This window comes from Phragmites australis, chromosome 22 (genome assembly GCF_958298935.1).
Source record: "Phragmites australis chromosome 22, lpPhrAust1.1, whole genome shotgun sequence".
Classification (NCBI taxonomy): domain Eukaryota; kingdom Viridiplantae; phylum Streptophyta; class Magnoliopsida; order Poales; family Poaceae; genus Phragmites; species Phragmites australis.
Genome location: NC_084942.1, coordinates 10,465,316 through 10,537,404, shown reverse-complemented (window position 1 = coordinate 10,537,404; position 72,089 = coordinate 10,465,316). Strand labels below are relative to the sequence as shown.

Below are 72,089 nucleotides of genomic sequence, written 5' to 3'. Positions count from 1 at the left end.
CCTTCGCCGGAAGAGGCTGGTATCCCTAACTTACCCAATGCATTGATTGCTTTTCCACCGAAGCCTAGTAATGGAGATCCAGCCTGTTGTAAGATGCTTCGCTCTAGACCCATCCTATCAAAGGTGTCAGCGAAGATGATATCTACCGAGCTTCCGCCATCTATCAGGATCCTATGGACTTTACTTCCTGAAATGTTAGCAGCGACGACGAAGGCATTTGTGTGAGGGTAATCCAAGACCCTCATGTCCTCTTGCGAGAAGGTGATAGGGACATCAGACCACTTTGAATGGATGTAAGAAGGGTTTACACCGACATGGTTAACCCTTCACACATATTCTTTTCGTTGCCTCTTGGACTCTGTTTCTTGATTAGAGCCACTAGTAATTGCCAACACTACATTCAATCCGCAGTTACTGTGTTCACTGATCTGCTGGCTTCTTGGGGGGGCTTTGATTGTGGGCCTTGGCGGAGGTGATGGAAGTGCTGCTTGAAAAGCCGCTAACTAACAATAGGTCTGGTCTAGTGGAGCCAAAGGTGCTGGAGCATATGGCTGGGTCGAAGCAATTGATTACCATTGAGAAGCTAATGTCGAAGGGTTTGGCCCGTGAGCCTGACCCTAGGTCTGCTGAAACTGCCACGGGAAGCCCGGCCTATATGGCGTCGCGTGATGCACTACTCTTGCAGGATTGAAGGGTTGCTTCCATAGCCTTTCCTTCATGGCTACAATATGTGGACATTGCTTAGTTGTATGACAACACCTTCACCATGTAACTCACAGTACTAAATGCTTGGGTCACATGGTGCCTGTCCTCCATGACCACTACGTCTCCGTGGCCCCTACCACTTTGACCGCCATGGGCTACACCACCATGGCTTTCGACCGCTTCTTGCAAGACATCTTTGGACCCTGATTCTATTTGGTTGATTTCTTTTTTATTTGAGGTACCAAGAGGCCTAGTTTCTCTTCGAGTTCTTCGGCCTTTCTTCTGGCTGGCCAGTGTTTGCGTCCTTGTTTGAGGGATAAAGCTTTGACATTTTCAACGTTGCCATTTCGCTTTTCCTTCGATGATGGTCTACTTTGAACCTTGCATATTCCTCCATTTTGTTGAAGAGTTTATGGACACTTTGCGGCCTCTTGCGTGTCAGCTTTCCTGCCAACATACCTCCTCTGATGCCCTGGATAGCAGTATCGATGATTGTGTCCTCACTCAAGCCCTTTGCCTGATAACGCACATGCACAAAGCGATGCATATAGTCTTTCAGTGGCTTCGTCGGCTACTACTTAATTATGAAGAGGTCACTAGCAGTGACTATCTCGGCTTGATTGCCTTGGAAATTGCAGAAAAGGGCATCGTACAACTGCTCCCACAAGTAAATGGACCCTGGAGGTAAGGCGGGTACCAGGATCTTGCTATTCTCTTTACTGCTAACACAAAAGCCTCAATGTTGTGTCATGTCCACCAGCACATTCAACTGCTGCCTCGGAGCCCATGACAAATTCCCTAGGGTCTGATTCTCCATCAAACATCACCACCCTTGGCATTTTGAAACCTGAAGGCCAAGGCTGGTTTTGCAAGCCAGTGGAGAGCAGTGATTTTGGATTGCCTGCGTGTGACCTATGCCAAAGATCCTGCATAGGCCGTGATGTAAATGCTGATAAAGGGGTGATAATGTTCCATGTCTTTTCGCCTTCTCATTGCAGTATGTTAATTTGTTCTTGCATTTGCCCTAGAGATCTTCTATCTTCATCAGCTCATCGGCGATATTCAGCCGCCTTCCGACTTGCTGCCAAGCTCTCTAGAGTATGCTTCTTCTGCGCAATTTGCCTCTCTAGGTCCTCAGCTTCTAGCCGTGCAACTCTTTTTGCATTGGTTTCTTCCTCTTCATCTTTGTATTCTTTGAAGTGATCGAAATCCTCATGCTCTTCAACATGAGGTGTCTTTCCCTTCACTATTGCCGAAGCTTCAAAACGAGTTCAAAGCCTAATCTCTATCCTTTGCATCGAAGCACTTGCATCCTCCTGGTGAGTTGGCTCTTTGTGAACTCGACCATCCCCATCGGCTAGCACGATCACATCATTTTCTTCTTCCCAAACTTCTTCAACTCCCTTAGACGCGGTAATATTTGGATCCACCACAGTCGAAGGGGCAGCCGTGTCTGCACCCCCTCCAAACGCTGTGTTTGTTGTGCCGCTGATGTATTAGTGGCTTCAACTTCTTTTTGGGTGGCATGGCTTCATAATGTGCCGAACCCCGTGGATGGCGCCAACAGTTGGAAACTTGCGTAACTGAACAAAGAGGTGGGCCTTCGGTTCACCAGAGGGATCTGTAGGCTTGGTGTGAAGTACATACAAATTTAGGGTATTATTCATCGGTATTAATATCTCTCATCTTTTCGATTACTATGCCACCCTATTTATAGGTCGTACCCGACCGTTCCTGTTAAATTTTACACTATTACCCCTCTAACTGCCACAGTACCGGTATATTCATGGGTAATTTTGTATTATCCTATGTACAAATAGCTTATTTACAATCTTGCCCCTTTTATCTTCGGTTATCAACAACGGTCACCCTTCGCTCAGGCACCCAAAGGTCCACGCCTGGCAACGCCTTCGGCATCTCTTCAGTCGCCCTTCTGGTGGTGCTATGCGAAGGTCTTCAACTGGCCTCTGAAGGCCCGACGAATGTTTCTCCTACGTCGATGCCTTTGGTGTCCATTTAGTTGATTCCATCACGACGCCAATCGGAGGCCTTCGGGTGCCTGCATAGGCTTCACCAATTTCGTCCAGTGGAGACATTCGTGTGCCTCCGATCATCCAAAGAATACCTTCAGGGTATGGAAGGATTCCTGCAACATAACAGATCCACGACAACTGTAAGCTTTGTCAGTAAAGTGTTGTAGAGGTCTTCAACCCAACATCCAAAGGAGGCCTCTGAGACCATTCCCCAACAGTGCGGTTAATGGCCTCCATTTGTCCATCAGTTTGGGGATGACACGCAGTAGAAAATAGCAGCTTTGTCCCCCAATTTGCTCCAAAGTGATCTCCAAAAGTGGTTCAAAAACTTTGCATCACGATCCATGACAATTGTATTAGGCACTCCATGTAGGCGTATGATTTCACTGAAAAATAAATCAGCTATATTTGTAGCATCATCGCTCTTGTGATAAGGTATAAAATGCACCATTTTAGAAAATCGATCCACAACTACAAATGTGCTATCCCTCTCCCTCTTTGTCCTAGGCAACCCTAAAACAGAATCCATAGAAATACCCTCCGAAGGTACACTAGGAATAGGAAAAGGTATGTAAAGACTAGATGGAATTAAGTGGGACTTAACTTCATTACAAGTTGCGCAGCGTTGACACGTAGCGCTTGACATCACATCTCATCTTTGGCCAAAAAAAAGTGGGTGGCCAGAACATTTTCAGCCTTCTTTGCTCCAAAATGTGCCATCAAACCTCCTCCATGCGCCTCCTACGACAACAAAAGACAACTAGCTGGAATGCATAGCTTGTTAGCACGATAGAGTAAACCATCATTTAGCACATATTTATTCCATGTTTTCCCTTCTTTACAATGTTCAAGCTCTCTTTAAAGTCTAAATCAGTGACATATAAGTAATTAATGGTCTCTAAATCAAAAACCTTATGATCAAGTTGAGATAACATGGTATTAATGCCTAGAAATCACATCAACAATCATATTGCCCTTACCTTTCTTATGCTTTATGACATATGAAAATGACTCAATAAATTGTACCCATTTAACATGTCATTTATTCAGTTTAGCTTGATTTCTAATGTGTTTAGCGATTCATGATCAGAAGGTGTAATAAATTCTTTGGGCTGTAAATAATGTTGCCAAGTTTCAAGCACACAAATTAAAACAAACATTTCTATATCATAGGTAGAATAATTCAAACTTTGCCCACTTAATTTCTCACTGAAATAAGCAACTGGTTTACCTTTTTGAATTAGCACACCTCCAATTCTAATCCGCTAGCATCACATTCTAGCTCAAAAGTCTTACCTAAATCTGGGAGTTGGAGCAATGGAGCGTGGGTGAGCTTCACTTTCAACAACTTGAATGATTTTTCTAGTGCAGGTCCCCATTTGAAAGCTACTCCTTTGTTTGTCAACTCATTCAATGGGGCAGCAATAGTGCTAAAATCTGGCATAAACCGTCGATAGAACCCCGCAAGATCATGAAAGCTTCTCACCTGTGTGACCATCTCAGGGTCGGCCAGCTCTTTATTGCTTCATCCTCCTCTATCCCTATGGAGTAACAACATAGCCAAGAAAAAGGACTCAATCCATACAAAAGCTGCACTTTTTGAGGTTACCGAACAAACATGCATTAATCAAAGCCTTAAAAATAGCACTTAAATGATCAAAATGTAGCTTAAGTGACTTTCTGTAAATCAAGATATCTTCAAAACAAACCACCACAAAACTTCCAAGCACGTAAAAATTCGTTCATCAATCGCAAGAAAGTACTTGATGCATTAGTTTACCCAAAGTCATTAATAAGCACTCATACAAGCCGAACTTAGTTTTAAATGCAGTTTTTCATTTGTCTCTAAATTTCATTCTAATCTGGTGGTATCCACTTTGCAAGTCAAGTTTAGTGAAAATTATAGAACCACTCAACTCATCAAGCATGTCATCTAGCCTTGGGATAGGATGAAGATATCTTATGATAATATTATTGATGGCTCTATAATCAACACACATACACCAACTACAGTCTTTCTTAGGAATCAAAAGAATGGGAACAACACAAGGACTAAGGCTTTCTTGCACGTACCCATGGTCCAAAAGGTCTTGGACTTGTCGTCGAATTTCCTTAGTCTCGTCCGGGTTGGTTCTATATGCAACACGATTTAGCAAAGTCGCTCCCAGAATCAAATCAATTTGATGCTCAATCTCTCGAATAGGTGGTAATCCCGGGGGTATCTCAGCTGGAAATACATCCATATACTCTGCAAAAGGTTAGTAACAGCAGGAGGCAAAGAGCTAGATATATCCTCAATTGAAACTAAAGCATATTTGCATATCAAAGTACAGTATGTCAGCTCATTATCATAAATTTTAGCAAGATCAGATTTAGTGGCAAGCATAACACACCCATTCAATTTAATTCCATCGGACTTCAAAGTTGTTGTTGCTTTCTCCTTTTTGGGTGGGAAAACATGTTTCGCTATTTGTTGTTTTCATATTCATGCTCACGCTCTTTTCTCTTATTTTTAGCTATCTAGTTTTCACATTTTACAATTTTAGCAGGAGTTAAAGGTAGAAAAATTATTTTCTTTTCTTTATACATGAGGGTGTACTTATTACTTCTACCATGATGTGTTGCATCAGTATCAAACTCGCATTGTCGTCATATTTAAAGTGAGCATGCTTGCATGGATACTACATCAAAATCAGCAGAATCATGGTATGAACCAATACAAAAATACACCGTAGTTGTTTGCATTACCTTCACCTTACCGTTGTTGTTGAACCACTGAATGTGGTATGGGTGAGACGTGTTCTTGTCAGCAAATCAAGCTTCTTGATCAAATTTGAACTTACCAAGTTGTTGCAACTCTTTCCATTAATAATAACACGAACACGACAATCTTTGACTATGAGGAACTCTGAAATAAATTGTGACATTGTAACATTTCCACTTGCTCCATTTGAGTGCTTAGCACCCGCTGCACAATGAGGGTCCTATAGTTCTCAGTGGCAGCAGCATCCAACACTTCTAAGTTGTCGCTATCCATCTCATGTTCATTCTCACAACCTGCATAATTAGCTATAAGAGTATATTCATCCTCAACATCACTAGCACTTACATAATCACCTTCTTCTGTTGCAGTGTACGCTCACTGACTTTGGCAATCCTTTGTGACGTGGCCCATTCCGTTTCATCGGTGGCAAACAATATCCATTGTACAACCCGTACAATGCCACAAGGGCATCTTCCGCTTGCTGAGGGTTAGGCAGCCCACCTGCGACGGCGGCGGCAGCCCTGCTGGGCCCAACGCTGTTGTCCCCAAGGGAGGGGAGCGCCGTACGGGCAGACCGCTGCTGCTGCTGCTGAGGAGCAACCGAAACTGGGGCCTCCTGAGCGAAGGGCTCCACTTCTTCGCTGGAGTTGGAGACGATGTCCTCCTGCCATTTTTTCTGTAGAAAACAAAGCGGATTCATGTATGCAACAACCCTACCTGGTGCGCCAACTGTCGGAGGATGAACTCCACAAGAGGGGATCCGGAAGGACCCCCTTTGAGATTCGGCCGGGGGGATGATTCTGAATCTACCTCGTACGTGAAATAAATGAGAGTAAATGAGATGCAGGTGGGATGGATGATCGGATGCTAGTGGAAATAAATGCTCAGGGGATTTTAGACAGGTTCGGGCCACACGGAGCGTAATACCATACTCCTGTGTGTATGCTATAAATGCTCTGGAAATACCTCTCTGAGGATCTCTTGTGTTACAAGGATTTTTTGTCTAAGTCTAGAGCTTCGTGTGTCTTGTTCTTCATCTGTTGGGCTTCTTGAACTTCTGTCTTCCAGAGCCTCCCCTTTTTCTCTCCGGGGAGCCCGCCCCCTCTTATACCCCGTCGGGGTGGCTTAGCGTGCCCGGAAAGGATGGCGCGAGTTCCAAGGTGTCATAAATGGAAAGAAACCATCATAGGCTACAGCTTGACGTTACGGGGGTTGAAAACGCGCCCCTGTCTGGTCCTGTCGTCATCATCCCGCTTTTCTGCGGGTCCAGCGGGGGGGCCCACCGGGCAGCCACCGAGAAACCCCGCGTGCCTGCCCGGTCAGAGCGAGCCTAACACAGCAGAGCAGCATGCAATATGCCTCGAGCCCTGCGATGATATCCCAAGGTGCGTTGGATAACGCGCGATGGGACCTGCCGCATTAAATGTCCCCATACCTCCCTGCCAGGCAGTGGCAGGGACTGACAGCAGGCGTGGGGGGAGTGGTTGGAAGTGACAGGCCACACTCCCTCTTAAATGCAGCATCGGGCCTCTCACCAATTGACACCTCACCGCTTAGCCCTTGTGAGGACCACCGGCGAAGGACTTGTCAGGTCCTCGGGGAACTGTGAGTGCTCGGGGGCTACTGTTCATAGCCCCGAGTACTTTCTCCCGGATATGCCTTTTCTTGGTCCTCGGGGAACTCAGGCACTCGGGGACCACTGTTCATGGTCCCGAGCGCCCTTCCCCGGAACTGTGTCTGCTCAGGTCATCGGGGAACTCGGGTACTCAGGGACCACTGTTCATGGCCCCGAGCGCCCTCTCTCAGAACTTGTACTTCTCGGGTCCTCGGGGAACTCGGGTGCTCGGGGACCACTGTTCATGGCCCCGAGTACCATCTCACGGAACTTGGTCTTCTCGGACCTCGGGGAGACAATCCTCGAGGGAGGGCACCACGTGGCACTCTGCTGTCCCGGTCTCGGGACTCGGGGACCCCTGGTTCCCATGTCACCGACAAACATGGTGTTGGCCATCTCAGGGGGATCTAACCAGCAGACAGAATGTAAGAGACAAGAAAAAGAATATGTGCGAAGGGCCAACCATGTCGGAGTGGGACCAACGTACATTAATTCAAGATGGTCAAACATTCCGATTACATTCTTGCAAGAGGATATGAGGGTCTTAGACTATCCACACACAGATGCCTTCGTTATTACAGCAAACATCTCGGGAAATGAAGTACACAGGATCTTGATCGAAGGAGGAAGCTCAGCAGACATCATCTTCGCTGATGCCTTCAACAAAATGGGGCTGCGACGAAGTGACTTAAAGCAAGCTAGATCGCCATTGCTAGGTTTCGGCAGAAACACAATCAACGCTCTGGGAAAAATAATAATCCCAGTGTCGTTTGGCGAAGAGATGAATTTCCGCACAAAAGACATTACCTTCGATGTGGTGGACATTGATTACCCATACAATGCGATATTTGGAAGGGGAGTCCTCAATACATTTGGGGCAATACCGCACCATGCATACTTGTGCATGAAGATGCCTAGCCCGGAAGGAGTCATAAAGGTATTGGGAGACTAGCGAGTGGCTAGACAAATCGAAGTGGGAATAGCTCAAGGAAGACGAAATGTCCACATGATAATAGATCCTTCGACGGATCGGGAAGAAAGTTGCAACCAACCGAAAATAGGCAAGGCAGCGAAGGCTACACCAGAAGGAGCAACCAGAATAGTACAGCTACATCAAGAAAAAGAAGATAAAAAGGTCACTATAGGAGCGGAGGCTTCGGCGGAGGACCAACAGCAACTTGTAATGTTCCTCCGCGGTAACGACCGACGATGTCTTCGCTTGGTCTCCTAGGGACCTACAAGGAGTAAGTCGGGAAATCATTCAGCACAACCTAAATGTGGACCCTAAAGCGAAGCCAAGGAAGCAGAAGCTTAGGAAAGCTTCAGGCGAAAGAGAAGAAGCAGTGAAGGCTGAAGTGGAAAAACTGCTCGATGCCAGAGTCATACGCGAAGTCATGCACTCAGAGTGGCTGGCTAACCCAGTGTTAGTAAGGAAAAGCAACGGAAAATGGAGAATTTGCATCAACTTCACAGACTTAAACAAAGCTTGTCCCAAGGATGACTTCCCATTGCCTAGAATTGATCAGCTGGTAGACTCCACCGCTGGTTGCGAGATGTTAAGCTTCCTAGATGCATATGCAGGGTACCACCGGATATGGATGGCGAAGGAAGACGAGGACAAACAAGTTTCAGAACCTCCTTCGGCGTATACTGCTTCATGAGGATGCCCTTCGGGCTCCGAAACGCTGGCGCAACCTTCACCAGGTTGGTGCAGACAGTATTAAGATCACAGCTAAGATGAAATGTCTTGGCCTATGTTGATGACATAGTGGTCAAGAGTACCAGAAGGAGCCAACATCTCGAAGACCTGTGGGAAACCTTCGGAAGCCTGCGAAAAGCAGGCTTAAAGTTGAACCCAGAGAAATGCGTCTTCGGAGTACAATCCGGAAGACTACTAGGGTTTTTGGTGTCGAAGAGAGGCATCGAAGTGGATCCTCAGAAGATACAAGCAATTTTAGATATGAAACCCCCACAGAACAGAAAGCAAGCTCAACGCTTGGAAGAAAGATTGGCGGTATTGAACAGGTTCATTGCAAAATCCGCGGAACGAAGTTTACCATTCTTCAAAGTGTTAAAAAGCTCCGACCCTTTCAAATGGGATGCGGAGCAGCAAGCAGCCTTCGATGAGTTAAAAAGCTACCTGACGAAGCTTACAGCACTGACCAGCCCCGATCCAGGCGTGGATTTGTTGTTATAAATAGTGGCATCCCCTTCCGCAGTCAGCACTGTACTTGTGCAGAAAAAACCTGAAGACAACAAACTGTGCCAAGTACCAATATATTATGCATCGGAAGATCTAGCAGGCCCAAAAAAGTCATACACAGAGTTGGAAAAAGTAGCGTATGCACTGGTAATTGCATCCCGCAAGCTTCGCCACTACTTTACGTCTCATAGGATTACAGTACCAACTTCCTTGCCCCTTTGCGACATGTTTGAAAACAAAGAAGCCATTGGAAGAATAGCGAAGTGGGCAAAGGAGGTCACTCCATTCATGATTGTTTTTGTGGCAAAAACATCATTGAAATTGCAAGCATTGGCAGACTTCGTGGCAGAATGGACGCCCTTAACTGAAGCCCCAGATGATGAACCGCGAGAACCTGTCTGGACCGCATATTGCGACGGAGCTTGGGGAGCTACGGGAGCAGGAATTTCGGCAATATTATTCTCACCTTCGAGGATAAAGCTAAGATATGCCGCCAGATTAGAGTTCTGCTCTACAAACAATATGGTGGAGTACGAAGCAGTCCTCCTGGTACTTCGCAAGGCGAAGGCTTTGGGTGCCCAGAGAGTGCTGGTTAAGACAGACTCAATGGTCATAGCAAGTCAAATTGACAAGACATTTCAGGCAAAAGAACCGGAGCTGATTAAGTATAGAACAGCGGTGCGAAGAATGGAAAAATACTTCCTGGGATTCACAGTCAAGAGTATATCAAGAAATGATAACTTTGAAGCAGATGAGCTAGCGAAAGCGGTTTCGCAGAACCTGCCTATGCCTTCAAACGTTTTCTATCAGAAGCTAAGTGAACCAGCCCCTAAAGACACTTTGAAGCAAACACGTCCCGTTGCGACAATCGAAAGTGAAGACTGGCGTTCTCCAATACTGGCTTATCTTCGCGGTCCGAGAAACATTGAAGATCATGTCGTGACAAAGCGCATGGCCTAGCCTAGAGAGCCAGAAACTACAAAGTTATGGGAAATAATTTGTACAAAGCCGGGGTCTGTGCACCGTTCTTGCGATGCATATCCCAGAAAGAAGGACAGAACCTGTTAAAAGAAATTCACAGTGGGTTGTGCGGTTCTCATGTCGGCACAAGGGCTCTAGTCGGAAAAGCATATAGGCAGGACTTCTATTGGCCGATGGCTGTAAACGATGCGAATCAAATGGTCCGAAGTTGTCAGCAGTGTCAGTTCTGGGCGAAGGGGTCAAACAGACCCACGGCGAAGACACAGCTCATTCTGCCGATTTGGCCACTAAGGCGGTGGGGAATCGACATTGTTGAATAGCTGCCACCAGCCCCAAGAAATTTGCGATATGCTGTAGTTGTGGTAGAGTACTTCTCAAAATGGGTGGAGGCAATGCCACTCGTAAGCATAACATCAAGAAACATACAGAAATTCATATGGCAGAATATCGTATGCCGCTTCGGAGTCCCAAGCGAAGTAACATTGGACAATGGCACTCAATTCGATAGTGCCGGTTTCAGGGATTTCTGCAATAGCCTGGGGATAAAAGTAATTTTTGCATCTGTATACCACCCACAATCTAACGGGGCAGTTGAGAGAGCGAATGGCATCATCTTCGCTGGTGTCTCAAAGCGTCTTCAAGGGTTGCCAAAAGGGAACTGGGTCGAAGAATTGCCCAAGGTGCTATGGTCATTAACAACAACGGTTACAAGATCGACCGGGTACACGCCATTTCGCCTCCTCTTCGCCGAAGAGGCCATGACTCCAAAGGAATGCAAAACCAAATCATTTAGGGTCAGAAACGAACCAGAGCAAGGCGAAGAGTTGTCATCGAAGGATGCCCTTGAAGAAGTAAGATTGCAAGCCTCAGAAAATCTAGCCAAGTATCAACAGGAGACAAGAAAATGGAGAGATAGGAATATATCCAAAAAAACCTTCGCCCCTGGAGATCTGGTGCTGTGAAGATTCGGTACAACAACATCTGTGGGAAAACTTCAGAGTAAATGGGATGGTCCTTTCTTAGTCAAAAGATCGTTAAGACCTGGCTCATATCATCTAGCTAATATGAAAGGTGACGAGCTTCCGCACACCTGGAATGCAGACAATCTTCGCAAGTTCTACGCCTGAAAGCTGACGACCAAGTCGAAGACTTCTATGTAATTTTTCTTTTGCAATATTTCTTGTAATCAATTTGTAAGGGAACTGCACTCTTTTCCTCACAGGGGGACCCCTTCGTTAGGGGGTGAGGTTTTTAACGAGGCAGAAACCCATGTAAACATTGATATAGTAGTACCCCCAGAAAATACTGCTTGTCTCGAGTACTAGTAGTTTATCGTCGAAGTGCGCCAACCAAGGGGTGGATTGGCGCACCAATCGACAACGCGAGGGTGGTGCAAAGTGTAAGCAAAAAGACGTACACTTTCGACCTTTTTTCTTAAAAAAAGAGAGAGAGAATGGGAGTACAAAAACCATCCAGGGGCTAAGAGTGCATGCCCCCGCACCGAAGGAAAAACAAACCTTCGGAAGAAAAACCGAAGTGTTGCTTGACTTACGAAAAGGCGGCACACTTCGAGCAAAAGTCGGGGGCTAAGAGTGCCTACCCCCGCACCGAAGGAAAAATAAACCTTCAGAATAAAAACCGAAGTGTCGCTTGACCTACGAAAAGGCAGCGCACTTCAAGCAAAAGTCTGGGGCTAAGAGTGCCTACCCCCACACCGAAGGAAAAACAAACCTTCGGAATAAAAACCAAAGTGTCGCTTGACCTACGAAATGGCGGCACACTTCGGGCAAAAGTCGGGGGCTAGGAGTAACTGCCCCCGCACCGAAGGAAAAACAAACCTTTGGAAGAAAAACCAAAGTGTCGCTAGACCTGCGAAAAGGCGGCGCACTTCGGGTGGAAGTCAGGGGCTTAGGGTGTTTTCTTTTTGTTGAAGGGCCAACGGCGGCCTCTTCGCCCACGTCCGCTGCCGGAGAACCTTCCCTGCCACCCTGCAGCACGGTGGCGACCTTCGGCCGTTCAAGATAGGATAGGCCTCAATATTCAAAGACTCTATTCAGTCTTCGAATGAGGTCTTGTTCGGCACACAGCTGTGCTTCGCCTGGTGTAAACTTGCCGACCAGCATTACAGCCCTGGCCTCTACTTCGGCCCCCGACAAATTAGGAAAATATCAAAACCGTTAAGCAAGGACAAAGACATAAATTGTATGAATGACTACGGATAAGCGAGTACCTGCAAAGCCATGTACAGCAGGGTGGGGTCGGCAAAGCCCATCGGGCCCTTTTCCCCGAACTCCAGAATAGCCCAATCCCGGCTCAGGGGCAAAACTCCGGCAGCTATGAACTCCTCCACCAGGTCGCGAGTTGAAAGATATTTCGCGCACCTGGTGAAGGCCTCGAGAGCCGTCTGTTGCGACAACTTTAGTCGCACGTCTGGTGCGCTGTTTCCCTTCACCTCTTCGCATTTTGATACGAGAAATTCTTCGGTGTCCACCTTTTGGTAGAACTACCATTGGGTCTAGTCACTGGGCCATTTGTTCTTATACACCACGACGGGCGTAGTTAGCCCAGCGCGATACGCGAAATTCAAGCACCCGTAGTGAGCTTCGCTCTGAACTCCACGAGCGAAAACTGGTTTGGGTTGATGATGAAGTTGGTGTGCGGCAGCGAAGGCCCTGGCAGATGCTTTCACACCTTCCGAATGAGCTGCCTAGGCGAAGAGCCCCATCCTCACTATTGCGTTGGGGGTCAGTTGATGGAGATAGACTTCGAACAATTTCAGTACTTTAATGACCATCTCATTGCACGGGAGGCGAAGACCCGCTCGGAAGTAATGCACAAACACAACCGCTTCGTTATCGGTTGGCTCCGGCGTCTCCTGTCTCCCGGGAAGCCGGACCTTCGAAACATCGCTAATTAACCCTTCCCTCACAAGGCCGGCCAGCACTCCACTGTCCACCTTGGACTGCCTGATCTAGTATGTCTTCAGGCGAGAGGATCGAAGCTTCGGCGCCATCTGGTCCAAAGAGATTGACTCGAACAGCAGATTGCGCGAAGAGATGAAAACCAGGGCTTCCTCCGAAAGGCTCGACAAAGTTTAGTCGACTTCATACGAGAGCGACGGCTTCAGCAAAGGCGTGGTAAATACTATTGACAGCGGCATGATATTTATACTGTAAGGCGGTGGCGGTTACAATTGCCCGCGTCGAAAATTGAACTGGCGCCAAAAACCATGCTTCGGTATACATCAAGAGCATTAAATGCAGGCGGTTATTGAGACCTTTCGGCAGTTACCAAGGAGCCGTCTGGCAATCTATAAAAAACCCTAATCATAATAACAAAATAAAAAAATTCCTTATACACAACAATAATACTCAACGACATGCATTAACCCCAATAGACTTCGGCAGGCCGAAGGGGACGGCGTTGAGATATCTCGCAGGCTACATGCTCGGCCTATCGAAGATAAACCTTACCAGTAGGGGGCTACTGTTGGGGATGATCTCTCGGCCCCCACTTCGGAGGGAACCGCGAAGTCTACTGGAAATGCTGCGTGCTAGCCGTTGTGGTTTTGTTCTAGGGACTTCATCTACAAGTGGCGAAGATCGAAGAGCTACGTTGGTCGAAGGGTGTAGGCGCGCCCGCACCTTCGATCTCCCATACCGGCGAAGATGAAGGAGACCTTCGGCTGACAAGCGAAGCCCGGACCCGCAGTCCGCAGCGTTCGCAGCGGGCAAAGATGCAAGCCGATCTTCGGCGAAGGACGAAGGCTATCCGACGGACATCCGAGCAGAGGAGGCTTTGATGCCCTTTGGAGACAAGAATCGCCTCGACACAGTGGGCCCGATTTCGGTCGCCTGGGGTACTACTGTAATTATGTGATTATGCTCATTGGTACCATAATGCCCCAGGATATTCCGGGAATGTAGCAGGTGAGGGGGTAGGATTTGTAAACCGCACATGTGGTTGCTAGGTACGGGCTATAAATAGAGCCATAGTGCACCCGGAAGAGGTATCAAAAAACTGTTCCGCCTCCAACACGTGTTGCTCTGAGCGCCCTTCGATATCTCCGTATCCGAAGGCTCACCTTGTCTGGGATCCCGGTCCCAACAATACCTTATTGTGATATTATTAATGGCTATACAATCAACACATATTAGGAACAAAAATAACAGGAACAACACATGGACTAAGACTTTCCCACATGTACCCTCGCCCTAATAAATCTTGGACTTATCACTAAATTTCCTTAATCTCTTATTTGTTGGTCCTATATGCAGCTCGGTTTGACAAAGTAGCTCATGTGATCAAGTCAATTTGATGCTCAATTCCTCTGAAAGGTGGCAGCCTTGGGGGTATTTCACATGGAAACACATAAGCAAACTCTTGCAAAAGGTTAGCAACAACAAGAGGTAAAGAGGGATGCATATCCTCAAGTGTAAACAAGGCCTCTTTGCAATTCAAAGCATAGCAAAAATAATCATGTGCTATTATATCAAAAATTTAGAATTTAGTAGCTAACATGGCAGCATCCTTCAACCTAATGGTGGCTTTCCTACCATGTGCATTTTGTTCTCATTTTGAGGTGGAAAAACATCTTTTTTCTGCAACCTGATTTTCAAATTTATTATCATTGGTTTTTCTTTCATTTTCACCACGTTCTACTTCCTCTTTCAAAATTTCAGCACGTGTCAAAGGCGGCAACTTAATCTTCTTACTCTTATGTGTGAACTAGCAGGTATTAGCTCTACCATTGTGCAAAACATCATTATGATATATCCAAGACCTACCTAGCAACATCAAAGTGTGAACCATTGTATGTAGTAGGACGTGGGTGTGGCTATGTAGTCAAGCCAATCTTCTTGACCATCTCGGAGCTTGCAAGGTTATTGCAGCTCCCTCCATCAATGACTCTGCAAGCTCTCTCCTTCACAAGAAATCTAGATTGAAACAAGTTGTGCCGTTGATTTTGCTTTGCTTTCGCTATTTGCGCACTTAGTACTCGTTGTGCAACAAGGCTCACATATCCCCTATGTCAACAACATCTACTTATTCCTCACCATCATTAGCTTCACTATTTGTCTCGTTTCCTCCACCTGCAATGTTAGCTGCAAGTACATATTCATCCTCAATATCACTAGCACTTACATAACCTCCATCTTCTATTGCAATGTACACTCGCTGACTTGGGTAGTCCTTCATGATGTGTCCCACCGAAGATGAACTCTTGGCTGGGACTTGCACACCAGTAGATTTGCTTACCTCTACTACATGTGATGGTGTAGGAGATGCTTCTGAATGCACCCTACTTGAGGAAGGGGCAACAGACCATGTTGCAAATTGTGGGGTTGTTTTAATTTGCCTCGGCATTGATCTTGGTGTAGACGTGCTTCCAAAATTGTTCCTTAGCCTCTGCTGTCGTACATGTAATTCCTTTTATGCCGAACATGCAAGTTAGAACAATTTAGAAATACTATTATATTTTTTGTAATCAACTATATCCTGAATTTTATGTCTTAACCCCTCATAAAAATGGGCCAAAGTAGCCTCTTTGTCCTCAACAATGTCACAACGCAACATACCAATTTGTAGCTCCTGATAATATTCTTCTATTGATCTATTGCCTTGGTTTAAGTATTGCAATTTCTTACGTAAGTCACGTCTAAAAGTGGGTGGAACAAATCTGTTGTGCATAGCAACATTTAAAGCATCCCATGTAGTAGATGCTAACTCATCAATGCATACCCTATTCCACCAAATAATGGCCAAATCTTTAAACTCACTAGTGGTTTGTCTAACTCTATGCACTTCAGAAACTAGATGAGCATTAAATTTTTGTTCTACCGTTGTCTCCCAATCTAGATATATTTCAGCATCATAAGCACCTAAAAAGATGGTATGGTAACTTAACTTTAGCATAAGGATCATCATTAACACGTGTATTATGTTGCTAAAAGTTATTACTCTCATACCTTGACAGTTGAAGTTCAATCGGTTCTGTTGTGTACATCAAAAGGGTCATGGTTGCGCATCTCATTGTCATTGACAAACTTATGTTTATGGGCTATACCGTGAGGATCCACACACCCATTGTTCAGTGGTTGATTGGGCCAACCTACAAAAGCGTGCATTGAGCATTACAATACTATCATTGAGTTATTGCAATGTAGTATTTGTTTCCACAAGCTTCCTATCAATGTTGTCATCAATGTTGTCATTCATCCAACACCTTAGTGAGTTCTTTCCTCAAAACACGCTCTTTCTTATCCGATGTCTCACCTGCCATGGTTAGTAGGAGATAAAAGATAACACAAAGGTATTATCCCTATCACTACTATGGTGGAAGGTGGAATCACACACTCTCAAAAGTCTTACCAAGATCTTATGAATTTCTTACTAAATTGCAGCAGATGGCATGACTTGAGAAGGTGGGGGATGTATGACTGCGACGGAGGTGAATGTGAGGATCCAAATCTGAGGTCCGGAAGTATGTGGAGCTCAGATGGGCACAATATATGGTAGCAAGGATTAGCAAATATCGAACTTAGTTTAGCAAAGCTCTGAATAAATATCCAAAGAATGTGTCACAGTTGCTGGCCTAAATATGTCACTAGACCTAGCACAAAAATCTGAAAGTAGCCATCAAGCATAAAGGACCAAAGGATGCAATGCAATTCTAAATTTTCTTTTTTTTCTTTTTTTTAACTCTTTTTGGCACTTTTTGCTTCTTTCTTTTTTTTTCTTTTTTCTCTTCCTTTTTTCTACTCAGAATTACAGCAAGAAAAATATTACAACTCAAAATTTCAAAGAATACACAAGCTGCCAAAACTGACCACGGGCATTCACACAACTGGTAGCAGGATAAAAAGATAGAATCCTGCTAAGGATTAGGACTGGGGTTAGATCAAGGAGGGCTAGCGATGCTGAGGCGTGTTGATGCACAGGCGGCTCGCTGTCCTAGCTCTAGGGTTTGCAGTGCAGGAAAATAACTCGCGCGTGTGGATTGCAATGGCTGCTGGCGCGCGGGGCGTGGTTAATTACCAAGGGTAGCCTGATGCATGTGATCTGGTGGAGTTGCGCGTGAAAAGAGGAGGCGTGCAGCTGGTGGTGATCTGTTATAAATTGTGACAACACAAAAGATAGTAAGGTTGTGTGACAGAAAAATTAGGAGGTGCAGGTGGATTAAGCATGGAAAGGAATAAAAAAAATTGCGGCGCAAGGCATGGTAACGTGGTTTCCTTCCTTCAACAACTATTCGGTGACACCAAAATTGATGTGCTATCTTTTTTTTATTCTTTCCTTTTCACACAATAACTCCGCCTATGTTGTACCAACATAGCTAATCTCAAGCCCGAGTTAAGTAAGAGAGTTGTGATAGGCTTGACGAGCCAACATAAAAAACTCAGCCACTCTTATGGAGATGAAACCCAAAAGAAATTTGTTGGGGCGTAACCCTCTTAGCGACGCACCATATCTGAACCCAGGTGTAATGTTAAATGGGCAAGGGCCGGGACATCACCCCCTTAGTGGCGTGTCGTATCTAGATTAGGATACGGTGATAAGTTGGCAAGGATTGGGTCATCACATCCTTAGTGGCGTACTGCAACAGTACCTGGGTGTAGTGAAAAATGATCAAGGGTCTTCGTATTTGCCTCAACGGGTGCGAAGGGTAAGGAAGCTAGCCGAGCCAAGTAGGATCTGTTTAGGTAGTTGGAATATGGGGTCCCTAACAGGTATGTTGCAAGAGTTAGTTGATACAGCGGTTAGGAGACATATAAATATTCTATGCATCCAAGAAACTAAATGGAAGGCAAAGGAGGTGGAGAATATTAGCTTCAAGCTATGGTACATGGGGACTGCGAGTAGAAATGTAGTTGGCACCTTGATCGACAAGAGCCTCATGAATGGGTTGGTGGACGTCAGGAGGCACAGAGATAGGATTATCCTTGTTAAGATGGTTGTTGGGATTTGGTTTTGAACGTTATTAGCGTGTATGCCCCTCAAGTATGTCACAATGAGTGTCAAGAAGCAATTCTGGGAAGACCTGGATGATATAGTTAGTATTGTGCCTATGAGAGAGAAACTCTTCTGTAAGTGTAACCATCATAGATCGTATTACTTCTGAATATATGGAGAACTTCTTCCTAATCTGGGGATGGTTTCTATGTAGAACATGGTAAACTGCTTCGAATATTGGCATATGCCTTATTTGCCAAATAACGATTATAAAACCTACCGTATCAGACTAAGGGAACATTTACGTCGGATATCCGTCTCTAGGATATATTTCATATTTATAATAAATCCTTTAATTACCAATTATCATACCATCATCAATATTTGACCCATGTTTTACAACCACAACAATGTAGAGTGATTTTAAAATCCTATATACTTGGATGCTTCATTTAATTAATTTAAATGCTGGAATAGTTAAAACATATCTTTATTATACCATGCCTTGTTATTGATATACCTATTTACCTTGAAACCCTATAAGGACCCCAACATCGTCCATGCTTTTGCGAAAGGTGTGAAATTTGTTGTGTGTGCTTGGTGGTGTGAGTTGGTTACAATGAGTAGAATTAACGGAACCAAAAGTCTAATTTGGTGGGGGTGAGTAAGGTAACCCAAGAAGGTGGGACTACCTTGAGAGTAAGCTTCGCCTTTATGGTGTTCTTGTTAGAAGACACTTTCACTGGCCCTATAAAGACCGATTCGTTTTGAAATAATACCTAGTGATAACATTGGAACCACATGTCCTTTGCAGGAAGGACTTTACCCCACACCCCACTAGTGATGAGGACATCACTCCTTCGAATACTAGCATGACAAGTAATCCGTTGGTTGTTGCAGCACCAACATCATTGCAATGTCTTATGACACGAGCTCGTGCACATTGATTAAATCATGAGATGAGCCCATTCCTCAGTATTCATATTCATACATATAAGGATGGAATGCTACTAAATAAATCTTGTGATGATTAGTTACATAGAAATATGGGAGAAGCACAACTAGGTCAGCCTCAAGTACATCTTATCATGTTGGCGCACTTTAGATGGGTGCCAAGTTTAGCCGGCCACATCTACACCAACTTGGCACATATCCCAAAGGGTGCCACCACCTTTCCACGACTAAAACACAACCTAGACATCACCCTTCCATGTCCAAGACAAGTTAGATCCCAAGTCATCCATAATCCAGCCTCAGAATTATGTTCGGAGTTATGACATAGTCGCGCAACAATAGGATCATATCTCTCATGTGGAGTCCTATGGAAGTATTTAAACATAGACTCGAAAGAATATGAGGCTATCTTTCGAATGGATCCAGCCCCACTTCAAGATTGATTGTGTGCACACTGCAATCGCCCGAGGGAGGTGCTGCATCACCCTATCCAGGCCTAGAGGCCATGTACCCCCCCCCCCTCTATGTATAGTTATCTAGCCACAAACACTTGAACAATTTTGGTTTTTTCTTATATTACAACTTGACTATTGTAAATTTTTTGCTGCGAGATCGGATTGTGGAACCCCAACTCTGTGAGCTTAATACATATTTGCAATTCAGTTTCAGATAGCATTTTTTCATTATCTTGCTTGTTTTCTTGATTCACGCATAGGAGAAAGCCTTCTTAGCAAGATCAACCATGCTTGGCATTGTTGATTACCATAAAGTAATGGTGTAGTGGTTGTGAGGGGTTTGATCAATTCTGATCAGAGGCTTTGGATCATCAACATCCAAGCTCCACAATCAATTTATCACATTACCTTACGAAAAATAGGACCATATACTCATTAACTAGCTTAGCTCCGTACCCACTCGGAGATAGCAATGCAGCGGGAGCCAGGAGAAGACTTGGGCAATTTCAGTGAAGTCATGTGATCCGGTTGGAGACTATGTGAGCCATGATTTTCATGAGCCCCCAGTTGAGTGTGATGTGGTTGGTGGATAACATGGCAATGTTGGGTGAGTATAGGACCTCGTTATGCCTACTCAAACTACGTCGATGGTGAAGGTATGAGCATATCTTGTGTGTAAAGTGTACAACCTCTATAGAGTGTAAACCTATCTGGATAGTCGTGTCCGCGATCAAGAACATGCTATTGTTTGATCACAATGATTAGTCTTGTGGTGTGCGTACCTCATTGATGTGTGAGTGAGCTATGTGCTCGTGTTTTGGAAGTGCTTGCTTTGTGTCGGAGCTAGAAAAGACTAAGTGTGCCGAACTTGGGAACTAGCCGGAAGGATCATATCTCTCCCTGGGCCAATAGCCCCTGATTTTGGCTTAACCTTGTTTTCCTAAAAGTTTTCGAACTTGGTTTGTAAAACCATCCCTTTGCATAAAAACCGGCTTTCCGCTAAAACTAATATCTAAGGTCTTATCCTTGAATATTCCCCTTAAGCGTCTATCCACCACTTTGAAGTAGTGTTAGGACTTGTTGAGTACCTTGTACTCACTCTTGCTTGTTGATTCAGATGAATAATTAGAGTACGACTTTGCTGATGGTGATGAAGAATAAAGAAGACTAAGGCTACGCAGGCATTGGGTTCATCTATCGACTTTGTTGTTGATGTCTCTTTTGATTAGGTCAATCAACTATTGATGAATTGAACTAGGTGATTTATGACCTATGTAATACTCTATTATTGTATTGTAATACTCTCTCCATTCTTTTTTTTATTGTTTGACTTGTACAGTAATATTAAGGAAAGCCCCAATGTCTCCCTATGCTTCTACTAAAGTTGTACTCATTAAATGTGTTTTGTCTCCTCACCTGCCTATAGTGACCAATGATCATGGGAACTACGCCTTAAACAATGTACTACACCCTAAATGCAATAGGGATATGTAGCTATGTCTCTTCTTAGATTCCTATATCAACAAATAAAAAGAAACTGAGAGAGTATAGTTGATGTATGGTTGTGATAGCATTCTGTTGAAAATATATATATCAGCTACTGATACAAGATGTAGTAAAAACCAAAAATAGAGATTTAACACTACCCCTACGTCTCCAGCAGCAAGAAGTCCCACACCACCCTCCTCCGATAGTGCCTGGCACGGGGACGAAGGGGATCTCGGCGTCAATTTAACGTCTGATTCTTCGACTGGGATTTCTTGAACAGTCGCCTGAAGTTACCTTCTTTGCCTCTGGAGTGTAACGTTGGCTACCAACTTGCCCTTAGTGTTACTGAGATTAGTTAAGTCCTGATCAGGTTTAGAACCGCCAATAATGACTATGTAAATTACGGTCCTGTTTTATCCATGGTAACTTAAAAACTAAATTTATTCATCCCCTGTAGTCATTATATACGTTATCCATTGCGTGCCCAAAACACTAATGAACGTACGACTTGGCTTTATTTTCGCCAAGAAAAGCTAAACTGGACCAGCAAACGACAGCATTATCGACAGAATATGTTCTCATTCCTGCATTCCAATAAGTGATGGGATGTATTAAGATAGAAGCAAACAGTTGATACAAGCCGAAAAGGAAATAAACACACAAAAATCCAATACCATAGTAGCAGCTGCGACAACAGTAGCAGCCATATCTCGTCCAAACATTTTCGAAGGCGAACTGCAGAGTAGCAGAGCAATAGCTCTAATGCATCTCGGGTTCTAAAGATACACATACAAGGTTTGACGGCCCAAACAAGAGATCCAAATGCTCCTTACAGGCTTTGAGATCCAAATGCATCAGTTCTCTTCCGAGATATGATTTGACAGAGCAAGTGCATCAGTTCACTTCCGAGATATGATTTGAGATCCAAATGCTCCTTACAGGCTTACATCAACATACATGAGCTTTCTTTCCTCTCTGCTACATGCAGCGCACAGAATTGTGGCGCGAGCTTGTTGTATCAATTTTCCCAGGACATACAATTTGACTGGGAACAATAACAGGTCAACTCACCTATCTACCATTGAAAATTTCTGGGTATTTTCCTCTCCACCAGCAGATACAACAACATGGAAATCCCATACGGTACAAAATCGGGTAATGCCCCCTTCAGAGTTGTGACAGCTAAAGATGGCATTCAACTGAGGTACAACGGAATTCATTCTCCATAACCACCTGGACAAAATTAATATAAGTATTGATGAACTGCTATCACAAAGGTTCCCCTCCATTACCATGGACAACCTGGTGAACAAGCTTGTCTGATAACCTCTTTGTTGCCTGAAAGATGTGCAAAACCACAAAAAAATAAGAAGAAAACAAACAAATACTAGAAGAGTTGACACAAGAACGAAATACAAAGGAGACCTTTAAAGATTTTAAATTTATTTAGGCAGTACTGCTATTACAAATGAAGTTGAGAGAGCAAAACGAGATGAGTGTTGAAAGAGAGGGAAGTAGTTCATTTCACTGAATATTATATTTCAGGTTCTTGCTACATTTGTTCTTGAAGGTATGAGATATAAAATTTGCCAAATGCGCCCATTTCTTATCTCACAAATTTGTGGCAGTTTGAATCCTACAACTATATTTTCAACTGAGCTTTAAACTTTCTGAAACAAGAATCCAGTTTTCAGATACCTAAAACTATTAAAAATAGAAATATAATTTTAGAACAATGTCATATGGGTAACTAATTTGATTATTTATTGATAATAAAGTCCAAGAGCAGCATATAATTGTACGCTCAAAATTTTCGGTAGTATATGTGAAAAGGTAAAAAAATCCAATGGTATAACTGTTGGAATCAACCTCGAACACACGCGAGAACACGAGCAGAATTTTTTGTGCTGTGCTAGCTGGCCTGCAGCTTTTGTGGTTTTCTTCTTTATTTATAAGCCATACAACAACTCTCTAACAGCCATGCAGAGACGGCTGAGCATTAGCTAAAGAAACGGCTGATTAAAAATTCTAAAAAAATCCTACATGCAGAATCGGAAACACTAACTGCATGCAAACAGTAATGCATGATCATTAACTGCATGCAAAACACAAACTGAGAAGACACTAACTTCTCAGGATTAAAAAAATGCAACAAACTCCCTCTAATCCTAATGCAGTTCTTCGGTGTTAACGATGCCCATCTTTGTGTGAAGCTCCATGCACTTTACGCACCCGAGAGGCTTTTATGCCCATCTTTGCCTCCCTCAATGCATTCCTGAATGAAATGATACCGAGTATCAATGTGTTTGGTCCTATCATGAAAGACCTGGTTCTTGCATAGAGAGATGACTACTTTGTTGTCCACATTCAATACTGAGAAACCAAGTTAAAATGTGCATTGGTTTATATGTGATGAGTGAATGACAATGTTATTATTTTGATTTGTTGATTTGAGGATGGCACGAGCATGTATATGTGTTGTAATTAAGATCATGGCTAACCAAAGTTGTAGAAAATATAGAGTTGGCATGTTTGTCTCTGAGTCCAGGAAATTATACACGTCGGATTTTGTACATGCCGGATGGTCCGGCGTTCAGATGAGGTTCACGCCGAAGCTTTTCAACTCAGAAGCAAAAATTAAAGTACACGCCGGATCACAAACCAGAACTTTTCTTCCAGAGAGGTTACAAATCGACTCTGGTGGACTTACATGCACCGGATGGTCCGGCGATCGAAGATGTAAATGCTAGAGAATAAGCCGGACCTTTTGTTGCAGAGAGGATGCAAATGGTGATCCGGTGAAGATGTATACGCCGAATGGTTCGGCAATGAAATGAAGATCACACCAGAGCATTTTATACAGAGATGATTGTAAGATGGCCAGTCTGATGAATTGCACATGCTGGATGGTCCGGCGCTCAAGAGGAGTATACACCAGAACATCCGGTGTTTACGTTTTCTGGTTAATGTCTCTTTCAACAGAGATTTTGATTTCTGCTAACTTGAGATGGAGTTGAAGATGTGTTTGCTTATCTCATGATATGCAGGTGACGGATGCAACTTGAGACGGCGAGATGATCGGGGCAAACAGGGTGCTTGGTGTCAGACGATCAAAGAGATCGGGTGAAGTCAAGGGTGATCCTAACTGTGCACATAAAGGTCAAACAAAAAGAATAGGAAGATAGATGAAGACGACATGTTGACAAAATCAAGCGAATAGGATGCCGGTGCAGGTGACAAGGTGACCCAAAGGATCGGGAGTGGGAGAGACTTGCCGATGGTCAAAATCGCAAGACAGAGTACATGTGTTAACATCGGGATGCTTGCTTGAGGTGAAAGCAAGTAGCAATAAGTCACGCTTTGAGAAGCGTGCGAGCTGGTTCAGCGATTTGACCTTAAAACTGTGGAAGGATGAAATGCACATGGCATCATCGTGAAGCTAGCATCGAGACAAAGCTAAGTCGTGAAGGCACTATGACCGTTCGATGAACGGAGCAAAAAATAAATCAAAATACCCCGATGGTAGATAGAAGGTCATTCGAAAAAAAAAGATATTTTAAAAACAAGAAAATTTAAGAACTAAGCTACCTCACTAGGCATATAAATAGAGGAATAGGGCTGTGTGAGAGGTTTGAGCTAGTCATTTGAGTTTGTATGCTAGGGTTAGAGGAAAGGAGAGATGAGTGCTTAGCCTATGTCTAAGTGAGTTTTTTTAGTGAAACTATTTTGTAATCTACCTAAAAGAGGGCCGACCTTTGCAAGAAATGAAGTACTTGTTTCCTCCGATGCTTGTGTTCATCTCCTTCTAATTTTCTTCTATTGGCTCCCTTGTTTTGTTGCAAGTTTTCCCTTTTTTATTGTGATTTTCGTTTTCGGTTGAAAGCTGAAATTTTTCAACCTTGTGAAGTTGTTTTCCTTGTTTCTAAAGACAAAAAATTTACTCTCAGAATTAGTCTTGAATTCCCTCGCCTCTAGACCATCAACTTGATAATTTCTTCTTTCGGTGATCTTTCTTTTATAGCGAAGTGTTCTTCCTTCAAGTTGCAATCTTTTTGTGGCTATGACCTGTGTAATGAGTTTCAATGGAACCTAGTGTTTATCTATATCCACGAGCTACGCTTTCTTTAAGAATATTTTGTTGCAGCATATCTTTCGTAAGTTGTTGCTTCCGCTTTTGATTTTGAGATGCATTGGGTGACAAAATAGGAGAACACCATCAAAGAAATTTGTGAGACGTCTATACACCCCCCTCTAGTCGCCGTTCTCGGTCCTGCAAGCACTGTTGCTTTGGGCTTGCCACCGCCAATGTCACTCAACAGATGGGCAAGCAAAACGGCCTAGCACGCCATGGTGGAGGCAACGATGTACTCGACCTCACAAGAAGGGAGAACCACCACTATCTGCTTCTGCAACTGCCAGCTAATTGGGCTCCGACCCGAGGAAGAGCACACCCATGGTACTCTTGCGGTCGTCGTCGTCGCCGGCCAAGTCGTTGTCGCTACATCGAGTCAGCCGTGGTCACTCGTCGAGCTTCCTTAAGTAGTGGCAGCCCATGTTCAGAGTCCCAACAATGTAGCGCAAGACACGTTTCGCCGTAGTGGTGCCTTCATTTAACGACTCACGTACCCCATAGTATAGGCGATGTTAGGCCGAGTATGAACCAAGTAGTGGAGGCTACCGACGATGTTGCGGTACTTGGTTGCATCCACATGCTAACTTGTGCTCTGCATGCTCAGCTTCAGTCACGTCATCATAGGCGTTTGACATGGATTGCAGTTGGTCATGCCACTGCTCTCCAAGATCTTGCATGCGTAGGCTGTCTGGCTGATGGTGATGCCACCCACGTGCTACTGGTCCTTGATGTCAAGGTAGTAGCTTAGAAGCCCGAGGTCGCTCATCTTGAACAACCTATGCATCTCCTCCTTGAACCTGCAAATCACATGCTCACCAGTCCCGATGATCAGGGCGTTGACGTACACGCCAACGAGAAGACAGGATGCGCCTTCACCACGTTCATACATGGCATACTCCAAGGCTCTCCGTTGAAAGCCGAGCTTGATCAGGCTCTCGTCAAGCTTAGAGTTACATGCTCTTGGTGCTTGGCACAGACTGTATAAGGCCTTCTTCAGCTTGAGCACCTTGTGTTCGGCGCCGTCATGGACGAAGCGTGGTGGTTGCACCTTGTACACCTCCTCCGTGAGCACGCCGTTGAGGAACACACTCTTCACGTCCATGTGGTGGACATGGCATCCTTCATGCGCTGCCATGCAAGAACCCACACAAACTCCATGCGTGCTACGAGGGCGAACATTTCCTCAAAGTCTATCCCGAGGCATTGCGCATACCCGTTCGCCACCAATCGTTCCTTGTACTTGATGATGGCGCCATGCTCGTCACGCTTCACCTTGAAAACCCACTTGAGCCCGATGGGTTAGTGGCTGCTAGGGAGGTCGACGAGCTCCCACATGTCGTTGTCGTTGATCAACTTCATCTCATCCAACATCGTGTGGCGCCAACATTCATGTTGTTCTGCTTCAACAAGGGTGCTTGGTTCCTCGGCGTTCACCATGTGAAGAGAGATTTAGTTGGCGCGGTGCGAACCCTCGTAGCATGGCTAGACTGAGAATGTTGTCGACAGTGCCGTAGCACTGGGGATCATGTTCTTCAGCAGCCACGTCAAGCCTGGAGTCGTGTGTGGGTGGTGTGACGTGCTCGATCACCACCGAAGTTCGATCTACCGCAACCGCAGGTGTCATCAGCGAAGGTGTTCGGCCATGGTCCAGGGAGCTCATACGTGTGACGCGCACGAGCTCCCTGGTGATCACATACTCTGCAGTTAAGGGGTTGTAGCCGTCCACCTCGTGCTTGCTCTTGCTTGCTCTGGGAACGAGCTCCACCATTGTTTGCTGGTGAGGTAGCTGTCACACACTTGATCCACCTGATCAATGTGCGGCAACCCTCGTAACATCTTGTGTTGGGCGAGCTTCCGCAATGCCTGAAAACTGATATGGTCGTACCTGGCATGCCAGCACCAGGACTCGTCAGAGCTCCTTGCCGACAAGCATACCTGGTGCGCAATGTCGAGGTTGAGCGTGTATAGCCCGGCTGGGGGAGCACTTCACCCTTGCCAGCAGTCGTAGCTCTAGGTCCTGGATCCGCAGGATGCCGCCGTCAACCAGCACCTGGCAACCATTTTCATCAAGCTACCCGATACTAATAATGTTGGAGGTGAGCCGAGGAATGAAGTACACCCCCGTGAGTGCGCGGTGCTTGCTGATCTTGCAGGCAAACAAGATCGTGTTGCACCCCTCGATGTCGACGACGGAGCCGTCGCCAAACTTGATGGTGCCTCGGATTCCAAAGTCGATCTCGGAGAAGGCGGCACGTGAGCTGGTCATGTGGTTCTTGGCGCCGATGTCGAGGTATGCCGCACACCAGCTAGAGAGGGCTGCATCACAGCGGAGGGGATGCCGCACAACAGGTTGCGGGGGAGTGGACATGATAGGCGGCGAGACACAAGCCTTGGCCATCAAAAGCGTCGGCTCCTCGGCCCGCTTCAGCTTGCTATGGCAATCCTTGGCCCAATGCCCAAATTTTCCGCAGTTCCGACATGTCCCGACCACCGCCTAGGCCAGAAGTGTTGCCATTGCCATCGCGCGGCCCATTGCCATCTGAGCACGTCTTGCCATGACGACGATGGGAGCCGACATTGTCGCAGCTATTGGATCCTCCCTCACCATCGCGCTTCTTCATGCAATCTAGCCACTCTTCCTCAACGAGGAGTAGCTTCTACCCACCAGCCGTCCGAAGAGTTGACCTTGTCAATGAGCTACGGCGGCTTCGGTGCAAAGGAGTCCTCGACTACACGCCCACGACAATATAGATGCGCTTGGATCGACAACACAGGCTCTAGTACCAAATGTTGGAATCAACCTCAAACACGCAAGAACACAAGCAGAATTTTTTCGTGTTCCACTAGCTGGCTTGCAGCTTTTGTGGTTTTCTTTATTTATAAGCCAAACAACAACTCTAACAGCCATGCAGAAATGGTTGAGCATTAGCTGAAGAATGCAGAATCGGAAACACTAAGGGTATGTTTGGTTACCCGTATGCGTTCAGCTTGACTCGTATGAGTCATGCAGGCTGAGTTGAGACAGGCTGGAGAGATGCAGTAAGGTCTGTTTGGTTGGCTGCATGTGGTCAGCTTGGCTGAGAAGAGATTGTGTTTGGTTGCCCGCATGAGTATATGTTGCATTAAAAAAAAACTCATTTTTTTACCAAATAACATAAGGTTGAAAATATTTTTATAAATTAGTATATCACAGGATAAGAATATTAGTGAACTTTTTATAATTTTTAGAGAATTTTAATTAAATATTAACTTAGGATTTTTAATCAAACTAATTAAAATGGGTTGCTAGTTAGCTCTAGTTTACTCACGAAAATATTTAGAATTTTTGGATCACTCTTGTACCTTTAAATAAAATCTGAAGTTAAATAAAAAAACAATATTTTTGCACCCGGGTGAGCAGGCCCGGCGCGTACGCCCGATTCCGGCGTACGCGCGGAGCCAGGATGAGCGGATGCAATCTCGAGCGGCAGTACCAGCAACCAAACGCAGAGCAAATGGACGGCGCCTGCACGCACGGAGCCAGGCCGACGGGCGTGCATGCATCCAAACACGCCCTAACTGCATGCAAATAGTAATGCATGACCACTAACTGCATGCAAAACACAAATTGAAAAGACACTAACTGCTCAGGATTAAAAATTACAAAATGCAACAATAACCAAAGGATTGCACAAAGGTACTGATATATAACTCAGCTCCCAAAGCCATAGAGATATCCACAATATAACCCGAACAAAGTTTGTTTAGAAACTAAAAATTACATTCTAACACCATATGTAGAAGCGTTGGCATTAGGCCTCTAAATATCTATTAGGGCTGTCATCAGGCTGAGCCTAATGCTCTAACAAGCCCAGGTAAGCTCGGCTTGAGGTCAATTCAAGGTTGAGCTTTGCTCGAAGGAGCCCTAATTGGGGTTCAAGCTTGGAGCTAGGCTCGACCTCAACTCAGTCAAAACTCAAGCTTGACTTGACTAAGCTCGACAACAATGGGAAAGCATTGCTTTTCTACATTCAAACATCACATTCAACAACAAAGGCTTAAGTAAGATCTTTAACATAAGCTTGGCCCGTGTAAGCTTGGTAATATGAGCTTTGTAACATAAACTTAGCTCAAATAAGCTTGGTGACATAATGGAAGCTTGGCTCGAGTAAGCTCGTGCATAATCAAACTGCTCAAGCTTGACTCATTAGGATCAACAAGCTTTGGTGAAGGCTCAAGCTCAGCTAGTATACTATTCGAGCTAGCTCAAGTTTTTTTGACAGACATACTTGTAGTGTTATATTGTTAATTATGTATGATTAGCACACCAGCTGCAATGCATTTTTCACATATTATCATCCATGTTTCTCTTGGAGTCATTTCAAATTTGTAGTGAGTTAATATGATATATCAAAGATGGATAGATTCGTAGCTAGTATGATGGAACTCTTGTAAGATAAATCTCCACAGACTGGAAATCAGTGGCATTGTAGTGCAGTGAATTAGAAAGAAATGATTGTAATTGATGTTCAATGACTCAAAGTAAAGAGCAATGGAATTTGCAGACCTGGAAATGCCTCATATGCAAAATAGGCTCACACCCAACCTCCGCAACAGATTTCCCAAGAGGAGTCTTAGCATTAAATCTGCTAGCTTGATATACAGATAACCGGTTGTCTTCATCAGGAAGCTGATGGCAAACCTTAAGTAGCGATCCTAGAGAATTCATCTGCAGACAGTTTAGTAGCATTGATAAGTAAAGACAATATAATTTAATTGACAACCTGACACAATGTTGATAGTAGAACATTTTACGATCATAACAACAATGATAGGACCTTTTAGGAAAAATGATTTCAGCACTGCTGGCATGAATACTTAGGGATTCCAAATGAAACAACTAATGGAGAAGAAAAGGTGAAACGTCAATTACTCAATATATGCCCAAAAATAGTGAACATCAATTTCTAAGTGGCAAAAACTTTCTGAAGTCATGCAGGTGTTTCTTGATTTTCTACCCCAGGAAAGATTCTGTTTCTTTGGATGGGTAGATATATTGTACTTCTCCATTCTAGTGCATATGACAAATGATATAACAAATGGATTATAAAAACTGTTATGTAAAATAAAATGTTAGATGACATACTATTGTAGAAATGTGTTCTAAATGATATAGCAGATAAGTTATGTTGGTAATATATAGTATCAAACTATCAATTATTAATGGCAAAAGAGAGGTCGCACCAACCTTCATGTAAGGGCACGAGGCACAGCCTCCATGGATAGAGCAACCTTCACCAGAATTCACACCAGGAACAATAGTAAGATTATCTAAATCACTAGCTATTGAAGAACCAAGATGATGGGAACCATTGATAGATGTCTTAGAAACTGCATCCGATGAAACTGGGAACACAATTTCCACTTCAATATTTGCTCTCTCTAGAGAAGAACTATACAAATCAAATAATTCACGGACTGCAGCAACAATTGAAGTGATCATCCCTGACTCTGTTCCTAGCACAAACCGAAGATGTTCATCAACATTCCTGTCCAAAGCTCCCTTCAGATGATCCTTAATGAAATCTAAGATGTTTTGAGTAGATCCAACAACTCCCATTCCCCTCGTTTTTGCTTCCATCGCCAAAGAGAACATTTCTCCAGGGACCTCAAAGTGTGCTGTTAGAAATGCATCACAATATTGCTCCTTTATTTTCTCCACAACCTCGTGACCAAACATGTCATGAACAATACAATTACCATCCTACATATCAGAAAACAAACGGGAAAATTGGAGAATGTAAAATCAATTAAAACAAAGTGAAAGAAGCAAATCATGAAAACAAAAAAAATCATAACATTGTACAGATTGATGAGGTAGAGGCAGATTCCAACAAATTCAAATGAACAATAACCAAGCTTGCAATTCATGCAAATATGCAATTACCCAAGATCTAGTGAGGTCGGTTAATTATTTTCATGTATTTGAGTTTGAGGAACTATGAAAAATCTTATACTTTTGTGCACTAGTTTATAGTTAAAACTGATACAGATTTACTGTTGAATATATGACTGGAATTGAAGTCTACCAAACAACTAGTGACTAGTGTGTGATCATCCAAATCCAGTTACCACACACTCTTTTCTTCATATTATAAACACTCTTTCTTGTACAATTTTGTACCCTGTTAATGTCCGTATACTTTTGCACAATACAAAAAATCCATTCCGGCACTTTACTATATATAAAACAACACACATTTTGGTCATCAATTAAAGATACTACATAGACAAGAGAATATATGCAAAACACAAATATTTTGATTCAGATATATACACAAAGATCTTAAAATCTTACCTTTGTTCCTTTGAACAATAGAAACAAAAATGGAAAAATAAATTTAGAATGTTATGTGGGGCCGGACCTACGGCCGACGCCACAAGCCGGCCGCCCAGGATCAGGCCTGTTAGGCCATCAGTTAGTTGCTTGCCGCTTTGCTTTAGCATCAAGTCAGAATTAGATAAAGAGTGGTTGTTAGGCTAAGAGATCTGGTTTGTCAAATTTTTAGCAGCTTGTTTCATTTGTCATCTCCATATATAAGGAGAGGCACGTTAAGGAATAATGGCAAGCAAAAGTTAGTCTTGTCGATCTATCTCCCATGCTTTGCACCTATCCTTCCATCATGGCTCCAGGGAGACGAGGTTACAAGCCTCGTCCTTCCATCGAACATCCTTATTTTCTGGGATCCAACCCCAACCCACCAGCCCATAACATCTTGGTATTAGGATCACTGTTGCCATGCCAGGAAGTCAGGATGGTGACGATGAGATGAAGACGCTAGCGACCATTATGGAGAAACTCACTAAGTTGGATCTCTTCGACACCATCGAAGGCCCACTCTGCGACGTCAACCAACTGCAGCATGCCCACTACCTCGCCATCAATCGCCTGGAGCAAGGCCAAGACATTGTGCCGCTAGGGCACGACGCCAACTTTCAACATCACCACCGAGATGGCCAACCATTGGCAGACGACAGCCACGAGGAGCGGCCACCCCGCTTCCACAAACCCGACTTCCCCAAGTACGACAGATAAGGTGATCCCATGGCGTATCAAAACCGATGCAAGCAATTCTTCTAGGACCAGCAAATTGTGGAGGAAGAAAAGGTTTGGCACGCACCATATCATCTACTGGACGTTGCTCAGTAATGGTACATGTGGATCGAACGTGACCAAGGCACTCCATCGTGGCATCGCTTCATCGAGCTCATCAATCTCTACTTCGGGCCTCCTATACGCGCAAACCCCATTGATGAGTTGGTGGCGTGCTGCCGAACCGGAACCATGGCAGACTACCAAGAACGCTTCCTCACGCTACTGACCTAAGGCCGGCCCTCTCACGGAGTCACCAGCAGATATAATTGTTCACGACTGGTCTCTAGGAACCCATGAGCTTGGATGTGCAGATGCAGGCACCACAGGAGTTCGCCATGAACCTCGCCTGCTCCTTCAAATGCCGTGAGAAGATACAGTAGAGTGCGTGTGGACAACATTGCACCTACAACTGCGCTACCCTGCCTGCACTGCACGCGCCCAGATCTGGAACCACGCTGGCAGCGCCCAGCGGTAGACGTCTGTTAGCCGCGACAACGCCACGTATGGTCACAGTGGGTGGCCGTACCATATGCCGCCTTACACCGGCGAAGATGGAAGAGTGTTGTCGTCTCAGCCTTACTACAACTACGATGATAAGTACTTCTGCGCTCCTAAGCTCACAACTGGTCGTGGAAGCACTTGTTCCACTTGTAATTGGTGGATGACAAACCAGCATATGAGGATATCGACTAGGTGACCAAGGACCTCAAGATTTCCCTGCACGCCATCATCGGCATCAAGACCAACGAAACCATGCAAGTGACCATCCGCCCAAGAGGTGCCATTCTACACGCCCTCCTGGATTCTGGCTCAATGTACAATTGTGTCATCAAAGGCGGCTAACCGCGTGAACCTTCGTTTCCAGTTCCTTGAAAACCTCCACATCACGGTCACAAATGGGGAGTGAGTTCCCTGCACTGGGGTCTACCGTCGCGCCCCCTTCGACGTCGCCAATGAGGACTTCATCGCCAACTTCTATGTGCTACAACATCGTCCTAGGTACCCAGTGGCTTGCCATGCTAGGTCCCATCCTTCGGGACTTTCAGCGCCTCACCATATCTTTCTAGCACCTCATTTAATAGGTGCTCTGGCAAGGTATGGCCGGGCCGATGTGTCTGCACCTGCAGCTGTGCTCCACCAACCTCCTGGAGGCATTGCTAGTGGATACGCCAACGTCTTCACCGAGCCCCAAGGACTGCCTCCTCGCTCTCGGGATCAATAGATCCATCTGTTGCCTAGGACAATGCAGGTGGCGGTGCGGCTATATCATTACCCGGCAATGCACAAAGACGAGTTGGAACACTAGTGTCGAGCCATGGAAGCGCATGACTTGATTCATTGAAGCTTGTCCGCACCCTCCTCGCCGGTGCTGCTCGTCAAGAAGCAAGACGGATCATGGTTGTTGTGTCGGTTACCACGTGCTCAATGATTGAACGGTGAAAGACAAGTTCCCCATTCCTGTGGTAGGCGTCACGTTCTTCACCAAACTGGACTTGTGCTCCGTCGACCACCAAGTGCGCATGCACCCAGAGGACATCGTGAAGACGACACTCCGCACCCACGATGACCTCTACGAATCCCTCATTATTTCGTTTGGGCTGACGAACGCACCGACGATGTTTCAAGCCCTAATGAACATGTGACCGTTTCTGGCCCAATTCGTTCTTGTCTTCTTCCACGATATCCTCATCTACAGCAACTCCTGGTCGGCTCACCTCCGCCACATCCGCACCATCCTCGACATCAAGTGCGCGCAATAACAATTCCTCAAGAAGTCCAAATTCTCCTTTGGTGCAAAATCCATCACCTACCTCGACCACATCATCTTGGCGAAGGGGTGGCCATGGACAATGGCAAAGTCCAGGCGGTCATCGATTGGCTGACACCACACTCAGCTCGGGCACTGCGTGGCTTCCTAGGCCTTGCCGGCTATTACCGAAGGTTCATCTAGGACTTTGGTATGGTGGCCGCCTCACTCACCCAGCTGCTCAAGGAGGGCTTCACAAGGTCATTGAAGGCAGAGGTAGCATTACAATCTCTCAAGGGAACCCTCACATCCAAACCAGTTCTCTGGCTTCCTGACTTCACGCGACTCTTCATCGTCGAGTGTGACACGTCTGGTGAGAGATTCGGTGCGGTCCTACACCAAGGACTACACCAAGGAGATGACATGATCGCTTTCTTCAGCAGGCCGATGGCACCATGCCATCGCTCCTTGGCGGCGTACGAGCGGGAGCTGATTGGCCTCGTCCAAGCCGTCCACCAAAGGAACCGTACCTCTGTTGCGTCCGTTCGTGGTGAAAACTAACCAATACAGCCTCAAACTCCTGTTAGATTAACGGTTAGCCACAATCCCTCGGCACCATTAGGTAGGCAAGTTGTTGGGCTTTGATTTCGCAGTGGAGTACAAGCCAGCAAGCTCTTGGAGTTATAAAAAACAAGACAGTCGCTCGATCCTCCACCAAAGTCGAATATCGGTCTCTACAAGGCTTTGATTATGCAATGGAGTACAAGACTGGGTGGATGAACGTCGTCGCCAATGCGCTCTCACGATGGGACACCAAGCAGGTCATTGCCATGGCGCTCTCATCTCCATCAATCAATCTCATGGAGGAGTTCAGGCTGGCAGCCTCGATCGACTCAGAACTAGTGGCACTGCACGAGCAGCTCACGGTAGGGACCCTTAGCATGCCATGGGTCGTGGTGGATGACCTAGTCACCTACCAAGGCCGGCTTTATGTTCCGCTGACATCAACGTTGTTGCTGCTCTAAGAAACCAAGTTGAAATGAGTCTTGATTTATATGTGATGAGTGATTGACAAGGTTGTTGATTTGGTTTGATGATTTTTGGTATTGCATAAGCTTGGTTGTGCTTGTCTATAAAGTAAGGTCTACAGACTCTGTCTGGAATTAGATTGGATAGGCTGATGGGAAATTTAGGAGCAAGATAATAAGGTCAGGGTTTCTTATTTATGGATCGCGGGGTGTAGAAGAAGAATCAACGAAAAATCCAGGAAAGAGCAGCGAAGGAAAAGTGCGACAAACAAAGTCAAGTCTCGACTCGACATGTTAGAAGGAGCTAAATCAATAGGTGCCCGAGCTGCTACAATGTTCATTACTATAAAAAAAAATCCAATGTGTCTCCTCTCTTTATTTTCTTTTATTAAATTATCCATATTTCATCTTCTTTTTAAAAATTTCCATTTTAGTTTTTCTAGTATTTTTTCGACTAGTCCTACCGATTTTACAAGTGGTAACACAATTGACTTGTTGCTCGTCCTTTCTTATAAACCTGCCGCCCGAGGTTCAAAACCCACAAACTCTAGCTCATTTAGAAGGGCTAAACTTCTATCTGAGCCTTTACGAGCAGGATCCAGAGTGGGTTGCGTTCATTCAGCAGGAGCTGAATCACAACACCCCTCTGGAGGACATACCTGGGCGGCTGAGGCTCTTCCTAATGGAAGAAAGGACATCCAGTTTGAGACTTGATCTCATTCAGGATTTTATTTCACAATATAATAGGAACGAAGCCTTACTTCCCCTTGAGCCCTACCTCTTAGAAGAGGCGCTTCGTTCCTATCTCCATCATATTCAAGGAACTGATAATCTTTCTATTCTCCAAGCGGCTTATCAAGATCTGCGGGAGAAGGAAGGAGAATCCGTTTTCTTTCATTCGGTTGTTTCACACAACCGTGATTTCCTTGATGCGCAGAGCACCTCCAGGAGGTTAATAGAAGCCTCACAGAGGATGCGGTGGGAAGAAATTCCCATCAGCAAAGCTCAGCTCGAAAAGGCTGAGTATGAGCATGCGCTGCTATTGTTTCAATATGAAGATCGAAAAAGGGGCATATTTAATGATATGCAGCTTGGATCTACAGATGATCAGGCGTGATCAGTCTCTTAGACGGTTAAAAACCCCTTTTTCATATTTAACTACAAAAGCAAGCAAGCACCTTTATGTGACCTAACAGGTTGAATTAACTCAGCGATTTTTCAAACGGAGGAAATGAAAGCAGAAGAAGTTATCGAAACTCGGAACCACATGTTCAATCTTTTTTTAGCGGTTTCCCCAGAGATCTTTCTCATTAACGCAACCTTCATTTTGCTCATTCATGGAGTTGTATTTAGTACCTCTAAGAAAGATGATTATCCACCGTTAGTTAGTAATGTGGGTTGGCTTGGATTACTTAGTGTTGCGCGCCTAGGAGGGCAGCGTGCTTGGGATGCGGAGGAGCTATTATCGCCCAGCTCCCTAACCTAATGCGGCCGAACCGCAGGGAACCTTAGCATGGGGGGACGTCCTAATCCTTTTGCCGCCGCAAGGTTGGCTAATCGTACGCAGCAGAAGCAAGGGAACTCCCCTGGTTCAGGAAGGCACATGAGTCCGAACGCTATTATGAATGTGCGACTGACACTACACTACGTAGGTACCTGTGCATGCAGGTGAGGCGTCGGTCGGTCCTAGAAACGGCGGCAGCTAGCGAGGAGTTAACGACCGGACGTGCTGCAACCTAGGGATCACCAGGCAGCTCTTTCGCTCTATAGGGATATCGGGGGGGGGGGGCATAGCACAATTCTTCTTGGAGGAGGGTTGGTTTGCCCAGATGACTGATCCTGCCATAATATACTCCCGCCAATTCTATTGCACCGGCAACCGAAGTCGAACATACATACGACGATCTTCATGCGTGAAGGGACGGGAGGAAAGAAAGGGCGGTAGATGATAATGCGAAAGGGCGTCGCGTCTGGGCGGGCGGGCTGAATGGATGAGCGAAAGATGCCATGGAGTGGGGAATATCCCGAGTCTAAAGTTAGACAACTAAATGCACTTCAAGGCGCTGCCGAGGAACTGGGGGACCTTCTCGAGCACAGGATAGGCAATTGAGAGATAGAGTTAGCCTATTCGTTATGGGGAATCAATGCTCCGGACCGAATAGTTACCTCCTTTTCTTTCTCTAGCGCATATTAGCTTAGCAGCGCTCAGAAGGCCCAGGTTGGTTTGTTTGGCTTCCTCTCTTAGGCCACTTTTCTTACCTTACTCCCGCAACACTCCCACTCCAAGCTACGCCTGCTGAGCAAGATGCATTGCGATTTCCTCTTCTGTGGACGCACCTTCGCCTCACTATGACCCGGGACGGGAAGAGAAAGACTTTTATTTTTCCGGCGGGCTTGATAGTAAAGCCAAAGAAAGACGCCCCAAGACAAGGTACAACTGTTGGGAAGGGGACATGATCAATAGAACCCGGCAGGATCCGGGCTGGGATAGTGGCGCCCATTCCTAACCAGTTCAGAAAAGGTTCGCTCATGCTGGAGGTACTAACCACTTAGTGATCGGTCCGCTAGTTCACGCAAATCCGAAGAAGTTATCACGGACGAGCCACATGCAGGGAAACTTGCACGTGTGGTTCTGGCCGGGCTTTCCTTCGGTATCTAATAACCTTGCTTCTGCTCGCCGCTGGCGCACCTCTCCTAACTATTGCCCATTTATTCTGGAATAATTTTTTTAGGAGGGACAATTTTACATATTTCTGCCAAATCCTTCTATTATTAAGTACAACGTTTAGGACTAACCGAAGTTCAAGAGAAAAATGGAATTGGAGTTTTTTTGTCTCTATGACAAGAAAAATGCACTCACCGGATGGTCCAGTGTGAGAAAAGTTAACCTCACTGGATAGTCCGGTGTTCAGATGAAGTTCACATTAGAGCATTTCAATTCAGAGGCAAAATTTGATGTGTCCACCAGATGGTCTGGTGTTCAAGTGAGTGTACATCGGACTATTTTTCTGGAGGTGTCAATGTATCTGGTGTGGTTGTACACACCGGATGGTTCGGTAATGAGCAGATGAGAGCACCGATCTATTTTTCAGGAGGAGCAATTATTCAGAGGAATGGCTTTGGATACATCGGATGGTCCGATGCCTGACAGTATGCACACTAGATGCTTCACCGGAGCATTTTCCAGGAGATGGTGCAAAATAGTTGTTTGGTGTGACTACACACACCAGATGGTCCTGTGAAGGGCGTTTGTGTACATCGGAGACTCGGAGCTTTTTTCCAGGAGATTGTCTCTCCGCTCAGTGAAGAAAGGATTTGCATACACCGGATGGTCCAGTACTCAGAAGAAGTATACATCGAATCATCCGGTGTTCACGTTTTCTGTGTGATGAGCATTTCAACAGAGAGTTGTTTGACGAATTGGAGATAAAATTGGAGAAATATGTGTGCTTGTCTTATGATGCGCAGATAATTGATGCAACTTAACGGTCGACGGCATGATGATCGGGATTAATTGAGGTGCTTGGTGCCAGACGATCAAGAAGGTCGGATGAAGTCAAGAGTGATCCTAACTGTGCACGTGGAGATCAAGCAAATCATGGAAAGATTGATGAAGACAGTGTGTTGACAAAATCAAGTGAAAGGGATGTCGGTGCAAGGGACAAGACGACCCGAGGGATCGGGAGCGGGAGAGACTTGCTGGCGGTCAAGATCGCAAGACGGAGTATATGTGTTGACATTGGGTTGCTTGCTTAAGGTGTAAGCAAGTGGCGATGAGCCACGCTTTGAGAAGCGCGCAAAACGGTTTTGCAATTTGGCTTCAAAACCGTGGGAAGGTTGCGAGTGCACATGGCATCATCGCGAAGCTTACATCGAAACGAAGCTAAGTCATGAAGGCGTCACGATCGTTCGATGAACAAAGAAAGAGTTGGATGAAAATACCCTCGGTGGTAGGTAAAAATGTATTGAAAGAGGGGAGAAGAAAGGAACAAGGAAACTTAAGAGCTAATGTGCCCTCTTGAACCAGCCATCTGAGATTGTATGCTAGGGTTTTAAAGAAGAGAAAGAGGAGAGCTTAGCCTTTGTGTTAGATGAGAGCTTTTTTAAGAAAAATACTTTGTAATCAGCCGAAAATAGGGTGTTCCTCTGCAAGAAATGAAGTTTATGTTTACTCTTGTGCTTGTGTTTATCTCCTTCTAGTTTCCCACTATTGGCTTCCCTTGCAAGTTTGCAAATCTTTCAATTTTCGATTGTGATTTTCGTTTTTATTGAAGAGCTGAATTTTTCCATCGCGTTAAAGTTGTTCTTTTTGTTGCTACTTGCTAGAGGGATAAGAATCATCTATGAGTTGGTCTTAAACCATCCCTTTGCCTCTAGATCATCACTTAGAGACTTTCACCCGGTGCCTATTTCTTCGAATCTAAGTAAATCAAGTTGCAAGCTTTTGTGACTATGACTCTTGGAATTGATTTGTATGGAACATAAAGTTCATATTCATCCATAAGAGCCATGCTTTCTTCAGTGATTTTTGTTATGTTTTATTTCTCAGTTTTGTTGCTTCCGCGTGTTGATTTGTGTTTCGTTGGGTGAAAAGATTGGGATAGACCAACCAAAAATTTGGTGAGGCTCCTATATCCTCATCGCCCCACATGAGTACAGCCACGAGGGCCTCCAGAAGACCCTGCATTGTCTCTGTTGTGACTTCCACACTCCGAACGCATGTGTGGCGGTACATGAGTACATCCGCAGCTGCCTGACATTCTAACGCCACAAGACCAAACATCTTTACCCGGTTGGCTTGCCGCTGCCCCTGCAAGTGCCCTCCCAAGTGTGGTCTGACATCACCCTCGACTTCATCGAGGGCCTCCCAAAGGTCGGCAGCAAATATCCTCACGGTGGTGGACTGCTTCTCAAGTACGTACATTTTGTGCTGCTAGCTCATCCCTACTCCGTCGAGATTGCCGCACGTGTTCTTTGCTGAGAACGTCCACCTCAATGACCTACTGATCTCCATCATTTCAAATCGCTACCCGGTGTTAACATCAGCATTCTGGCAAGCCCTCTTCGCAACGACGTGATCCAAGCTGTGCATGAGCTCTGCCTTCCACCCATAGTCCGACAGCCAATCCAAGACGATGAATAAGGTGATTGGAATGTACCTGCGCTGCAAGATGGGGGATCAATTGCGTAATTAGGTTTGTTGGTTTCCTTAGGCTGAGTATATCTACAACACCTCCTTTCACTCGGCCCTACGCGAATCTCCGTTCAAGGTGGAATATGGCCATGATCCTCCATCCATCAGAACATATGAAGCTGGTGATGTTCAAGTGGCCGCTGTCACCAAAACAATGTTAGAGCGTGAGGAATTCCTAAGCGACGTCCGCCATCGCCTGAAACAAGCTCAGCAGCTGGCCAAGAGGAACTACAACGCCAACCACTGCAATGTCACCTTCATCGTCGACGACTGCGTATGCCTGCAGCTGCGCCACCACTCAGCGGTCTCGGTGCCACCACCGCAATGGGGAAACTACACCCGCACTTCTATGGGTCTACAAGATCATGACGCAGATAAACCCTATGGCGTTCAACCTTGAGCTTCCACCAGGTGCTCGCCTCCACGACATCTTCCACATTAGCCTGCTGAAGAAATTCATCAGCACCCCACCAGCGTCCCCACAAACTCTGCCCTTGCTCCACAATGCCATGGTCATTCCCTAGCCCGTAGAGCGCATTGAAAGTTTGCCTGCACCGCAGCGTTTGTCAGGTGCTTGTTAATGGCTTGGCCAGGTGGCGTCTGCAAGTTCTTGGGAGGACCAATTCCAACAGCGTTATCCGGCATTTCAGCTCGAGAATGAGCTGCTGGTCGAGAGCGGGGTGGGGAGGGGATGGAGATGATATGTGGGGCCAGACCTAAGGCCGGCGCCACAAGTTGGTGCCCAAGAGCAGGCCGAATAGGCCATCAATTAGTTGTTTGTTGCTTTGCTTTAGCATCAATCAGGATTAGATAAAGATTGGTTGTTAGGCTAAAAGATTTGGTTTGTTAATTAGTTAGCAGATTATTTCATCTATCATCTCGATATATAAGGAGAGGCACATCAAGGAAAAGTTAGTCATGTCAATCTATCTCCTGGTGTTGTGCACCTCATGGCTCCGTGGAGACAAGGTTAGAAAACTCGTCCTCCCGTCGAGCATCCTTATTTCCTGAGATCAAACCCCAATCCACCAGCCAATAACGGAGAAAGAAGACATACTTTATACAAAAAAATCTCCAGAAATTGAGACTGAAAACTTAACTTTGTAAAATTAATTCGAATTTTAAGATCACAGTAGTTTAAGATGTACAATTAGCATACTCGAATTACATTTACATGTGTTTTGAATAGACTAAGATAACTGGGAATAAACAGCCTAAAGCACAGGAAAGGAACAGAATCACAAAAACCTGGTAGTAGCGCAGCCGTGGTAATAATGAGTTTATAGATTTCCTGTTGTGATCTGGATGTATTGCTGTTATTTCTTCATCTGACATGGTAGCCATTCTCTGAAACAGATCTGCTATGTTCGCACCCATATATGAATCAGGACCATACCAGACATTAATATCTGGTATTTGGGTAAATGCCTGAGAGACAGATGATTAAGAAAGCTTGATTACAAGGACAAATAAAATAAAAATGAAATATAATACAAAGAACAAGAAATAGTCCACTTAGATAATACTGAGAGAAGCAAAACATGTACCTGTAATATAGTTGCAACAACATTAGAAGAGGTACAGGTTATTGTAGGAACAAGTTCATGAGCCTGAGCTTTTGTTTCCAGAGAGGTATTGATGTAAATAACATGTAGAGAAGGATGAGATCTTGACGCTTCCCTCAAAAAATGAGTATATTCAGAACTTGAAGCAGCATCTGCTAAGGAGCAGCCAATTTGTTCACTAGACATTCTATAAACACCAACCTGCAAAAAAAATCCATAAGAATTGGTGTTTTTTTTGTTGGGGGGGGGGGGGGGGCTTTAGATACTGTGGGTGATAGACATCCATGCATGAAAAGACTGAATGTTTGGTATGCTCATGTCAACTAATATTTTGGGTCAGAGTTATTAAGAAAGGAACTATAGTGAATGCAGCCAAGAGATCACTTATTACCTACGACCAATGCAAGTGCGGCAGTAGGTCATTGTGTTCTGCTTTGAAGGTCTGGTTGTGTTTTAAAATCTTCTTTTACTACATTTTACTCTGTATTTTGCATAATCACATCCACAGTCTGCTCAATGTATTCTAAGAAGTAACCATTCATTGCAAAACCTACTCCATGACAAAGGATTCAGCCAGTTACCCAGTTCAGATAATGCTAGTTCACAAATGATATACATGCTAACGCAACACTATTAACTGGATCAGACTAGGATTGTTCTGGTATTTTTCCAATCAAACTGCCAATCTGACCTAATGTATAAGAACGGCAACATGCATCTGTACATAGTACAAGTGATTATGTAAAAAACGCCAAAGTCCAAGAACCCTAGCAAATAAAAAAGAAGAGAATAATTGCATACCAAGGTTCCAGAGCAATGTTCTCATCACTAACATAGTAACATGATCCAAGGGCATAGAGAAACCTAGTTCCACTAGCTTGATTCTTGCAGTATGTGCTTAGTTGACAAATGGGCATGATACAATAGTTGAACTTCTTGAAACATGAATCAATAACTCTGATTAAAAAGTACCTTATTAAATCCTGCTTGATCAAGTATTGCCCGAACATTTTCTGACATGAAGTCAACACCTAGCACTGTAATATAGTCGCATCCTGCTTCAGCCATTTTGACAGCACTATCTGCCATTACCAAGGAATCGGATATGTGGATGTGGGGCCACTGTTTCTTCGCAGCAGTAAGAATGCCTTGCACCTCAGGATCCATATAAAAGTGCGCAACAACCCCAATTTTTTTCTCCATAAGGGTACTCACAAGCTCTAAAATCTTGGACTCATCAGGAGATAGAAACATCGCCTGCAATTAAACATTTAAAATGTAGCCGGTAGCTTCACGCAGAAATCAAGATGAAGAATTACATTTAAATGGTTCAACATTCAACTTCATTTATTTTGTACATTTGTTATCAGATTCACAACCAAACCAAGTTTGTAAGAAACAGCATCCTTGTGTAAATATGTAAGTTAACATTTGTAGCAATAGAGTTAGTAAAGCCAGGTCATAATCATGGTTACTCAGGCATAGCAGATTTGAGACAAAATTTGATGTTTAATGTGTTTCAAACTTTCAAAGAAAATTGTGAAAACATGCGCTGCCTCAGTTAAAAAATACATGATGCTTTGACCATCAGTATAAAATATGTAATTTGCTAATCAATTTCAATAGTAACATGTAAGAAAATCACACAAAATTGGATTATTGGTTACATAAAGCCGAAAGACACCACTAAAAGAATTAGATCCATCTTAATATCTGTCCATCCATTTTTCATTCCTTCACCCTTCATTAATACTTTTCCCATTTTTTGTGCTCTATAGAAACAAAGAAACAATGGAATATTAATACTGCTGCTCCCTTAATTTCTAAAATTTGGTACAATACCAGCTAAAAATACAGTTTGGTAGGGGTATTCCTCTCTATCAGAGGTAGTTTGTGAATTCAGGAATTTTGACCCTAATAAAGACCATGCAGGCTTTAACAACTCTTTGTGAGAATATGGTGCGAAGCCTCCAGCCACAATGCCGCATACAACATTGACTAAAGGAAGAATGACCAGAATGTGGGATTGCATGCTCCACTGTATTAGTGTTTCTCCTTTGGTATTTTTTGCACCCCAATCTCCTCACACCTTCTATGAAGCTCCAAAGATTTAAGGCTTTGACACTATTATGATCCTTAGATCCTAACCGGGGTAAACATCCGTGGAGAGGATAGCCGGACGGTATCAGCTACTAGGGATGAGAAATTAGACTATAGATGAGAAAGACTTAAAATATTAGATGAGACTAGATTAATTCTCCTTGCTTGATTGATTCCTTGAGGGGGTGGCTACTCTTTATATAGAGAGCTTGGCCGAATCTAAACCTACTGGGACTCGAGTCCTAAAGAAACTCCATCTCGTGTCCTCCCCGATTACAACTTATCTCTTTCCATCTACTCTCTACTTCTCCTAGTTGAGTTTAACTATGCTAATATATCTAATCCAACTTCTAACTTTATCTCAATCTTTCCTAAACCAAATCCAACTTGCCTATTCAACTTTCCTTTCCTAATACCTCACATAACATCTCTCCCCTCCTTTGAAGACAACTCGAGCTGTAGGGTGGCGGCCATGGTTGCGGCCATTGAAATCTCCATGTTGATGAACGGTTGTAGAGCCAACACGACACATTGGAAGGTGCAGGGCAGCGTATACATGACATTCGTTTCCTGAACAGACGAGGACGTTCATGTGGCAGCTATTGATGGACACAAATCTAAGCCTCCTTGACTTGCCTGATGCATGCCTTTGCCATCCGATGGAAGACGACGTTGGAGCTGGTGGATTTTTGTGACGGGCGACAATGGAGGGAGGCTTGGCATGGCGGTGACTGGAGGTAGGGTTGTCGCCGGTGAAGGAGCCGCTGCATTGGATGACATACCACTTTGCAGGATGCCGAACGTGTTGATGTTTGTCGCCGATGAAGGTGCCGGCACACTGGAAGTCGTGCTGCTGTGTAGCACTGGTGGCTGGTTGGCAGCGTCCAACGAGAGTTCTTCCACCACCGAAAGTCACGAGGACACGATGGCTAGCTGTTGAACCACCTCGCCTAGCTGTTGCTTGATGGTGGTGAAGCCCTCATTGATCTCCTTCCGCAGCCGCTCTTCCTGTAGGACGAGAAACGCTTTGAACTGCTTGTTCTCAGCATCAGAAGCTATGGGCTCTAATACCAATTTGTTATGATCCTGAGATCATAACGGGAGTAAACATCCGTCGTTAAGATAGCCGGGCGACGTCAGCTGCTAGGGATGAGAGATTAGACTATAGATGAAAGACTTAGAATATTAGATAAGACTAGATTAATTGTTCTTGCTTGATTGATTCCCTACGAGAATAGCTACTCTTTATATAATAGAGCTTGACCGAATCTAAACCTACTAGGACTCGAGACCTAAACATACTCCATCTCGAGTTGTCCCTAATTACAACTTATCTCTTTCGATCTACTGACTCTACTTCTCCTAGCCAAGTTTAACTATGCTAACATATCTAATCCAACTTCTAACTTTATCTCAATCTTTCCTAAATCGAATCCAACTTGCCTATTTAACTTTCCTTTCCTAATACCTCACATAACATCGCTCCCCTCCTTAGCAAAAAAACCTCAAGCATCCTCGAGCTGTAGGGTGGCGGCCATGGTTGCAGCCATTGAAATCACCATGTTGACGAACGGCTGTAGTACCAGCACGACACATTGGAAATTGCAGGCCAGCGCATACATGACATTCGTTTTCTGAAAAGACGAGGATGTTCATGTGGTTGTTGTTGATAGACACTGAAATCTGAGCCTCCTTGACTGGAGGTAGGGTTGCCGCCGGTGACTGGAGCCGTTGCACTGGATGACGTACCACTTTGCAGGATGCCAGACGTGTTGATGGTTGCCGCCGATGAAGGCGCTGGCACACTGGAAGTTGTGCTACTGTGTAGCACTGGTGGCTGGTTGGCAGCGTCCAGCGAGCGTTGTTCCACCACCAAGAGGACACGATGGCCATCTGCTGAACCACCTCGCCTAGCTGTTGCTTGATGGTAGTGAAGCCCTCCTTGATCTCCTTCCGCATCCGCTCATCTTGTGCGACAAGAAACGCCTTGAACTGTTTGTTCTCAGCATCAGAAGCCATGGGCTCTGATACCAATTTGTTATGATCCTTCCAATTTGTTATGATCCTTAGATCATGACGGAGTAAACATCCGCCGGGAGGATAGTCGAGCGGCGTCAATTGCTAAGGATGAGAGATTAAACTATAAATTAGACTATAGATAAGAGAGGATTAGAATATTAGATAAGACTAGATTAATTCTTCTTGCTTGATTGTTTTCCTGAGAGTACGGCTGCTCTTCATATATAGAGCTTGGCCAAATCTAAACCTACTAGGACTCGAGTCCTAAACAGACTCCATCTCGAATCCTCCCTGATTATAACTTATATCTTTCCATCTACTGGCTCTACTTCTCCTAGCCGAGTTTAACTATGCTAAGATATCTAATCCAACTTCTAACTTTATCTCAATCTTTCTGAAACCCAATCAACTTGCCTTTCAACATACCTTTCATAATACCGCACATAACATTTTCCCCACCTTCGGAGACAACTCGTTCTCGAGCTGTATAGTGGCAGCCATGGTTGCAGTCCTTAAATCCCTACGTTGACGAACAGTTGTAGCGCTATAGTAGAAGTGCTTCTTGCTGAAGAAAGATGCTCATCAAAACCAACCACTGGATATGGAGCATGAACTAGCTCTAGATCTGATTTTGGTGATGATTCTTGGTGAAGGATGCACCAGACCATTTATTTTGTTGATGCAATCAAGTGGAATACACCAAAGGATCGCAAGTTAGAGAATTGATGGCAACATTGCAGACATTGAGAATTGATGGCAATGTTGTAGATATTGAACTCACCAACAACTCATGAATAGTCGTGGCAATGACTCAACATTAAACAAAGGAAATGAGAAACATGGTGCCAATGGATCAACATTAAACAAAGAAAACGAGAAGCAGGCAAGATTGGTGGTATTTATGATCGAAACGGAAGAAGCTTCGTTCAACCTAGGAGCATATTTCTTCATCTTAGTTGTACATTTGTGAATGAGAGTGAGGATGCTCCAGGCTTCACGATGAAGTGGTTCGCAACAATGATGGCGAGAAAGAAGTCATCTGATAGCTTTGCAGCTCCACTGAGCATCACCACTATCGTGCAATGCTGCCACTAATCTCCGGGTGCCACCAGCATCAACACTCTTGGGGAGGAAGAAATCATCTGAAGCTTTACATCTCCACTGAGCATCACCACTATCACGCACTGCTGCAACTTATCTTCGGGTGCCACTAGTATTAACATACTATCGACTTCTCCTTGTGTGACTCCATTGATGGCCAATTATTGTCCTGCTCTTTCTAACTTGTCATCGTTCCTATTTTCATCCTACTTAACAGCTGCAATTGGCAACACAAACATGCATTATGCTTTCTCCCCGCATGTGTACCACTTTTCCTCATCACAATGGAGCATGGGTGAGAGGGGGCATGAACCGAAGATACTAAGTTTTTTGTGTGTATGTGAACAAGGATAAGGGAAGCAATGATAGACGAGCGTAATATGATATATTTGCAAAAGGCAACAGTTACAAATTTTTACAGTACTGTGGCATTAATGTGAACTAGATACTTTCAGTAGTATTTTGCAAAGTTGTCAAATTTCAATGATATAACAAACTTTCCTACTCTGATATGATCAATTAATTAGTTTTATGTATTAGTGGTCAAGTAAAGAATATCCTGTTGCTCGTATTCTAAAATATCATATAATAGTGGTCAAATATAAAAAGTCTCATAGCTACTTTTCAAAAAAAGGAAGCAAATAGTGTCCATCATGCTCCTGCTCATCCTGCCGTATTGCACTGCCTCTTTGCTGCTCCCAAGATGTTCAAAAAAATTCCTTGGCCACGGATATTTTTTTTACTTTTTGGCAAAGCTAGATTGATCATTTGACCGTAGTTAAACCCATAGATCCTTGTCAAAGCAAGAAATAAACCTCATTTCCCATGTTTATAGGGATACCACAGAAGTTTCCTTGCGAAAGGTACAAAAAGAATTAGTGGCAAAGGTAGAGTGTAGGGCCGTATATGAGGGAGTGCAGAGTGATCGATCGCACAGGGCCCCTAGTAATTTCAATTTCTTGCATAAAAATAATTAGAAAGAGGTGTTTTAACAAGCTTATGTGATCAATAGCTAATACTTTCTTGTGTGAGATCATTATATAACATTAGTAACTACATGTCAAATTAAATCAACAAATTAACATTCTTATTCCTTTCCTCTTGTTTCGTAATTTGCTTGGGCCCAAAAGGCTCATGTACTCTCCTATGTTCCTTCTAATAATTTTTATGGTGTGGGAATAGTGAGAGTAACCATTGGGCATTGCCTCACTTGAATTTGCATTTACTTCTTTGGTTGTTAGACCACATAATTTCTCGGAAAAATAGGATGAACATAAATCAATTTACACTTGTGATGCCACATATTTGGGCCCTATTTGGCATTATGGTGGCTTTTCAAAAAGCAATTGTTGGCGACAATTAACTTAAAAAATACAACACTACATTCTATAAAAGACTCCTCGGGTGACCGGAAGACAACACATTCTTAATGGTCGAATCACTCAGGGATGATATACCCCAAGGGAGTGATCAAGAAAATAACTTCTTGACAGCACCATTTAGTATCCCTCCTCTATTTATTGAGTTTTTTCTTCCGATTTCATATCTCACACACACGTGGCTTGTTCTTGTTCAGTTCAAGTTCAATTGTTCTCCTCTGACCACCGCAAAATGAAGATCTAATTGAAGATTTTATATCAAAGAACAACAGTAGGAGATGTGTTTCATCTAGAAGATAGATTATTTAGTTAAGAATATTAAGATATGTAGATCAGTAGTTAAGAATTCTAAGATGTGCTTTCTGGCAAGTTGTAATTCTTAGAAAATAATTGTATTGCTGATATGATAAATAAAAAACTTGTTTTTGGAAGTGCCTTTTTCTTATAAATGGAGACTAATTTTGAATTTTGCACCAAGCCTCCAATTTCTCAGGTACGGCCCTAGCAGAGTGCAATTCTCCAGTAAAATATATTCCCAAGCAAGACGCCAATATGACCACACAAAGTGGAAAAGGCAAAGGGGTGATGTTGATACTAGCCAGTCCATTTCCTAGTCTCCATTCTTGACCATACATATAGCTGACTACGAGTCAGCTTCTTTCTCATTATCAGAAAGGAAAAAAAATGCAAGAACCAATTGAAATGCTATCTTTTATTCGGTGGTGCAACTTTAGTAGAAAAAGAAAATGGACACCCATCCTTGGCAGATTCTACACGTCAAATATATCCAATCAAAAGCACATCGTTTTTAGCCATTTTCTAAGCAGACAAAGACAGCATCAAGTCATCATACTAGTAATTCCCCATTTTACGAGACAAGCAGCGTCGTTTCAAGCAGATCAACAGCACGTAATAGTAACTAGAACAATCAAACAATTGAGCAAGCATGAGCCAACGAGGAAGAAGCTAAGAGCTCACTTGGGCCTCGGCGTAGCTGCCCTGCGCGCGGACGGCGCCGTCGCGACCGATGACGAGCGACGGGAAGGGCTCCCCGGGGTGCCTGCCCTCGCGCGCCGCGACGGCCGCCCGCGCCCGCTTCTGCATACCGACGAGCACGTTGTGCCACGTGCTGGCACGCGACCGCGCCGCCGACCCGAGCGGCGCGAGGTCGGCGGGGTCGACGGCGAGCACATCCTCGGGCCGCGCCCCGTCCAACGCGGAGACGAGGCATGCGCAGTACCCACGAGAGAGCTCCGAGTCGGAGTCGGCCGCGAACCGCATCCTGCCGGCCCCGTCGCACCGGGCCACGAGCCACACCCGCGCGACGCACCCCATGACGCGGTTGTTCGGGGCGCGGTCGGACTCCGGGAGCCGCGGGAGCGCGGCCGCGAGGGACAGGAGCCTGCGCGCGCGGTCCGCGTCTGACGGTAGCGCGCGGAACTCCTCGGCGAGACGGCGGAGGCGGAGCCGCGGGTGGGCGGCGGCGGCCCCCTCCAAATCGTCGGCTCGCGGGAGGGGCGGAGGCGGGGCGCGGGAGTGGGCGCAGCGGATGGCGAGGAGCGAACCGCGGGGGCGGGCGCGGGGGCCGTGGAGAAAAGGGAGGACGCCGCGCGGCTTCGCAACGGGGGCGAAGAGGGAGGAGGCGGTGACTGCGGCGAGGGCGTCCATCGGGAGGTGGTGGTTTGGCGGTGCGGAGACGTCGAGGGGGCGCGTTTTAATGGGGATCAATTCGGGACGCGTGCGTGCTTTACTGTGGGCGAAAAGGGCAATGAGAAACTTCGGGGCCCTGACGCACCCGCGCATCGTTAGATCGCGATACTGTACTGTAAAAGACGAGTTTTTTAAAAAATATTTTTCACCAAACAATTGTATATTTAAATTAATTGATCTAATACACAATTTTCATGCAACAGTATGCATTCAGGACGGCTCCACCCGTCCACGCCACGGACACCCGCGTTTGACCCTTCTTCAAACCACTACGCGCACTGGCCCCATTTTTACCCGCCCGTTTCATCTCCGCTCCCCCAATACCCTCCCCAAACCACCATCTCCGCTTCTCCCTCCGCCCGATGCCTCCTCCTCCCACATCCACACGTGACCGGCGAACGCATGAATATAGCTCGTGGATTCGGCTCTCCTTCGGCCAGATATGCCCCTCCCTCGGCCGGATCCCGCCCGCTCCCACCGGATTCGCCTCTTCCCCCACCGAATTCGTCTCTTCCCCCATCGGATTAAACCGATCCAATAGAACATAGTCGTCCTCCTATTGATGCGCCGCCCCGAGCCTTCCCATTCAGCATCCCGCTACGCCACCCCGCGTTGTCGTGGGGCGACCAGCTGGCCTCCGTTTGATCTGTGTTGTCCGGCCGACGAGCCGCTTTGGCCCCGTTATGCGGGCTGCCGTTGCTTTGCCTGTCCACGGCTCACCACTAGCACCTCGACCACCTCCACTGCGATGGTCCAATGGGATGGAGGATGCGATGGCCGAGGTGGGCCCGCTACGCACGCACATCTGCATCATCACGCTCCTGGCCTCCCACATGCCCTCCTGCTCGAGGACCTCTCGACCAGTCGCCACGACACCCCTAAGCATGCCGCCTCTCCGGTGACTGATACGTATAAGAAGAGAGTATATTTTGTGACCTTGAAATAACATATGGACTATTGCAGTGTTGTTCTTGTAACTAAATTCAGATATGAAGTTGATTAGGACCTCTTACCGGCTGCACACCGAATTCGATTTTGTGAACATGCGTGAAGAAGCTCATCTTTTGTGATGGTTGATCTTGGGAGGTAACTTCATTTTTCATTCTCGATCATAAGTTTCTTTGCATTTTGCTATGTAAAATAGGATGTTCGGATATTGCAGCACTTCATGCACCCAATGCTTTGTCCTTAATAGGCAATGCAGAAAGATTATCAACGCACTTTGACTGTTCTTTCGAGGATTCAAAACTCTCTGTGCAAGGATGGTTTTGCTGACAAAGTTATATCGAAGGATTGTTTGTTCCAACATACCGTCCCCTTTTCACATAATTTTGGACCACACAAATGTAATTTACCGGTGATCATGTAATCAACTATTCAATATGCACCGACAAAGATTTTCTTTCAGGCAGCCTCATGGTAATGCGTTTATGTGGTTCTGACCTGCTTGAATCATTCAGCACTCCAGGGGTTTGGATGAATCATTCAGCATTCCAGGGGTTTGGATTCCAGATCAGGTATAACATGGAAGTAGAATAGGTTATTTTCCTGATGTTATATGTATATATCCATTTTCTAAATTCTTTTTTAGGATAACATAATTTCGATTGATGAGATTGTGCCAAATCAGATAAGTTCATCCAGAGTAAGGTAACAACAGCCTTACAGACATAATCCCTGTAGATAATTTTATGCTATTCCATAATCTTTTATTGAACATTGAAATGTATTTATTTATGACTAAATTGCAGAGACTGCATAAGAAGATCTCTATCTATGAAGTATCTTACATGTGATGCATCGAGTACATTAGAGAACACAAGCTGTTCGTGGAAGCTGATGTCAGTGATACAAGATTGTGACAATAGTGGTGTTTGGAGGTATTTTTCATATGGAGTTTTTTTTCATATTTGAATCTACTTGTTCATTCCGATTAGACTTAGAAATTAGAGGATGATGACTTGCTGCATCTTGCCTTAAAATCTGAATTGCTTTATGATGTAGATGCTTTCCCTGGTAATCAGACAAACAGTTAAGAGTTTATATTTTCTTCCCATGAACAGTAGTCACCCCGTCATGTTTGTGTCCCTTTTAATGAGATAGTTTCAACCGAATGGTGTTGTTCATTTGTAATTGATTGTTATTGATGTTCTCAATAGAAAATTAGGACAAACCCCTTTGATAGTCTATTTTTTTATCCAAAAATGGTACGAGAAATTACCACAAAAGAGTGCCTTGTTGGTTGTACAGGAAATTATAAAATTTCACAAAAATGGTAGCTTAACTGCTCGCACTTTTGCCAGATGTTTTGGTTGCGTATATGGCTGTATTTGGAGTTTGTGAACATTTTGAATGCATATATGGCTGTATTTGGATTCTGGGAATATTTTGAATGCATATATGATATATGGCTGAAAGAGCAAATTGAACCAAAGATTTTTTTTCTCCATATTTTTTGTTTGCTTGAGCATCTAACATATTTTATAAATTTTGATATTGGGCTGCTAATATCATATTTAAGAAAATCTGGGATCTTATAATTTGAACTTAATGTTTCAGTTCAAATGAATAGTCTATATGTTTGCATGGCCTACTGCCCTTAGTTGTTTGGTAAGATACTATCTGCTAATCCACTATCAGGGATGTAGAATCAACTTGCTATCAAGATTGAGGACCCGTTTGGATAGGCTATGGCTTTAGAGTTTCTAGTTACTGAGGAAGCGGCTGTGACTCTTGAATTTTGGTTGTTGGCTTTACAATAAACTTTTAGCTTCTCAGCATACTAGAAACCAGAAAAGTTCCTCTCAGCCTGCTTCTCAATTTCTAGTTCATTTCAGCCACAGTCACTTCCTCAGCTAGCCAAAAGCCAGCAGAAACTGGGGCCAAAAGCCAACCCCTTGGATAGTTTTTGGTTTTTTTAGGGAAAAACCAGAAAAAAAACCTACAAACGAGGCCTCGATAGCATTTGGTAACTTTAAATAGAAGCTACCAGTGAGAAGTTCAAATAAGTCATCATTCCTGCCATAATCTAGATTAAATGGATTCTTGACAGAAGGCATTTGATCCAACTGGGTGAGTGCCATCATCTAGATTAAATCTGATTTCATTGGAGAAACAGAGGATATACTCAGGCACTAAGCCACATAAATAGAAATTATTGTGTTCTTTGTGTGTTTGGATTTAGTTGTTTATGCTTTACAATGAAGATGTTTTGATGTCTTGCAGGGTACTTTGTTTCTCAAGGTTGGTGTCGACAAAAGGATTGTGCAAGCTGGTGGAACTAGAGGGTAAGCTGTTGTTCGAGACGTTGAACTTTTTCATAGTATGAGTCATGCTTGCTTAGGATTGAATACATATACATCTTTAGTTTCAAGAAATAGAGGATTGATGCATTATGTGTGAGTTCGGATTATGTAGATGGCTAGATTTGTGAGGTTGAACCATGGAGGAACTGTACAGAGGTTCGATATTAATAGCATTGTATTTTTGAACATGCGAGAGGAGACATTTATGTTTGGTGAAACTTCGTCATTCTCTACTTTGTGTGCCCGTGTCAAAGAGCGGCTGAGATGGACGAAAGAAGGGGTTGATATTGGGTTTCAAGGGAGGATTGATGTGGATTAGAAGGGACCATGTATAAAGATGATGTCCCAAATAGGTAGTGAGAGTGAATGGGATACTTACATTAAAATCGTGATATAATCAGAAGTAAGAGTTCTAAATTTGGTGGTTAGAAAGGTGACGAGTGCTCCTTCACAACAATACGGAGTTGAAGTAACTCTATCATCGCAACCACTGATTGATATGTGGAGCTCAGTTTGGATACCGAGCCTTTGGCATAGGAGGTTCTAAAAAGTACCAAAGTGAAAGTGCATCGAGGCCCCCTAAGTGGGTTTTGGCTAATTGATAACAAAACGATTAAGGGACTAATGAGTTTATTGAAGTTATGAACATGTTTTAATTCCACTGGTGAAGTTATGTGACGTTGACGTCCCTCAAAAAGAAAGGAGAAATGGTTTATAGTACTCAATAGGATTTAATTTAATTTTGTTTTTAAAATTGAGTTTAGGAAAGCCGTACTATTAAGAGAGATGCAATTGATAGTTTTGATGGTGTCTCAGTGCTCAAAGTGACCTCTTAGAACCAAAAATTGAGAGACACATTCACCCACGGACACCGGGAAATAAGCTAAGTTGTTTTGAGTTTGGAGTCTCCGGTGTATACTGGATACTCCGGTACCTGGTGTTTTTGGCTGGAGTCTCCGAGTTAGACTCCGCCAGAGAGTCTCGGTTTCGATTTATTTTTAAAATGTCAGAGTCTCCGATGTACACCGGATACTCCGGTATCTGGAGAGGTCGGAGACTCCGGCAAGTCTCCAGGACTGTTTTTGTGTGGCGTTAAGTGCCACCCAGTTCAACAGAACTGTAACGGCTAGTTCTAACACTATTTTGAGCTCAGTTTTGAAGTGCCACCCAGAGTCTTTGGTGTACACCGGATACTCCGGGTTAAGTCAATCGGAACAGTAATGGCTAGTTTTTTTGGGATCAGCTATAAATACTCCCTCACCTTTTTTATTGAATGTTTGCTATTGCTACTAAGCTACTTCTTGACAAAGCCTCCCAATGCATTCAAGAGCCCCTCCAAATCTCTCTAGTGCTTAGATTATTGCAAGATTTGATAGTTAGGGTTTGGAAAAGAGATTTGAGTTATGTCACGTCTCAAATTCCATAATCGCGTGATTAAGCTTAATCATGCATCATTAACGTCATAATTATTTTTGAGGTAAATTATTTTGGCGTACTAGAGCACTTTGTTTGAAATCAATTAGATGAGATAAATAAATTCGGGAGAGAAAGAATTAAATTCGTAGTTAAAATAGATCTCTTTCTCTCTAACATGTGGGCCCCACCGGCCCCACCATCTCTCCCTCCACTTGGGCAGCAGCCCTACCTGCTCTCTCACTCCCACTCACGTGCCTCTCTCCTCTCCCAACCAACCAAAGCAAGGGAGCAAGAGCTCACTCTCCCTCTCACTCCCTCTCTCCTTTCTCCCTCAAATCCGTGCTCTAGGAGCTGAATCAAGGTATGCATGTGGTACCATTACGATCACAAGCTCACAAGCATTCTATTCCTCCAATTTATTTGCTCATTCCCGAAGGATTTGAGCCGATTTGGATGTCTTTTGGTGTTAGAGTTGAAAAGTGAAGAACACCGGAATTCTTCGATTTCCCACCATTTTCTTCATCACCTGGCGGCCACTAACCTTCACAAGTGTCGTGGGTAAGTCTCTTAGGCTCCCCATTGCAGGAATTCGTGATTCGATTGGTCGATTTCGCAAAAGGGTGAAATTCATAAGTTTTTGTGAGTTTAACCTAAATTGAGGAATTGGATGAATTTGAGTTAGGAATGGAGTTTCTAGGTTTTTAAATGAGTTCTAGAACCCTTGAACTAGCTCAAATATGTTCCATTTTGGTTTGGAGAAGATCGCAATTCGTTCCGAGCATTTTTCGCCTCAAAACAGTCCAGTTCTGGAGCTTCCCCGGAGTATCTGGCCTTCCCCGGAGTCTCCGGGTGAGACCCATCTGAAAATAACCAAGAGGGTGCTGCCGGAGAGTCTCCCGGAGTCTCTGGTACCTCGGAGTATCAGGCTTTCACCGGAGTATCCGGGTGCACTGTTCATCAGCCTCTGCTAATAACTTGTAAAATTCATAATTAATTCATCCGAACTCCAAAAATTATGAAATCAATTGTGTTAGTTTTATAATAAACTACTATATCTATTAAAAATATCCCCAGCCATTAAATATCGAATCAAATTTTTGAGGCTAATTAATTAGGCTTAAGCTTCATTAATTCACCATTAATTCTTTACAAGTCCAAAATGGATGAAACTAATTTTGCTAGTCTTCTTATGACTTATTCTAGCTAGGAAAAATATTTTCCTATATTTTAAAGTATATTTTCATGGCATTTCATCATTTGCATCTTGTGACTTACATTGTTGCATTTCATTTATGCTTATCATTGCACACGTTATGTTTCTTAGAGCACGCCAATCCATCGATCCCGGATACCGAGGTCGATCCCGAGGCGCCATACCTTTGTGAACCAGTGCATCAAGGCAAGCATCTATCATATTGAACCCTGTCGGTTGAATGGAATGAAGTCTAAATATTGATAAGTTATGCTTATGTATATGTTTGCATGTATAGGAAGTCGATGTCGGGTTTTTATGGGTAGAACCTATGTTGACCGCATTGTCTCTATCTTGAATTATTGTTGATCTATATCCTTATAGCCTGGGTTTATTCATGATAAGATCTAACTTAAAAGTGATGCGAGATGCTTAGCAATGCATAGGTCCTCGGTAGAAGTCGAGCGGTGGAACGTCCCATCGTTCGTGAGCTATAAGTTAAATTACTTTCACAATAGTTACCGTGTTGGGTTGTTGGTGTTGGTTGTTATGAGTGGTGAGTATGAGACGAGATGTGGGCGGTGCTAGGATGGTGTTTTGTCCTATCCGGATGTGGAGTTCCCCTGGGTAGGCCGATAGAGGAAGACCGGACACCGTAGACCGCTTGCATCGTTTAAGGCCGATCATTGGGGTAGTTGGCTTTAGCACTTACCTTACTCACCACATGCTGATCTAATGGTAAGGCGAGCCGAATACCTTCGCAGCTGTGGCTTTGTGGGGCCTAAACAACGACGGTGTGAGTGTTCGAGCTTGTAAGTGGTACTAGTTTGCTCCGGGAGTAGTTCTGGTACTACCACACCGAGCATTGCATGTCGCACACGGTTGGGGCTGGTTGAGAAAGGTTGACACGGGTACCCCCTTGTGTGCACTTTAGCGGGTGGCACAAGCTGTATGGTCCCCGAGTCGTGTGGGTCCAGGAGTATCCCCTGTAGGGTGTATAAACAGTTCGAACTGTCGCACTCTCGGTCATGAGCATGCTATTGTTTCATTTGCACCTGGTCGTAGAGTTCTCATGGTTGGTTTGGTTGTATGGTTCGGATATGTGGTTTGTGGTTCGAATATGTGGAAGGTGGTCGAGATGGTACTTGTTATACATTGATACTAATGTGGTTTTAGTTTCATATGATCAGTTGGTAGTTGCAGAGTAATTTCATATATGTTGGTTAAATTAGTTGCTCACACATATGTCTAGGTTGCTTACCGCATATGTTTTACTTAACCTTGTGGCCTACTCTTGCTAACAGCTCAATGCATAATCCTTGGAGTCGGGATATTATATACCCATATTGTGTAAGACTTGCAAGTACCTTCGTACTCAGGGTGCTGCCCTTAAGTTGATGCAGGTTCACAGGTCGGCGAGGAGGGGGCGGTGTTTGGCTACTTTGTGCCTGCCGATCAGGGTGACGGGCAGGAGTAGCACATTCTACTTCGAACTCGGTGCTCTTGGTATGGAGCCTAAGGGCATATGGCTCCATATCCTTTTGCTGTGTAGTTTATTTTCTTTCGCTGCATAGATCTTTTGTTGATTGGGAGTTGAGGGGTTTTTGTCTCCTCCTACCTCGCTTTTGTTTTAAATTGTTGAAATCAGTTGCATGCTTAATACTTGTAATATAAATATTTATTACTTGCTCTTTGTTAAGCTATGTTGTGATGTATCTGTTAGAAGGCATGTGTTCCGATCCTTGGGCACAAAACACGTGCCGGGACTACCGGGATGATATTCTGGTTAATCATCGAGGTTATAATTATGAATAATGATCCTCCTAGTGATTAATTAGGATATTATTTGGAAAGTTCCTCACAAGTTAGTGAGCCAAAATCCAATCTTTGAGCATTGAGTTCGTCGTCAAGCTTTCATTTGTGATCTTTTTCTCTTGGAGCCTCATGCTCCTAGACGGCAAGACGTCGCCAATAGAGCACCCAAGGATTGTGGAGTGCCACAGGAAGTTTGTAATCACCCGTTGACTTGAGTAAGAACACTTAGCTTGATCTTTGTGGTCGTTAGGAGAGGATATGGTTGAAAGAGACCCGACTCTTTGTGAGCTCCTCAACGAAGACGTATGCACTTCTTAGTGAGGTGTCCGAACTTCGGGATAAATCCTTTGTCTACTTTACTTTCTTGCAAGTTTTACTTGTTCTTGTTTTTGGGGATTTTCCCAAATTCTATTGTTTGTGAATGTTCTACTGCAAAGTGTCGTTGATAAGGTCATCATACATTTATTAGAACATGTGGTAACACTTAGACTCAAGTAGACTTACTTAGATTCATTTTGATTTCACACACTTGTATAGGCCGGATAATCCGGATAAGACCGGATACTCCGGACACCAGAGTATCCGAACTTGACCGGAGTATCCAGACTCTATCTTAATCTGCAACGAACAAGATAAGAACAGGATCGTGACAAGAAACAAAGAAAGATTGGTTGCTCAAGGCTTTACACAAATAGAAGGTTTGGATTTTGATGAGACTTATGCTCTCGTAGCTAGGCTTGAGTCAATTCGTATATTATTAGCCTATGCTACTCACCATGATTTCAAGCTATATCAAATAGATGTGAAGAGCGCTTTCTTAAATGAACCAATATCTGAATTGGTATATGTGGAGCAACTACTCGGATTTGAAGATCCTAAGTATCCTTCTCGTGTCTATAAACTCCATAAGGCACTCTATGGGTTTAAGCAAGCACCTAGAGTATGGTATGAATACTTAGGGACTTTCTTATTAAAAAGGGCTTGAAAATACGCAAAGCCGATTCTACTCTCTTTACTAAAAATATTGATAATGATTTATTTGTTTGCCAAATATATATCGATGACATTATATTTGGTTCTACTAATCAACTCTTTTGTGAAGAATTTAGTAGGATCATGACAAAGAGGTTTGAGATGTCTATGATGGGAGAGTTAAAGTTCTTTCTTGGATTTCAAATCAAACAACTTAAAGAAGGGACTTTCATTTGTGAAACCAAATATATCAAGGATATGCTCAAGAAATTTGATATGAAAAATGCCAAACCCATCAAGACACCCATGCAAGCAAATAGTCATCTTGATCTCAATGAAGATGGCAAGGGTGTGGATCAAAAGGTATATCGCTCCATGATTGGTTTCTTTACTTTACCTTTGTGCATGTGTGCAAGATTTCAAGCCTCTCTAAAAGAGTGCCATTTAGTGTCCATTAAGAGAATTCTTAGATATTTGGTTTATACACCTTACCTTGGCTTATGGTATCCTAAAGGGTCATCATTTGATCTTATCGGCTATTCGGATTCTGATTATGCCGGTTGCAAAGTGGATAGGAAGAGCACCTCGAGGACTTGCCAATTCTTGGTTAGGTCCTTAGTGTCTTGGTCATCAAAGAACCAAAACTCCGTAGCCCTATCTACCGCCGAAGCTGAGTATGTTGCCGTGGGAGCTTGTTGTGCTCAACTCCTATAGATGAAGCAAACCTTGAGAGATTATGGCTATAATATGACCAAAGTCCCACATTTATGTGACAATAAGAGTGTCATCAAAATAGCCAACAATCACGTAAACACATAGACATTAGGCACCATTTCTTGAGAGACCACTCAACTAAAGGAGATATCGCTATTTACCATGTGAGAACCGAAAAACAACTAGCCGATATCCTCACAAAGGCACTAGATGAGCAAAGGTTTTGTGAGTTGAGAAGTGAGTTAAATATCCTAGATTCTCGCAACGTGGCTTGAACTGTTGCATACATTTGATTGTTATAGTTTTATAGCTTTGATAGCTAGAAGTTTGCAAAAGTGCATTTTGTGTGCTATTTTTAAAAATATTTGATCCTTTGATCTTACGATCATAATTTGCTACTTGTGATCATAGTTATATAATGATGTTTGTTGGCTGATCACAAGTGGCAAAAATGTCTTATATGTCCAACAATCCATCTCCCGAAACTTCCTATCGAATCTTAGCTCAAACTTCCAATTCTATCAAAGTTCCAGGTATCGGAATGTCCGGACCAGGCCAGAGTATCCGGCACCTGGTACTGTCTCTGAGTATGCTGAGTTCTGTCGAGTTGACAGAACCCAGACTCTTCAAGCTAGGCCGGAGTATTCGGGATCTATCATCACCGGAGTCTCCGGACCAGACCGGAGTGTCTGGGCCTCCCAGGTTTTTAACCCTCCCCTACCCGAGCAGTTGCTCTCTTTCTACCACAACTTCATTTTTTCAACCCCTGTCTCCAAAAAGAACTCTTTCCGGTGATTTCTAAGTTTGGCCAAGGATTTTTGGTGTTCTTCATTGATTCACCACCATCCCAAGGCCAGAATCTCCAGACCTTATTGTGGATCGACTCTCCGTGGTTCTTTTGCCCTAAAAAGGTAAATTCTTGAAGAATCACTCGATCTCTCAATGCTTTCATCTAGAGTCAATTCCGTTTGGTCAATATGCTTCTTATCCTTCCTAGAACTCAGGTCTCTAAGGGTTTTGCAATGTCTTAGCTAAATTCCTCAAACCTAAAATTTTGTCTCAGAGTCGGGCTACCTGGAGTATCCGGGGTAGGCCGGATACTCCGGCCCTGTCCTGTTTTTCCAGCAGCCCTATAATCATCTATGCTAATCTTCGTGCAATCTTCTCTCAATCTCAAAGCATGTTTCTCTTGTGAATCTTAGGAGCTTTAATATGGGAGGAGATAGATATGTACAAGGTCATGCTTTTGAAAGGAAGAAAAAGCAAAAGAGCGATCATCAAGCTCAAGGTCAAAATGCTCCGTCGCAACCAGAGGATAGTGGCAATGAACATGGAAGTGGTGAGCATTTTTGCAAGGTTGTGAAGAAGGTCAAGTCACCCAAAGCAACTGGGCGTGACATTCGACTTGATGAGGGGATAGATGAAGGGCTACCAAGTGCACATGTGGCTCATGGGAGAACCAAGAATCAAGTAGTGAGAGGGAGGGGAACAGGAAGAGGAAAGGAAACAGCCCTAGTTACAGCAGGAAGAGGTAGAGGAACCCTGCCTACAAGAGAAGAGAGAGGCAAGGGTAAAGCTATGGGCACTAGTTCTGGCACTCCCAGGGATGATATTGAGGAAGAGCAAGAAGGAAATGTGGTGATAGGCCCTTTGAAGCTTCATAAGCCTATTAAGAAAATCACAACTTTTGAGATGCTAAAACAAACAATCAACTATATGAATATTGCTTCGAAGGTGAATTCTGAGAGACATGTTAACCCATATGACTATGAGAAGAATGTAACAGATTATCGTTTTTGGAATGACTTCCAATCAGACTTTTATGAGACGGCAATTCTTACAAAGAAGAAATCAATCACTCATACGCAATGGATTGACTGAGACTATATGGCTCAAAAGGATTATCAATCTTCAATGAGGCGATGCAGCTTGTGAGCATAAGAAGGTGAAAAATATTATGGCTCTCAAGTATGATTGGAGTGAAGAGGTGGTGGCTCAGTTTTATGCCACTGTTTGGTATGATCGTACGGAGAATTCATCTATGTATTGGATGACAGAGGGTGAGAAGTACAAAATGAGCTATCGAGCTTTTGCTCATCACTTCAAGTTTGATGCTTGTGACACTCAGAAGGATCAAATTCATAATGAGCATTAACTCTCCTTAGAAGAATTGGCCTTTATGTATATGAATCATGGAAAGGTGAAACTTGGCAAGCTTACAGGGATGAGGCCGTTTTACAAGTGTTTGAACTCTTTGTTCTGCCTCACTTTGGGCCCCAAGAGTGGAGATGCCACTTCGGTGCAAAGCATATCAAGAAATCTTCTTGCCGTAATGTCAAATGATCATGCACCGTTTAGTGTTGCTAATTTTCTTTGGGAAGAAATCCTTTTCACATCTAAATCTCCCATCAAGAGTTGTGCATATGCTCCCTACGTCATGTTCTTGATTGAGATGGTGACCAAGAAAAATTTTGTTAAAGAGATTAAGCATGAGCCTTATCGGATGAGACTGTTGAGCATTAAGGCTCCTTCTCCTTCATTTTCTCCATCTCATGTTGCCCCAAGTGTTAGAAAGACGGTTTCAAGGCATGCTCCCTCACGTGGATCTTCTTTCATCAAAAGTGCTCTCAAGGCTATCTTCAACATTTGCACTCACAATGCAACAAAAATCAAAGAGCAAAATGCAAGGTTAAAGAAGATGGAGAAGGGGCAAAAGGCTATGTATGCATTTATGAATCTTGAGCTGCCTTGTTCTCCAATTGCTTCCGAAGAAGACGAGAGTGATCAAGTTGAGTTTGAGAACACTTAGGCATGGTATGATGAAGCCCAAACTGCTGCGGAGAGTTCACAAGCCCAACAAGTTGATGATTCATCTGAAGAGGAAGAGGTCTATGGAGTGAGTTCCTCCAATGATGATGACGATGATGGCAACGGGGACGTGATGATGGAGATGAGATCTATGAGGCAGGCAATGAGTAGTTTTTCATCGTGCTTCTCTTCTCTTTTTGGTGCTTGATGCCAAAGGAGGAGAGATTTCAATATTTCCGTGTCTGCTGTTTCTGCTCCCTACCGGAGTATCTGGTCGGATACTCCGGGTCAGCTAGTCTATTCTGTCTCCACCAGTTTCAGCCTTGTAATCGTTTATTCTCCGTTGGACATTAAGACCTATGTAATAATTGTGATGAACTATGTGTGGTGTGCTAGTGGTAACTTTAAATTTGTAAGATAATTTATGTTAGTGTGATGCAATTTCAAGTTTGTTATGTAATGTTTGTTTCTCTCTTATATTGAGTGATATATCTTGTCATATGCATCATGGATATTCATGTTCACACACACTTGCATCCGACGGATCCTAGGATACAGGGGGAGCTCTTGCAAAATTTCCTTGTAAATATGTGCATTTGATTTCAAATCAAATGTTTAATCAATGCACAAATTTAGGGGGAGCTCACCGTATATTCTAGAATTCAAAATCTTTAAATTCAATTATCTTTTGTAAGTTTTAATCATGTTGTCATTAATCACAAAAAGGGGAAGATTAAAAGTGCATCTAGGCCCCCTAAGTGTGTTTTGGCTAATTGATGACAAAATGATTAAGGGACTAATGAGTTTATTGAAGCTATGAAAATGCTTTAGTTCCATTGGTGAAGTTATACAATGTTGGCATCCCTCAAAAAGAAAAGAGAAGCGATTTGTAGTACTCAATAGGATTTTATTTAATTTTGTTTTTGAAATTGAGTTTAGGAAAGCTGTACTATCAAGAGGGATGCAATTGATAGTTTTGATGGTGTCTCAGTGCTCAAAGGTTCTCTTAGAACCAAAAGTTGAAAGACACATTCACCCACGGGCACCGGAAAATAGGCTAAGTTGTTCTGAGTCCGGAGTCTCCGGTATACACCGGATACACCGGTACCTAGTGTTTTTGTTCGGAGTCTCCGAGTGAGACAACGCCAGAGCATCTCAGTTTCGATTTATTTTTAAAATGTCAGAGTCTCCGATGTACACCGGATACTCCGGTATCTGGAGAGGTCGGAGACTCCGTCAAGTCTCCGGACTATTTTTGTGTGGCGTTAAGTGCCACCCGGAGTCTCCGGTGTACACCGGATACTCTGGGTCAGTTCAACAGAACTGTAACAGCTAGTTCTGACACTATTCTGGGCTCGGTTTTGAAGTGCCACCCGGAGTCTCCGGTGTACACCAGATACTCCGGGTTAAGTCAAGTAGAACACTAACGGCTAGTTTTTTGAGGGACAGCTATAAATACTCCATTACCTCTTGAATTGAATGCTTGCTGTTGTTACTGAGCTACTTCTTAACAAAGCCTCCCAAAGCATTCAAGAGCCCCTCCAAATCTCTGTAGTGCTTAGATTATTGCAAGATTTGATAGTTAGAGTTTGGAAGAGAGATTTGAGTTAGTGAGCCAAAATCCAATCTTTGAGCATTGAGTTCGTCGTCAAGATTTCATTTGTGATCTTTTTCTCTTGGAGCCTCGTGCTCCTAGACGGTAAGTCGTCGCCCGTAGAGCACCTAAGGATTGTGGAGTGCCACGGGAAGTTTGTAGTCACCCGTTGACTTGAGTAAGAACACATAGCTTGATCTTTGTGGTCGTTAGGAGAGGATAGGGTTGAAAGAGACTTGGCTCTTTGTGAGCTCCTCAACGGATACGTAGGCACTTCTTAGTGAGGTGGCAGGACTTCGGGATAAATCCTTTGTCTCCTTTACTTTCTTGCAAGTTTTACTTGTTGTTGTTGTTTTTGAGGATTTTTCCTAATTCTATTGTTTGTGAGTGTTCTACTGTAGGGTGTTATTGATAAGGTCATCATACATCTATTAGAATTTGTGGTAACACTTAGACTCAAGTAGACTTGCTTAGTTTCATTTCGATTTCGCACACTTGTATAGGCCGGATAATCTGAGTAAGACCGGATACTCCGGACACCGGAGTACCCGAACTTGACCGAAGTATCTGGACTCTATCTTAATCTGCTGCTGAGTTTTAAATTTCAGAAACGCCTATTCACCCCCCTCTAGGTAACATCAAGTACATTCACAAAGTCCCTCATGGTGACATGATGGAAGCACCCATTGTTGATGATGTTGGAAATGTGGTTCCTAAGGATTCAGTTGGAGTTTGCATTGCAACCGACCGGGTGGATGTAGGTGTTTTCGGTGACAACAAGACGTACGAGGACGTGAGAGTTGTTCACTCGGATGATGACCGACCGGTGGAAGTTGTCCACTAGAGAGATTGCTGCCTTGAGGAAGCTTGTCAAAGGCCGTGATCCCCTTGTGCTTGATTTTAGGGACCTTATCCAGGCGCATAGAGTAGTGGCTGATGCGGAGTACGGAGAGAATTGTGCCTCCCCATTGATTCAGCCAATATCATTAGTAAGGGGATGATCTTCCCAACTATGGAGGCGTGAATATATGGATGCAGGAGTATGCAATTTTGCACCATCAGCCGTATCGTATGGTTCACTCGCACGAGAAAAGGTGGTACATAATCAAATAATGGAGGGGTTGTCAGTGGACCGTTCGGGCACGCGAGAATAGAATGGATCGATGGAAGATTACTAGCGTTGTACAACCTCACACTTGTGGTACCACTGAGCTAGAGATGAAGCACCAACAATTGACACTAAGTTCATTGCCAGTCGGTTAGTCAATATGATGAAGCATATGCCTATGATGCCTGCCCTCATTGAGATTGTTGAGATTATTTGTAAGTATCACATTAAGTATGGCAAAGCATGGCGCTCGAAGCAACGTGCCCTGAAGATATGCTATGGGGATTGGGCTGAAGCATACGAGCATTTCCCGGCCATGTTGCACGCAATGAAATCGAAGAATCCTGGGATGCATTTTGAGTATGTGCCAAAACCAAATACTGCGTGGGAGGGTGATGGGAGACATATATTCTTCAGGGCGTTTTGGACGTTTGAACAATGCATAGAAGCCTTCAAGCGTTGTTGGGATGCCTTCTCCATTTATGGGACTATTCTGACAGGGAAGTATGAGGGCACACCACTTATTGCTATTGGGGTAGATGCCGATCGTCATTTGGTCCCTCTAGCATTCAGTCTAGTTAAGAAAGAGAGAACTTCTTGTTGGGGTGTGGTTCCTGAGGCTTGTCAGGAGAGTGGTTGTGGGACCTGCTTGTGAGATTTGTATAATATCTGACAGGCACGCTTGTATTCTGAATGCGATCAGAGAGGACATATCGTGGCATGGAAAAGTGCATCATCAGTGGTGCATGAGACACTTGGTGCAAAATCTTACAGGGCACGACAAGATTAAAGATAATTTCAAGCCATTCGAGGATGGCGTGTCGACAAACGGAGCCACGCCTATTTGAAGAAAATATGAAGAAGTTGTTGTTGGAGCAAGAGTTTGTCTTTCCCTAGCAAGTACAGCGTGAGTTTCTTCTAAGGAGAAGACTGAAGCTTGGAGACGAAGTTTGAGAGGAAGGAACACCACGAGTATGAAAATGTATCACTCTGGGAGGAGTATCACAACATTCGCTGTGATGCGTGTTCTTTTCCGATGTGTGCCCTGTTTTTCCTTTCCCTAAGGACTTTGGCCTCCTATTTATAGGGTCATGCGTAGCTTGGCGTACAAGTTATCATAATGTACAAATATCCGGGATCTGACCAAATTACTGGGCCTTATCCCGGATAACTACCTTCTATCTTATCGAGGAGATAAATATCTGCCGTGGTAATTATCGTGATGCCTATCCCCTGAAGGGGGTGAGCCGGTCGCCAATTGTGGCCCAGCGCCGCACTATCAGGGGTGTCAGGATAGTCCTCATCACGCCGGGTGTCAGAGTGGCGTCCATTAGCCTAGGCCTTTAATGTCGGTCACTTCCTTGTAGGCAAAGCATGACCGGCACTCCCCTTTCGGCAGATCTTCCCAGGGCTTGCTGACTCACCCCGCCGCCTTCGGGAAGGCGGTCCGATCAACCCGAGGTGGGGGCCTCAGGAGGCATAGAACAGGGAGGTGGCGGCTTTGGGAAGCAGGACCCCGGAGGGCCGGGACTTCGGGAGGCCGTGTTTTGGAAGGCTTCGGGAGGTCAAACCGGTGGAGCCAAGGGAAGACTTCGTAGGTGTGAAGGAGTACCGTGAAAGGATCTGATGATATCGGAGATCAATCTTTTAACAAAGGGTTCAGAGATCAAGGCTCCGTAGGGACCTGGATGGTGATCTTCAACCGTTATCCTTAGGTTGGCTTATTTTCCCCCCAACAGTTGTTGTTGAAGACAAATGAGCAGGGGAAAGAATTCCTTAATGGTTTGATGCCTAACAAAGAAATGTGGTCCCTCACGCACGATACGGGAAGCCGGCGCCACGTCTCCATGACAAGGAACATGGCCGAGATCTTCGTTTGCTTAAGGATGTTCGTTCGTTGCCTATTACTGCAATTGCCTCATACACATTCTAGAAGTGCGCGGAGTGGTTCGTAGAACGACTCTGTGATGCTAAGGCTCTAACGATGAGAAACAAGATGTGGGTCCCACGGGTTGCTAGCGAGCTTGCCAAGGCAAAGAAGAGCGCTGATGCTCTGAAGGTGACCTATTTTGACCTGGACACATCGATGTATTAGGTTATTGAGGGAGGGGGAATGACTGTGGGAGGAGAGCACCGCGGTGTAAGGAAGCACAAGGTGGTTATCATCACGAATACTTGCACATGTGGCGTATCGACCTTGTTGCATAAGCCATATTCCCACATGATCACAACTTGTCGAGATCATGGTGTTGATGCAGAGGCACCAATTGCTTTGTGATGTGATCCGACCATCGTGCCATGATGCCTAGAGGCGCTAGGCCTCTTTTCTTTGCAGGCAGGCCCCTCCCCATGCAGGGGAGGTGCAACCCGTTTTCCCCTGCGCCTGTGCTCACTCTCCGGTCGTGATCTGGCGTCATTCTTACCGCGCGCAGTCGTCGATGAGCTCCTAGCTGAGTTCGCCGTATTGCGTAGTAGGCTAGCGTGCTTTCGTCCTCCTAAAACCGTGGCTGGAACCCTTCTCCAGTGAGCTTCCCAATGCGCACCGCCATCGATTTCTTACCGCTGGCCGATTTCCCCCTCCACTCTGCCGCTCGTCCAGCGCCAGCTCTCGCGCGCGCACTTGAAGCGGCCTCGGGCCGTTGCTCAGCCTAGCGAATTAGGCCATGGCTCGACCCAGTGGCCGGCTGGACTGCCAGGTCGGCCCGGCTGCCAAAGGCCGTGTATCTGTGGGCCAGCCTAGCTTCCGTAGCTTGTTAGCCACCAGCCCAAGACCCGAGCGGGCCTAACACTATGCAGCCTGGCACCATCTAAGCCCAGGTTAAGCCCAACTCAGCTCATATGGTCACTATTCATGTGGGCCCCACCAAGCTACTATTCAGTGGGCCACATTCACTGTTCACGTGGGTCCCACTCGTGGGCCCCACCATGAATAGTAAAATTTTGCAATTTTCTGTTTTAATTTAGATTAAATCTTTCAGGAGCCATAACTTCTCCGTTCTAGCTCCGATTTCGATGATTCTTTCACTGAAATTCATCTAAAATTGAGATCTACTCATCTATCATATTGTGATATCTATTAGGGCTCATTTGGCTTTCCATTTTTTGTTATTTGATTCTTCTCTAGTATAGCCATTATTGATCGTAGTCATAATTGTAGAGCAACCAGAGTTCTGTGAGTGTTGTGCGGGAAGTGTCAGGAGTGAGGAGGATCCCGAATACAATCAAGATGTCACGTTCCAACTTCCATAATCACATAATTAAGCATAATTATATTTCTTAAGAATTATGTTTAATTTTGTGTAATTCTTTTGGTGACACTAATGCAATTCGTTTGAAATCATTTGGATGAGAGAAAGAAATCCGGGAGAGAAAATGATTAAATTCGCAGTGAAAACAGACCCTTTTCACTTACCTGTGGGCCTCACATATGGCCCCACCCTCCAACCACTCCAAAGGGGCAGCCCACCTGCCCCCTCTCTCTCTCCCACCTGCTCCCTCACTCCCACACATGCAGCAGCAACTGCAGCTCCCCCTCCCCACTCAAGCTCTCACTCCCTCTCTCCATTTCTTCTGAAATCCGAGCTCTAGAGAAGGATTGAAGGTATGCATGTGGTACCATGGCATTCTAGAGCCCATAAGCTACTCATCCATCCAATTCATTTTCGTTTTCTCGAAAGATTCAAGTTAGGTTTTATGTCTTTTGGTGTTCTTGGTTGAAGCTCAAGGAACACCGGAGTTTTTCGATTTCCCTCCATTTCCTCCACTTCCCAACGGTCACACAACTCCACAAGCATCTTGAGTAAGTCTCTTAGGCTCCCCATGGCAAGAATTCATGGTTTGGTTGATCAATTTTGAGTTTTAGCAAAGTTCATGAGTTTTTGAGATTTTGGACCAAAATGAGGATTTAGATGAGTTTTGAGCTAGTAATCGAGTTGCTAGGTCGATGAATGAATTATGGGCTCCATAAACCATCTAAAGCATGTTCCTCTTTAGTTTGGAAAAGATTGCAAATCGATTTAGCAAATTTTTCTCCAAATCAGAGAGGTTCTGGGTAGTGCGGAGTATCCGCATAAAAGTACGGATAGTCCGCACAAGTGCGGAGGTTCCGCACCCAAGTGCGGAGGGTCCGCTCTTTCTAGAAAAATGACAATTTGAATTGTATTCAAGATTTTCTTAGGGTTAAGCCGCAAAGTTAGTCTAGAACCCTTGGTATGGTATATGCGCAGGTGTATGTGGCATAGATTCAAGTTTGGAGTTAAATTGATCGACGAATCATCGAAAAACACATTTTCAGCCCAGATCCGGAGTGTCCAGATAAAAGTCCGGAGTGTCCGCACATGTCCAGAGTATCCGGAGAAAAGTCTGGATAGTCCGGAGTTTGCCTGAGTTATGCAATGTTCGGATGTTCCGCACAATTGTGCGGATAGTCCGCATATGTCCGGAGGTTCCGCACTTTCAGTAACTTTTCAAATTGGTTTAAATCCCAATTTTATTTTAGCTCGTATTTTTGCACTTTTAACATGTTTTGCGCATCTTATGGCATGCATTGTTGCATTTCATCCATACTCATGCCATTGCACGCGTTATTCTTTTTTAGAGAGCGCTGATCCAACGATTCCGACGAGCAAGGGCGATTCGGAGGCACCCCACTTTTCTGATCCAGGGCAGCAAGGCAAGCATCTATCATATTGCACCTTTATCGTATTGAATGAAGTCTAAATATTGATAAATTATGCTTACGTATAGGTTTGCATATATAGGGAGTCAATGTTGGGTTTTGATGGGTAGATCCAATGTTGAATTGCATTGTCTCTACGTTGATGTATTGTTGATCCATATCCTTGTAGCCTGGGTTTAATCATGCTAAGGTCTAACTTAATAATGATGCGAGATGCTTAGCAATGCATAAGTCCTTGGTAAATGTCGAGCGGTGGAACGTCCCATCGTTTGCGAGCTATAGGTTAAATTACTTTCACAATGGTTATCGTGTTGGGTTGTTGGTGTTGGTTGGTCGAGTGGTGAGTATGAGATGAGATGTGGACGGTGTTAGGGGTGTTATCTGCCCTCAAGGAAAGTCCGGGGGTAGTTCAGGAAGGGAACCCGAACACAGTAGGCCACTTGCATCGTTTAAGTCCGATCGTCAGGGTAGTTGGCTTTAGCACTTACCTTACTCACCATATGCCGATCTAATGCTAAGGCGAACCGAATACTTTCGTAGTTGTGGCTTTGTGGGCGTGGACATCGACGGTGTGAGTGAGCGGACTTGTAAGCGGTATTAGTTTGCTCCAGGAGTAGTTCTAGTATCGCAGCACCGAGCAGTGCATGCCCCACATGGTTGGGGCTGGTTGGGAAAGGTTGTCACGAGTACCCTCTTGTGTGCACTTTAGCGGGTGCTACAAGCCGTTATGGTCCTCATGTCCTGTAGGTCCAGGAGTATCCCTCTGCAGGGTGTATAAACAGTTCGAACTGCCGCGCTCTCGGTCATGAGCATGCTATTATTTCATTTGCACCTGGTCGTAGAGTTCTCGTGGTTGGTTCGGTTGTATGGTTCAGATATGTGGTTTGTGGTTCGGATATGTGGGAGGTGGTTGAGATGACACTTGTTATACATTGATACTAATGTGGTTTCAGTTTCATACGATCAGTTGGTAGTTGCAGGGTAATTTCATATATGTTGGTTAAGTTAGTTGCTCACACATATGTCTAAGTTGTTTAACTCTTGCTACCAGCTCAATGCATAATCCTTAGAGTCGGGATATTATATACCCATATTGTGTATGACTTGCGAGTACCTTCGTACTCAGGGTGCTGCCCTTAAGTTGATGCAGGTTCACAGGTCGGCGAGGAGGGGGCGGTGTTTGGCTACTTTGTGCCTGCCGGTCAGGGTGGTAGGCAGGGGTAGTAGACTCTACTCCAAACTCAGTGTTCTGGTATGGAGCCTAAGGGCATGCGACTCCATATCTTTTTATTGTATAGCTTTTAGTTTTCCGCTGCTTAGTTCTTTTGTTGGTTAGGAGTTGAGCAGGTTTTAGCCTCCTCCTAGCTCTCTTTTGCTGTAAATTGTGATAACTTATTGCATGCTTAAGAATTTATAATATGATGTTAACTACTTGCTCTTTATTAAGCTATGTTGTGATGTACATGTTGGAAATGCATGTATTTCGATCTTGGGTACAAAACACGTGCCGGGACTACCGGTATGATATTCTGGTTAATCATCGAGGTTGTGATTATGAATAATGATCCTCCTGGTGATTAATTAGAATATTATCTGGACGGTTCCTCACACAAGAATTTGAAGATAACTCCGGAGAAGGCAAGTCCTATATCCTTGTTCATTGAACATATTTTTTTAAATAATCTACATGCTCAACTTAAAACTGGACTTATATTGCATGTGTTATGTATTGCACTTTTACAACTGCTTATGGTAGCTAATCCTATTAAACACTTGCCATGCTATGAATATTATCATCCAAAATACAGATCACCCTAGGATTAACTGTTATTATCTATATTCATGACAGACGACATCTTGATATCTAGCATGCTTAGGATTGAATACGTCTCCTCGGTTATGTCGCTTTTGAAAACACATCTCCTCAGAGATAAGATTTACTGTATCAATGATAACTCATATAGCATGAATCCTCGATGGTTGTGAATGCCGTGGTGGTTGTGAAATTCTTGATGTCTTGTGGGATGTGGAGGGTGACATGTAAAAATGGGTGAAAACTGTTTTGGTGGGGGCAGATGGAGTAGTACTCTGGATGATGATGCTCTTGGGGGCTTGAGCTACCTTTGCGGTATTCATTACCGGAAGATATCTGCCCTGGCCATTTATGGACCGAGTCATTTCGCAGCCATGCCTTAGCAACCCCCGTGCAACCACTGAATGGGCAGG

At 44.4% G+C, this 72,089-nt stretch overlaps 1 protein-coding gene across 1 annotated transcript; it reads right to left on the bottom strand.

The window, feature by feature from the left end:
- Positions 1-21,736: 21,736 nt before the first annotated feature.
- On the bottom strand, positions 21,737-50,303 carry LOC133904405 (quinolinate synthase, chloroplastic-like). Its single transcript, XM_062345907.1, has 7 exons — positions 49,530-50,303; positions 42,925-43,209; positions 41,935-42,153; positions 41,636-41,815; positions 30,511-31,026; positions 29,830-29,991; positions 21,737-22,489 (listed from the first exon to the last, which is right to left on the bottom strand). The coding sequence occupies exons 1-7, from the start codon at positions 50,217-50,219 to the stop codon at positions 22,421-22,423; spliced, it is 2,121 nt and encodes a 706-aa protein (XP_062201891.1). The 5' UTR covers positions 50,220-50,303; the 3' UTR covers positions 21,737-22,420.
- Positions 50,304-72,089: the final 21,786 nt, after the last annotated feature.

What these genes read in the sequence shown, in the direction of transcription:
- LOC133904405 (XM_062345907.1), bottom strand. Translation starts at nt 50,219, where the DNA reads ATGGACGCCCTCGCCGCAGTCACCGCCTCCTCCCTCTTCGCCCCCGTT. An exon ending in CCTCGTGCCCTTACATGAAG is followed by an intron (nt 29,992 to 30,510) that starts GTTGGTGCGACC and finishes AACTGTCTGCAG; the next exon opens with ATGAATTCTCTAGGATCGCT. An exon ending in TGCATATGAGGCATTTCCAG is followed by an intron (nt 22,490 to 29,829) that starts GTCTGCAAATTC and finishes CACATCTTTCAG; the next exon opens with GCAACAAAGAGGTTATCAGA.